General features: G+C 38.3%; 1 pseudogene and 1 gene segment (V, D, J or C); both read right to left on the reverse strand.

Moving 5' to 3' along the window:
• Positions 1-4,193: 4,193 nt before the first annotated feature.
• On the reverse strand, positions 4,194-34,051 carry LOC103231418 (sal-like protein 4 pseudogene; annotated as a pseudogene).
• A 6,112-nt stretch (positions 34,052-40,163) lies between these two features.
• On the reverse strand, positions 40,164-43,843 carry LOC119620265 (T cell receptor alpha variable 18-like). The segment is given in 3 exon segments: positions 40,164-40,307; positions 43,193-43,533; positions 43,661-43,843. Coding segments are annotated over 3 exon segments (411 nt in total).
• Between the last annotated feature and the right edge of the window lie 28,246 nt (positions 43,844-72,089).

Consider the following 72,089-nt stretch of genomic DNA (forward strand, 5'->3'; position numbering starts at 1 on the left):
GGAAAGCCTGGCTATGAGGATGCAGCAAAAGATTAACCACGGTCATTAAACAATTATGAATATTAGCATGGTCTATACCGGAATTATTATGAGCATGTTAAAGGCAGAGTTTAGAGCACTATAGTGCTATCTTCTGTAATAAACAGAGCTTTAACAGTATTGGAACCAACTTTCTTTAATAGGAAGTTAAAATGTTGTAAAGAATCCAGAGAGAGTAAAAAGAGTAAAATAAAACAATTAGATAAAACACGTCTAAATTTTAGAACATTGAAAGAAACACTAAGATAGTTGGCTTATGGCCTTTAAAAATATATAGAAGTTTTATTTTTTAATTGACAATAAAGAATGAAAAGGCTTTTATTCATAGTGGAGAGTCTCATATATTGTTTTAGCCTATTTTCTTCTTGGAAAGTCTGCAACTGAAAGTCTTGTCTATCCCTAATCCTCTCTGCTGCCTTTCAAATCATAGATAAATTTCCTTCTGTTGTTGAAACAAAAATCATTGCCTTCTTTATCATCATAACACAGTATTTTCTACTAATTATGATAGGATATAGTTTAATCAGAATAGGCATAACCCACATTAAGGCATTCCTAGGTGTGTTTCCTGGTTCCCTTAGCACTGTTATCTAAGTTAACACAAAATCGATTGCCTGTCTATATCATCCATCCTCCTGAAATGCAGTATTCTCCCAATTGCAGTGTTTTTCAAAGTAAGATCTCTCGATCTAATGATCAAAATCATTAGACAACTCACTAAAAAAAAAGCAGACTCTTGACTCTGTGTCAGACCTATAGAATCAGAATCTATGGAAATAAAGCATTTTTAAAATAAACTCTTCATGTGCTTCTTAAATGTACAGTAAAATTAGAGAAGTGCTGTCTAGTTGGTTAACTCTGGAGTTTTATGTGTTTTTCTTCATCTTATTTTATGATACCTACAGCATTTACTTTATCTCAGAAATGCCTTCACCTCAAAACTTATGTAAACCTCAGTTTCCCAATCTGAGAAATGGGTTTATATTACCTCATAGTTTGTGTGACAATAAAGATGATGATGAGTATGACAAAATTGGCACCAGGTAAAGCAGGAATCCTTCGGTGATTTTTGTATCCCTTCACCTGAATACGCTGGGCAAACTGTAAGGCTGTAAACCCAAAGGGTTAAATACAACAAAACCAGATGATGTGGGTTAAAGAACACTTGGGTCTCTCTTCCTAAATCAGGAAGCTTCTACTTTTGCTCTCTTGTTTCCAGGCCTCCTTGCATTTCTTCTCCACAAAGCGGGGAAGGGAAGAGCTGATTCTGTTTTTTAGAGTCTATTTATAATTAGGGCATTAGTCATTACTTTGACTCAATAGCTAGAACTCCATAATCCACTCTCTCAAAATTATATCTCTTACATTTTTAAGTCCCTGCCTCCCTGGGATAATAAGCAGATTTAAATAGAGTGGCCAACTCTGCCACTAAGTCTGGCCAATAAGGCAAGGAAAATAAATAAGACATAAAGATTATGATGCAAGAAACAAAATTTTCTTCATTTGCAGATGCCATAATTTGTGGACTTAGAAAATCCAAAATAATTTATGACCAAATGATTAAAATTAGTAAGTGTAGTAAGTTCAATGAACATAAGGTCAATATGTAAAAACCAATTGTATTTCCATACACTAGCAACAATTAGAAAATAAAATTTTTAAATCTTCATGAAATGTCTATACATGGAAGTAAATCTAATACAGGATATGCAAATCACTACATTGAGAACTAAAATCATTGCTTAAGACATTAGATGACATTAGCAAATGGATAGTCTATAATTTTGACACAATGCCTCAGTATTTTTGAGGTAGCAATTCTCCCCCAAATTATCCATAGGCTTAATGCAATACCAATCAAAACTGCAAGGGAAATTTTGTAGATTTGGAAAGGATTTAGAATTTAGAAACTAATTCTAAAATATGTATGGAATCAGAAAGGACATAGAATGGATAAAATAATAAGGGGAAGAACACAAATGAGGAAAAAACACTGATGAGTTTCAAATTCTACTCTAAAGCTATATTAATAAGCACATTATGAGATAGTTGGGAGGCTGAATTAACAGAAGAAACAAAATATAGTGCAGAAATAGATCTGTACGTGTAGGATCACTTGATTTATGACCCAAACACCACTGCAATTCAATGGGGGAAAGGAAAATCTTTCCACTAAATGGTCATGGGGCAACAGGAACCTTGACACCTTTTGCATAGTGTCGTGAAAACTGATTTGAGGTGGAAAATGGGCCTACATGAAAAAAGTGTGTCTATTACTTGAAGCAGGCAAAGATTTCTCAACAGGGCACAAAATATACTAACCAATAAAGAAAAAAAAAGTTATTTGGACTTTATCAAAGCTAGGAATTTCTGTATCTCAAAGAAAATCATTATGAAAGTGAGGAGTCAAGTAATGGATTAGTAGAGAATTCACAATACATGGTTTTGACAGGGGCTCGTATCCAGAATCTATGAAGGATGCCTACATGTGAACAATGAAACAAGCAAACGACTTGAACAGGTACTAGACAGAAAAGAATATCCAGATGGACAATGAGCATATGAAAAGGTGTTCAGCATCATTATTCTTCAGGGAAAACAAATTAAAACCACAGTTTTATAAGATACCACTGCATGTCACCATAATGGCTTAAATTAAAAAACAAACAAAAAGACATCTGATACCATTTTTTGGTGAAGACGAGGAGTAACTAAAACTCTCATACATTGTTCATAAGAGCATACAACTTGGTAACCTTTCGAAATACATTTGATAATAACCACTAAAGCTAAATATATGCCTATTTTATGGCCTAGTTAAGTCCATTCCCGTGGAATTATCCAAGAATAGTGAGTTTATATGTCCACCAAATAAAATTTAAATAAATGCTTATAGCAGCCTTTTCCATGATGGCTCACAACTGTAAACAATCTAAAAAACTCAAACGTCTATTTCAAGAAGAATGGAAACATAAATTATTACATATTTATACAGGGGAATTTTACATATAAACTTAAGAATAACTTATGCACACAGCAATATTAATGAATTTCAAAGATACGACATTGAGAGAAGAAATTGAGACAGTAGGATATAGGCTGTACAATACAATTCCAGTCACACACAGTTTAAAATCAAGTGATGAAAGCCAGAATCGTGGTTACTCCAGGTGGGGAGTTGGGGAAGGGCTGTCAGATTGGAAGGGGCAGGTGGGAATCTTCTGGAGTAAGGGAAAATTTCAGTATGTAGGTCTGGATGGTGTTACCCAGATACAAAGAAGTGTAATATTCCATTGAGCTGTAAGCTAAAGTTTTATTCGCCTTATTATGTGTTGTACCTCAATTTAAAAAAGAAAGAGAAGAAAGCAAAGAAACAGCATTTTTAAATGTTCAGATAAATGTGAGTACCATCACCTGAGAATGGGAAAACCTGACTGGGGTGTCAGACAGCGCTGTTGGGTTTTGTAAATATATGTGAGCATTATTTGGATTAAAATAACATTTATTTTAACAAGAAGGGAGGAAACACTGCTGAAAATCCTAGACAAGATGAGTACTGAAAAATATCTGATAGCCTTCTTAATACCAAAACCGCTGGTGTTAAAGTGAGAACTTCCCTTGGAGTGACCTTAACAGGGGCCAGATTTGAGTGAGACTGAAGAATGGAAATTAAGAGAATGAGTGCAGACAATTCTTTCAAGTAATTTGATGACAAAGGGATGAGAAATATAGAGATGTGACTGGTGGAGACATGGGCTTCAGGAATACTATATTAAAATGAAAAAGATTTACTTATATTAATGTGACCAGATTATTGTAGACAACACAGACACATACACACATTTTTTTCAGCAAAGAGTGTATGCACCTGTGCAGTCTTTTTCCAAGTGGTCCACAACTGGAATCCAGGACTCTTCATATTACATCTGGCGCTTCTGAATTTATGTGAGGGAAGTTCTGGGATGTTATTAACAGTAGACTGACCCATGAACATGCACAAGGGACTGTCTAGGATACCCGGACAAAATGAACAGTAGTCCCTGCCCTCTGGCTTTGTCTCATGACTTCATTCTCCAAAGGACTATTTGGAAAAATGTCCTGGGTGTTAAATAAATACTCCTTCAGGAGGAAGAGCAGCAGAGATGCCTCTGCCATCATTCCAGATCCCCAGCTGCAGGGTTTTGATACAAGTTGCAGGTGCCTGGGGAACACTGTGCTTGCACAGCACAGAGATAAGTGGCTGAGTCTTCAGGTTTTGGGCCTGTGATGTGCAGAAAGCTCTCCTTCTTCGTTAATGTGGCTTTTAGCCTTTCTTTCTCCTTTTCTTCCCCAGCTGAATACAGGCTGAAGAGGAATTCAGGGCCTTTCCCAGGATCTTGCCTGTACCAGAACAGCCCTCTTAAGCCGCTGACTGTGTAACTGCAGTTGAGACTGCTACTCTCTCCCTCCTGGAGGCTCAGGGCCTCAGGACTCTGCGTCACCTGGTCTTCTCCACTCAACCCTGTTCAGGAAAACAAAATCAGAAATTATACAAAGCTTTTAGTTTAGCAGCCTTGAAAACTTCCCACAGGAAAACTGAATGAGCTGAGATTAAATCTTCATCTCTCCTCCTCAGCTTTTCATGAATGGTTCTCATTTCTTAACCTCCAACTTACAGCCAAGCTGAAGCCACAAGACGATGAATGCACACTCCAACATTTTCTCCATGCTGGTATCTCAGCCTAGAGACAAATTACGATAATTTCAACCTTCTTTTCTCAGAGGAGCTGCTTCTGTATCTTAGTTCATATTCTCGAATGCAGGAAAGAGCCTTTCTGTTGGCTGCTCAACCAATCAAATGCAAGTCCTCTAGTAATTTTCATGCTTTTGAAATTAAAGGCAGTTGTAGGATGAGAGTAAACTGAGCCACTGCCACCTTGTGGCCACAGTACAGTCCCACAGTACCCACTTCATGCCACCTCCTAAGAAAAAGATTCTTCATATTTGGTGGGCATAGTGTATATGAGGTTTAAAGTGGCAATAAGAAAAGCCTTATTTTATTTGGACTCTTAATTGTCTAGATTTTTTTGAATGGTCTTTAAGGCTAAGCTGCAACCAGAGGTTATAAAGGAGTTGAACCCAACTGGTAAGTGTAAATCTGTGTCTCACTAAAAAATATTTCTCACTAAAATACACAAGAACCTCAGCAGGTGAAACCTTAAAAATACTGGAGCTCTGAAAATAAAAGATGGGGTTGAGGGGATCAAATAGCTTGTGGATATGTCTAGAAACCTCTCTGATGCAATGTGCAGAGAATTTGGAACATAAATTAAGAAGTCTATGTCTTCAAATAATTTTCTCTGTGACTACAGGATTGAGACCAACTGTGACCGAAATTCAGGGTCACAAAATTTGTAGATCTTAAAAGGAAGGAAGTTTTGAAAAAGCATGGCAGAGAGAAAAAAGAGGTCTCCATTTCTGGACTTCAGAGAGACCTGAAAGTCACTGTGTGTGTGTGTGTGTGTGTGTGTGTGTGTGTGTGTGTGTGTGTTGCGAGGGAGATTATTCCATGCAAATTATAAATATTTTACACAATATAAATAATACACAGCAAAAGTAAGTCTTTCCTCCTCATCTGTCCTTCAGTATCACAGTTCTCATTACAGAGGCGTCTATGCATCTGTTCTTTCAAACACTCTCATACATTTTCAGACAAACATACATATCATTCTGTGCCTTGTTTTTTGTCCATGCAAAATGGCCACATAGTATTCTATTGTTTGGCTGTACTATGTTATATTTAAACAGTTTTGCATTTTTGTATTTTCATTTCCAATCTTTTACTACCAAAGATGATGCTGAAATGATTATCCTCATAAAAAGATGCTGCCAACATGGACAAATATGTTAATAAAAATTATTGAAAATATGTAAATGATAACAGAGAACCCATGCATTTTTCATTTAATAAATATTGCCAAAATGCCTCTAACAAGCAGTAGCATTATACACATTTACGATGTGCGAGTGTCAGCTTCACTTCCTCGACAACACAATGTATTATTAAACATTTTTATCTTTCTGAAGCTAATAGGTGAAAAATGCTAATTCAGAATACCACTTCAAAATTTTCTCTATTATTACTGAAGCTTGGATTGAAAATATAATTTTAAAATCCATTTGTATGTCTCTCTTTGAATAGTCTATTGAAAATTATGTTTAAGTGTTAGTTTTGGAGGCAGAGTACCCGTGATCAAACTCTAGCTCTATGATTTATTTTCTATGAAAAATTTGCTCAGAGATTTTCTGTGATTTAGTTTTATCATTGAACTTAGTTTTATCATTGGATGATGGAGAAAGAGCAGTACACACCTTAAAGAATTACTGTGAGAATCATTTGAGATATGTATTGAAACCAACAGCTATATATTGATGATGATAGATACATAGGTAGGTAGGTAGATTACACACTACCTAGATAAAAATTAGAATAGTGGCTAAAGCATAACAAATAAGTAACATTAGCTATTATAGTATTAGCACAATTTTCTTTTGGAAAGTTAATTTTTTGTTAGTTTACTAAAGCTAACAAACACATTTTATGTGACTTTATATTTTGAAGCTTTTTATTCCATTTTGGCATTTGGTTTTTGCTTTTTTATTGTATTTTTGCCATGTAGAAATATTTGCTTTCATATACTCTTACTTATGGTATATTCAAATGTATTCACCTTTATAATGTCTTCTGAAGTTTTGGTCTTGCTTAGAAAATCTGACCTACTCTAAGCTTACTTTTTTAAACCCTGAAAATTTCTGGTATGTTTTTTATTTAATCTTTTTAAGCCTATCATTTGGAGTTATTTTGGTCTAAGGAATAAGGTAAGGGGTTATTTTTTCAAGTCGCTAGACAATTGACTCAACATTATATGCTGAACAATCTATTATTTTCTCCCTGATTAATAATACCTTTGCAATGTAGTAATTTTCTCTGTGTAATTTGTTTCTGTCTTCTGATCTGTCAATCTATCTAGTTATGTTTTCACTGTTGTCAAAATTTTTTAATTATTTCCGCTATATTATTTAATGTATGATTGAACTTGTCTCCACTCTATTGCCCTTCTGTTTTAAGATGGTTTCTTATTTTCTACATGTTTAGTCTCCATTTAAATTTTTGAATGAGCATGTCTAATTTCAAATAAATGTATGAAAATTTCAAGGTAATCATAATTTAAACAATACCCACTACTATAGAAATAAGAGTTACTGAACTAAACGAGTAGTTACCTAATGAAAATTAACCTCAAAGTATTCTGACATAAATCCTAAACTGTTTTTCCAAGAATATTGAAATTAGCAATACTAGGCTAAGAGATCATGGCAAAACTAGTATTCCCTAATTAGTTTGATTCTATGACACACCACTGGATTTTATAATTGAGATGTGTTTATCATACGCCAATAATTTTGTAAGTAAATTTTGTCATTAAATATGTGGTCATCTTGTTGAATTATCCATCACTTATATGAATTCTCTTTGGATTTGTACCAATAGCAGTCTGCTCCTAGTCCCCATTAACTTTGATGCCCCTCCAACCCTTCTTCCATTCAGCAGAAAAAAAATGGTTACACAGAACATGCTGTACTAACAGTATAAACACGTTTTTCTTTGACTTTTTTTGAGAATAAGATAATTTCTCAGTTATCTACAAATCATTACACTAGTTTGCATATAATTCATCATTCACTGATTTGATTTATTTTACCCACATTAGCAAACTCTGACTCTTACAAATCATTTTCAATAGGCAGTTTTTCTCTGTTTCTGAATATATGTACCTAAGAAAAAAGTTGAAAAGACGAAAGATAAACGCAAGATCAGGGCCGGGCTATTTATAGTGCAAGGACAATTTATATTTATTAGTGCAGGAACTAAGAGAACCTGGACTGAATATGTGATAGATGGGTAAGAGAGCCACAGAAGGTGATTTAGAATTGTGAGTTTTACAGAAAGTCTTGTTTAATTTTAAAAAATATATTTATTTTTTCTTTTGAAACAATTTTAGAATTAGAGTTTCAAAAAATGTACAGAGAGGTCTCACATATTATTCACTTAGCCTACCCAATGATAACAACTTGTGTAGCTATAGAACAGTATCTAAACCAAGACATTAACATTGGTATAATCTGTAGAGTTTATTTAGGTTTCTGAAGTTTTACATGCACTAATTTGTATGTGTATGGTTCTATGCAATTTTATTATATGTATAGATTCATGTAACCACTGCCACAATCAAGAATCACAACAGTTTCACAATCACAGCTTTCCTCATGCTACTCCTTCACACAGCCACACCCTTCCCCTCCCCACATCATTAATCCCTGACAATCACTAATCTGTTACTTATCCCTACAATTTTGTTATTTCAAAAATGTCATATAAATGGAATAGTACAGTAGCAACCTTTTAAAATTGGCTTTTCTCACTCTGCATGAGGGATAAAAGCATGATATCTATGCAAGTTATTATGTGTATAAACATTTTTGTTCCTCTGTATTGCTATATTGTTATACTGAATGTGCTACAGTTTGCTTAACCATTCACTCCCTGGAAGACATCTGGGTTGTTTCCAGATTCCAGATTTGGGCTGTGATGAATAAAGCTGCTATGAATATTCATGTACAGGTTTTGGTGTGAATATAAGTTTTTGTTTCTCTAGGATAAATCCCAAAGAGTGTAATTGCTGGGTCGTGTGGTAAAGCATGCATAATTTTATAAGAAATTGCTGAACTATTTTCCAGAGTGCCTATATCATTTTATATCCCTACCAGCAACATATTAGTGATCCAACTTCCCTAAATTTTCAACAGCATTTGATGTTATCTTTATTTTTTATTTCAGCCATTCTGATAGGTATATAATAATATCTCATTGTGGTTTAATTTGCATTTCACTGATAAATGATAATGTTGATCATCTTCTCATATGCTTAATTGCAATATGTATATCCTCAAAGTGAAATATTTGTTGAATGCTTTTTTGCCTATTTTCTAACCGGTTTTTTTTTTTCTGTTACATTTTGGGAACTCTTTATATATTCTAGCTACAACTGTGTGTCAGATACCTGGTTTTTAAATATTTACTCCCAGTCTGTAGTTTATTATTTGATCTTCTTAACAAGATCTTTTACAGAGCAAAAGTTTTAAATTTTGATAAAATCCAATTTGTGTGTGTATGTGTGTGTGTGTATTGTGTTTTTGGGGTCAAATCTAAGAACTCTTTGCTTGGCTCTGCATCTTGAAGATTATCTTTATTTTTTCCAAAAGTTTCACAGTTTTACATTTTACATTTAATTTCATGATTCTCTTTGAATTTATCTTTTATGATGTTTATTTTAAAATAGATTTTTGGAAAGGTGGAATGGGTCATTATTTTAATCTTAATAGCCACAGTTATTCCTTCTCCCCAGTCATAACCCCTGGCAATCACTAATCTGTTATTAATCCCTACAATTTTATTTCATGAATGTTATATAAATGGAATTGTAGAGTGGTTATTTTGCTTTGAATAACCAAAATGTACATCAAAGACTTTTAATAGTTAAAAGTTTAAAACTTTTTATATTTTCAGGTTGAAAAAATTTCCTTTTTATCTCACTATGATTACTCTACCTGAAAAGTTAATTTAAAAATATAGGACCCACATCAAACCCTTTTCAATCCATCATCTTTGGAAATTTCCTGTAATTTATTACAGGGCAATTTTTTATTATAGATTTGGAAAATAGTTTTATATCTGTCTTATTACTGAGAATAACTGGAAACTTTTCCTAAAATTTATGTTCTTTTAAACCTTAATATTCCCCAGGAAAATTGCCCATCCATTTTGATCATCAAAATGAACTGAAAACTAGATTTTCTTTCTTCATCTATGACTTCTTTTCTGATATTTAGGCACATGTTTCCTGAAGAAAAGACTAATTCTCTCCAAATTATCCCAAGAATGAGAAATCGCTCTTTTTGTCATTACTTTTTGTGAAAGTCATATGCTTTCATCTATTTCTTTCCACAATCACAGTTTCAAGGCCAAATGGCCTGGCTCCCTGGGATGTAGTCATGCTTCTTCCCCGAACAGGGTCTTGATTTAGCTCTCATGGGTGAATTTTGAAAAGACCAATATTACAATTGAGGATAATACTTTCTAAAAGTCTCCTTAAGGGTTAAGAATCAAGAAGTTTTTATTTCAATTGAAATAATTCAGCCTTTGGAACCAGAGACAGGAAATTAGAAAAGCAAGCTCAGTTTCCTTAAGTCTTAGGCTAAGACTTGTAATGGAAGGAATATCTACCCAGAAATTAAGTAAATCAGGTAGGTCACTCAATGGGAAAGAAAAAAACATAAAAAGAAGAGCAAGTCGTGGCAATATACAGACAAATGGCAACAGACAGTGTGACCCCATCCAGTTGTACACAAGGGCAGCAGATGCTGTATGAGAACACCCACATGCAAGAATAATTTTGTTTGTTCCACGGAATTTAAGATGGAAGGGAAAAGTATGGGGACACAGAGAGAACTGAGACAACTGTGATTTTCTTTCAGCTTAGCCCCTATATGATTGCTCTTAGTTTTATAGAACTCATATCTCCAGCCATAGTAAGTAAATATTTGAGGCTCAAATTCTAAAACTCCTAGAATAAACCAGAAAAGAGATAAGACAGAGGGATGCCATCAATGGCCAAAGCCAAGAAGAATCAGCATGCACATATAGGACAAACTTCCAAGTCTGCAAGAAACCAAATCAGGTATAAACCTTTGTGTAGAATCACTCAAGTGATCATGATGCCACTATCTATGCCAACAAGGTGGAGACCATGTAAATTGCAAACCTAGAAATAGTACCTCATGAGAAAAATGTGTAAAACTGGAAAGGAGATATATGACACATGTAAATATAAGGGATGTTCTCACGGTGATGAGAAAAGGACAAATTCATAAAATAATTGATCTATACTTGTCTAACAGCATCCGAAGGATAAAACTCTGTACCTGTTAATGCTATCAATCCATTTGATCTTCAGTCAACAAATATTTAATGTGCAATCACTACATGGCAAGACCTAGCTAATGGTGTATAATACATACATATTTCCTGACTCTGTGGTGCTCACTTTTATAGGCATAACAGGAATTTTTAAAATCTATACATAAATGTAGACATAGACATAGATGTGTAAAAGATATTAACTGCAATGTTTCCTATTGAATTGGACTTTGGAAAGAACCAACAAAGGCTTACAGACCAGAATATATGTTTGGGGATTTTCGCAAAATGTGTGTAAAACAAATATATTGGAAATACCTCTTAAACAAGATAGGTAATTTATTGTTTCAGGTCTTGTATTTTTAAATTTCTACTAAATGTTGAGAATCCTCTTTTGAGTATCTCTCATTATTATTGTTTCCTGTACCAGATTCTAGGGTTTATTTTTCTTGTTTCAAATCTTTGATTTATTCCTTTGTAAACTACTTAAACATCTATTTTCTTTAATAGAATATTTCTCTGGAACACTCTACTTACTTTCCTTGCATATGTTTTACAAAATTTAACTGTTTGGATAGTTTATTACTTGATGACTTGGCTACATAATTTACATAATTCCACCTTTCTCTATCTCTGACTCTCTCTCTCTGTTTCTTTCTCCCTGTCTCCATTTTCCCCCTCCTCTTTCTTTCTAACACACACACACACACACACACACACACACACACACACCATTATGCTCTCTTTTTTAGTATTATTTGCACATCGAGGATAGGAATTCCTTTTAAAAGGAAGAATGTCTTTCCATTTGGAGTTCCAGATGAAAAGAGATCCACCAGGTTTATTTCTATCTAATATCATCAAACAACTGCAAAAGGGCATGACTATTAGGTAGTTTTGTGACAGTTAATCTGCACGTGAACTTAATGCAGGATTATAGGAAATAGAGGCCACATGGAGTCATCAGCAGTTAGATAGTAAGGAAGCTCCTAGTGATAGCTTACTGATGACAGGAAACTTGCTAAGAGGTAGAAAAAAAAGCTGGATAGTCGTTAGTAGCTAGATAGATACAGAAAATTTTGTGAATCGGGGCACTTACAAGAGTATTTAGTAGTTGCAGAAGAAAAAGGTGCTATATTCCAGGGTCACAAAAATGGTCAGGGAGCAATACTTGAAAAATGTAAGGGTAAGTATCAAGTATTCAACTCCTGGAAATAATCTAGGAAATCATGTAATAACTGTATATGTGTGTTCATCTCAGCATTATTTGTTACAGTAAATAATTAAGATAATCTAAATAGTCAATAAAATGGAATCACTTAAAGAATTACTAAAATCATACATTACAATATCATCATTAGAATGTATAATGTTAATCTATAAATAACATTCTGTAAGTAATTATTTCACAATATACTGTTGGGTAAAAATGTATAATAGAAAACATCCTATACGACATGATTCCATAATACAGTTTTTTTCCGAAAGGTAGAATTTTGGAGCTATCTTATTTTTAGCTTTCCTTCCTCTGATATTTTATTTTTTTACCTGAAACATGAATAACTCTGTAATTGCATATAGAGAATGTGACCAGGTAGTGAAGTTAATTCTGAGCAAAATGAAGAGTTGTTTCTCCTTGGTGTTAAGATTTGTAGTAATGTTTATCCTATGCGTAGCATTCCAAGTCACTCATGGCGCAGCACGAGTTGAAGGAAGAGCAAGGGTCTAAGAGGTGTGATTTCCAGCTCTAGATATTCCAGCTCTAGAACAGCGATCAGCCTTAATAAGCAATGCGTAAATACTTGTGGAACGAACCTAAATCATCTAACAATTTGCATATAGATTCGGCCAAGTGTTTCTTTCTTTTTTTTTTTTTTTATACTTTAAGTTCTAGGGTACATGTGTATAACGTGCAGGTTTGCTACATATGTATACTTGTGCCATGTTGCTGTGCTACACCCATCAACTCGTCAGCACCCATCAACTCGTCATTTACATCAGGTATAACTCCCAGTGCAATCCCTCCCCCCTCCCCCCTCCCCATGATAGGCCCCGGTGTGTGATGTTCCCCTTCCCGAGTCCAAGTGATCTCATTGTTCAGTTCCCACCTATGAGTGAGAACATGTGGTGTTTGGTTTTCTGTTCTTGTGATAGTTTGCTAAGAATGATGGTTTCCAGAGTCAGTTTCACACTTTAATGTAGTCATGACAAATTTCTAAAAACATCTTTTGCCGGCTGGGCGCGGTGGCTCATGCCTGTAATCCCAGAACTTTGGGAGGCTGAGGCTGGTGGATCACCTGACATCAGAAGTTCGAGACCAGCCTGGCCAACATGGTGAAACTCCATCTCTCCTTAACAACAACAAAAAAATACAAAAATTAGCCGGGCATGGTGGTGTGCACCTGTAATCCCAGCTACTTGAGAGGCTGAGGCAGAAGAATGGCTTGAACCCAGGAGATGGAGGTTGCAGTGAGCCGAGATAGTGCCATTGCACTCCAGCCTGGGCGACAAGAGTGAAACTCCATCTCAAAAAAATATATATATAGCCAAATAATCTACTTCAAGATAAAGAACTGAAGATAAACATGCTGTTGATGAATGACAATTTAAGATATGTTCTCTTAGCCAGAGAGAACATTTTCCTTAGAGTGAAGTTTCTTCTAAATCTTCCTCTCTGTTGACAGTGCCTCCCTGCCTCTTCCTGTTCACACTGTGACTCTTGCTCAGGTGTTTATATCGGGGGACACTGAGATATGAAATATTTTAGGGCCCCCTAAGGTGAATATTACACTGTAATTTCACCTAGGGGACGAAAGTACATTTCTGGAACCTCAAGCTGTGAAGCTATGATGATACGACTGATGGAACTGTCTGATTTCTGGAAGTTCAGAGAATACCAACCCTTTGTTCCATTCTGATCATTAAAAGACTCCTGATTAATAAGGAAAATAATTCTCCCACGTGGTGGATGTCTGTACAGAGTAAATGATAACTAAGTTTTAGCTTCATATACACAATCCAAGGTCACAGCCTCTTTCTGCAGCATAGAAATTGCAGCCTGGATTTGGGTTACCTTCTGGGATTGGCTAGATCTTGAAAAAGAAAGAAAAGAGAGGAGAGGAGAGGAGAGGAGATAAGAGGAGAGGAGAAGAGAGGAGAGGAGAGGAGAAGAAAAGAAAGGTGAGAAAATTATAGTGATTCTCCTGGTAGTATAGAACTTCACATCAGAACACACAAGCAATGGGGAAAAGATTCCCTATTTAATAAATGGTGTTGGGAAAACTGGCTAGTCATATGCAGAAAACTGAAACTTGACCCCTTCCGTACACCTTATACAAAAATCAACTCAAGATGGCTCAAAGACTTAAACCTAAGACCTAGGACCATAAAAATCCTAGAAGAAAACCTGGCAACACCATTCAGGACGTAGGCATGGGCAAAGACTTCATGACTAAAACACCAAAAGCAATGGCAACAAAAGCCAAAATTGACAAATGGGATCTAATAAAACTAAAGAGCTTCTGCACAGCAAAAGAAACTATCATCAGAGTGAACAGGCAACCTACAAAATGGGAGGAAATTTTTGCAGTCTATCCATCTGACAAAGGGCTAATATCCAGAATCTACAAAGAACTTAAACAAATTTACAAGAAAAAAGCAAACAGCCCCATCAAAAAATGGGCAAAGGATATGAACAGACACTTCTCAAAAGAAGACATTTATGCAACCAACAGACATATGAAAAAAATGCTCATCATCACTGGTCATTAGAGAAATGCAAATGAAAACCACAATGAGATATCATCTCATGTCAGTTAGAATGGTGATCTTTAAAAAGTCAGGAAAGAACAGATGCCGGAGAGGTTGTGGAAAAATAGGAACGATTTTACACTGTTGGTGGGAGTGTAAATTAGTTCAACCATTGTGGAAGACAGTGTGGTGAATGCTCAAGGATCTAGAACTAGAAATACCATTTGGCCCAGTAGTCCCATTACTGGGCATATACCAAAAGGATTATAAAACATTCTACGATAAAGACACATGCGCATGTATGTTTATTGCGGCACTATTCACAATAGCAAAGATTTGAAACCAACCCAAATGTCCATCAATGATAGACTGGATTAAGAAAATGTGGCACATATATACCATGGAATACTATGCAGCCATATAAAAGGATGAGTTCATGTCCTTTGCAGGGACATGGATGAAGCGGGAAACCATCCTTCTCAGCAAACTGTCACAAGATCAGAAAACCAAAAACCGCATGTTCTCACTCATAAGTGGGAGTTGAACAATAAGAACACATGGACACAGGGAGGGGAACATCACACACTGGGGCTTGTTGGGGGTGAGGGGCTGGGGAGGGATAACATTAGGAGAAATACTTAATGTAGGTGACAGGTTGATGGGTGCAGCAAACCACCAGGGCATGTGTATACCTATGTAACAAAACTGCAAGTTCTGCACACATAACCCTTAACTTAAAGTGTAATTTAAAAAAAAAAAGAAGAAGACGAAATTGTGGTTGGGGCTTGAGTTACCCTCTGAAACTAGCTAGATCCTGAAAAAGAGAGAGAAAAGAGATGAGAGGAGAAGAAGGGAGAGAGAATTATGCTGATTCTCCTGGTGGTACCCGTGAGGTTGTAAGGAACTAATGTAGGACAGGGTTCTGACTCCCTGTGCATTACCTTTTTCTCCTAAACCCCATCAGGCAATAACAACCTGCTGCTGCCCCCAGATTTTAAAGCTGAGAAAAGCCAGAGTCCTGCATTTGTGGCCGTCTTTACCATGCTTTGTCAGAAAGAGGCTATGACTATCCTCAGTAGGCAGGGGAGCAGAATGTTGCAAGCTCTTTGGAGTATCAAGCTGTAAGATGTTCCTGTGCCAGAAGAGAAAATGTGATTTGCTGATATCAGTTTGCCTGTGTTATACCATAGCTTTTTGTCACGGTTGGAAATTTTAACCTGCCTATTTGGTCTTATCGTAATTTAATAGACAGAAATTATATCCATACATGTACCTGAGTTAAATTAAATTGAAGGGTTTTAATGATTCAACCATTTACTATATTCAGCGAATGCATCAGAGATGGACTCATAAGTTTCCTAAGAAATAACAATTTATTATGGGTTATGGTGACTACTGAGAACAAATTATCATCCACCTTTTTGCATTTTCATTTTGGTCTGTGGCTGAAATCTACAGTGAAATATATTCAGAGATTTTTCTTCTGGACAGGGAGATAAAACATTTTCACTCTCAATCATTATAACTCTTCCTATGCACCAAGGCATTGGATTCTGGGAAAATTTATATTAGATAAAGTTTCTTGTTTGCTTAATGGCATTACAGCAAGTTTCTTGATTGACAAAATTTGCCCCATTGCATGTGGCCAATAGCAATCAATAGTAAGTCTGCGCTAGAAAAAATCTGTCTTTCAAACGTTGTACCCGGCAATCTAAATGAGTGCAGCCAAACTCATCAGAGCAAGCATTCTTATTCTCTTATATCATAAATAAAGCAATTGGAACATTACAAATCCCTCTGTCAGCCACTGCTGCAGCAGATGTGGCTGAAAGACTTTTTTCACTGGGGGCAACTCTATAGTTTTACCTTTCGGCAGCATGAAAGTTGGTGACTGATTTGCATGGTGTCAATGTGTAGATTTACGAGTGTGATTCAGTTGACCACAGCTTTTAATTGTCTACTTATGTTGTCTTCTTTGAGTGAATATAATTGAATATAATATAATGACCTATAGTCCTTCTTATGAGAAAATACAGCTTTTTAAAGTCCAGGATGATTTAACTAGTGATACAATTATTAGAAAGCGGTTGTCTCTAGGAGGAAAAATTATACTGGAAAGGCACACAAGGGGACTTTAAGGATGTAGGGAATGGTCTATAGATTGTCTTGTTACATGGGTGTATATGGTTCTCAAAACACATTAAACTAAACATGTAAGTGCATTTCATTGTAGAAAAAATTATACCTCATAAAAAAGAACCAAAATGAAATAATATATACACAGAGAAAATTAATGTTTTTAGCTTTCTACAGTTGTTGCAGGAATTTGTTTATACTTTTCTAATTGCTACAGAGCAGCTGTGGTCTGTCGTGATTATGGTCTACTCTGATAACTGTCTGAGACTTGGAATCAACAAAGACTAGCTGGTCGTTAATATGCCCTGGGATGCTAAATATACACAAATGAAATGACTAAAGAAAATAAAACGCCCCAGAGTCTGAGAATGAAGATTTATGGCTACACATAATAATACAAATACATCTCATAAAGTTATGATTGTGTAAAATTAGCTAGAAACCAGAGTATATACTAAATGATCCCATTTAATTAAAGTGCAAAACTAATCTGTGCAGCTAGACGTCAGGATAATTGTTACTTGGGCTGGTAGAGACAGGAAGCAGGTACAAGAGTGGCCTGCCGTGTGGGTAAGGCCCTTTTTCTTGATATGGGTCCTGGTTACATGGGCTTTTCCACATTGTGAAAACTTACCTAACTTTACAATTGTGCAGGAGTACATTTCTTTCTACATAGGTTATTTTATTTATTTTGGTTTCTTTTTTATTAAACTATGATTGACATAATAAAAAGCACAGATAAGATATATTCATTTTAATAAGTTTGAGAATTTTATACACCTGTGTAACTATCACCTAAAACAATATGCAGAACATTTTCATGATCACAGAAAAATCCCTTTGTGCTCCTTTTTAGTCAAACCCTCCTTCCCAGAGGAAACCACATTTTTACTTATATCGCCATAGTTTAGTTTTTGTTCTTGAATTTTATACAAATGGTATCATGCAGTGTTTTGGGGGAAGGGCCTGGTTTCCATTTGCTCAACATAAGGCTTTAGAGATCCATTAATATTGTCATGTGTACCAGTCAGTAGTTCCTTTTTATTTCCTGTTGATGGACATTTAAATTGTTTCCAATTACAGCAAATATAAATGAGGTGCATACAAAATTTTTTGTATGGATCATTTATGGGCCTATATTTTCACTTATCTTTGCTAAATATCTGTGAGTGTTCTTGCTGGGCCACTGCAAGACCCCAAAGTGATTGTGCCATTTTACATTCTCACCAGCACTGCATGAAATGTCTAGTTGTTCCACGTATTTGTCAGTACTGGGGTTGTCAGATGGCTTGTTTTCAGTGCTTCTAGTGGGGATGAATGGCACCAGAATGTAGATTTTATTTGCCTCTCCCTAATGACTTATGATGTTTAACATATTTTATGGATTTGTCTTAGTCTGTTTGGGCCTCTATAACAAAATACCATAGATAAGTGACTTGTAAACAACAGAAACTTATTTCTCACAGTTCTGGAGGAAGCAAAGTCCAAGATCAAGTTCCCAGAAGATTCAGCGCCTAGTGAGGGCCTGCTTTCAGGTTGGTAGTCATCTTTCCAGTGTCCTCACATTGCCGAAAAAGCAAGGAAACTCTCTGTGATCTCTTTTACATGGACATTATTCTCATTTCCTAATCACCTCTTAAAGGCCACACCTGCAAATACCATCGCACTGGTAATTAAGTTCTGTCATAAGTTTGTTTAATGTGGTTGCTGCCTTGGCGTCCATTTTCAGGCCTGACATAAGTCATACTTCATCTCCCTTGGCCTAGTTAGAACTTCCCCTCCCTTTGTGGTTGTTCCTCATCCCGCTGACCCAAAGTCCAACACTTTCCACAGCTGTTAACCAAGATAAATTTAACAGCCAATGCCAGAGTCGTGTACATGATTTCTCCCCTTTTTATGTGTTTTCTCTAAACTAGACAGTCCTCAATACCCGTGGATAAGCCTAAGGGATAATACCCATGAACCTTAATAAAGGTATATTCCTACAGACCTCTCTCTCCCTCTGTTTCTCTCTCCACCTACTGGTTGAGCTCCCTGCTGCCTCCAAACTTCCCATCAGCTTGCCATTGGCACCTATAACCTCTCTGGGACCTGTGAGTAATAAATTCCTTCTATTTTATGCATTTTTTGCTTCATGTCCTTATACAGTATGTTGGGAGAAGGGCCTGGTTTCTATTGCTCAACATTAAGTTTTAAAGATCCATTCCATTTTACCTGACCCACACACCTAAACCTAATTTTTCCCCTAGTCAGGGCTCTCCTAGGCAGTGGTTATCTTGGCTTATGGTCATTCTCAGGAGAGAGACCTCAAGTCCAAATTAAAAAGACATAACAAATTGGTCAGGTGAGGTGACTCAAGCCTGTAATCCCAGCACTTTGGGAGGCTGAGGCAGGTATATCATGAGGTTAGGAGATCGAGATCATCCTGGCCAACATGGTGAAACCCTGTTTTTACTAAAATACAAAAACTTAGCCAGGCATGGTGGCGCACATTGATACTCCCAGCTACTCAGGAGGCTGAGGTAGGGGAATTGCTTGAACCCAGGAGGCAGAGGACACAGTGATCCGAGATTGCATCACTGCAATCTGACCTGGCAACAGAGCAAGACTCCACCAAAAAAAAAAAAAGACATAACAAATTAAAATCACAACAGATTTCAACACATGAATTTTTAGGGACACAAACATTCAATCTATAGTAGTACTCATTCGTTACAACATTTATGTATTTTATTATTGTGTAATTTTTAATTGTTAATTTATAGGAGGTTTTAAATATATTCTGGAAATAATATTTTTTCAACTGTGTCTTTCTTGCATATTTTTTCAGACTTTAGATTGCTAATTGACTTTCTTAATACTGTCTTTTGATGAGCACCATTTTAAAATTTTATTCATGTCCTATTTGTCAATCTTTCTTTTTGGTTAGCATATTTTGTATACATATTTTTAAATATACTGGTTAATCTATTCCATATATATGTATTTATTGTATATATTCCATATATATATATACTTGTTCTCTCTCTCTGAAACTTACATCTCTCAGCATGCATATTGTCTACAATGTCTATCAAATCCATTGGTATTTTATTATATTTATTTCAAAGTACGTCCGATAAATCCAACACCTGGGTAGTCTCTTTTTGGGTTTGTTTTATTAACTGTTTTCTCTTTTGACCATGGGTCACATTTTTGTGTGTGTGGTTTAATCTCTCAGTGGTTCTTTGCACTTCTTGTATTTGGATAAACCATTTCTTCTAATTATTTTTTAATTTATTTTTTATTCATTTGTGGGTTTTTATTCCTTTTTTGCCCTCTTGAGGATGTGACTTTGATTATAGTTTATTGCAATCTGGTTTGGCTCTGGGTGCTTTCAGAGATGGATTCTGTATGGGTTCCTTGGTTATAGAGAGTCTGTATGACAGCTTTCTTGGCTGCTGGTTGTAGTAGCAATGTTCTCAGTACGTGAGCAGGTTCATTGTCTCCTGTGGGGCTTGAATGGCAGAGATATCTAGACGCTTGTCTCATTCTCCAGTGGTGTGCACCCTTTTATTTATTTACTTTTTTTTCCCCAATATTTTATTCACTGGGTGGAATAGTTAGAGCTTCAGACCAGTAAGAGATGTCCAAGAGGAACAACAACAACAAAAAACTGTGGCTAAAGCAGATGGGTAAATGCAATATTTAGTGGTGGGCAGAGGTCCCAGTCTTGACAGAAGCAGCTGGGGGAACTGTCAGTGAAACGCACTGAGTCCTTTTCAAGGGGAAGGGAGAGAGCCACCTCAGCTGCCCTGCCAGTCCAGCAGGAAAGTGATCCACCTCCCAGTCATACTCCTGGCCCAGTGTCCTGCTATATGGATCATATAGGCACCTCTTCTTCACCTGCAAGAGTGCTGATGTTCCACGTAGACAGGGATTGTGACTCTCCCTCTTGTGTAAGCCTGAGCTTGGAAGGCATTTTTCCCGTGGGGATGCACTTACCTTGAAGTATTCCAGAAAGGTTGTCTACAGATGCACCCACACTGAGCTTCTCTGGGGGAAGCTCCAGCTGTGTCTGCAGTGGTGGATGAGGGGGAAAAAGAATTCTATTTTTCAAGATGCTTCTCTAACACCAGGGCTGACTGACTGTTGAGTTAGAGCTACAAGCTTTCCCTGCTGAGCCCAGCACTGCACCTGTGCCTCCGTTGAAAGAAACTTTCCCAAAGCAGAAAATTCTGGGACTCAAGACCGGCCATCTGGATTCTTTTGTCCCACAGGGTGCTCCCTTGATGTGGTGCACTCCCTTTGCCCCTAGAAGTAAGAGTCCCTGAGAGTCAGACTACTGTGAATGCTGCTGCTCCTCTGGATCTGGCCACTCAGTGGGACTGATGCCTCCAGGCTGGTGCTGCAGAATGTCTGCAGGTGATCTAGTGATGTGACCTGTTCTCAAGTCTCCCAGAAGTGGCTACCAGCACCGGCTCTGATGGGAGTGGCAGGAGAGTGACTTAGACTCTGAAAGATTGCTTGGTTATGAATAGCTTTAGCGTGTTGGCTTTCTCAAATGCCAGTTATACTAGTAAATGAACTGATCATGTGGACAGGCTGAGGACCTCCTGGTTAGCCAGGGTGCTGCAGGCAATGGTGATAGTTGAGGTCACACTCAAGTTTCCTCTTTCTTGGTGCTGTTTTATTCTGTCTACAAATGCTGTAAAGGACTGCATTGGTTGGCCTCCAGCCAGGAGATAGTGCTTGCAAAGGAGCACCAACTGTGGTAATAATGGTGGGATCTGTGCTTGCATTATGCTACCGGGAGAGGTACTCTGTTGTCTCAAGCAACAGGAAGGGCGATATAGCCCCATAAGACTCAGTCTTTGTGTTAAGCAACCAGAGCTGGTGGAGTGGCAAAGCTAGGTGGGACTAGGTTAGGGAAGTCCATGTTCTGTGTGCTGGCACAAGCAGAGGCACAAGCTGGCACAAGCAGAGGAGCAGAGCTGCCTCTGTTGCACAGAAGGCACTTCCCCACGTGTACTCTTCCACATGGGGAGTGGGGAGTAGCAGGCAGCAGTAAGCCTCCCTCAGCCCCCACACACTTGGCAAGGCAGGTCTCACACCTGCAGTGTTTCACTATCAGCAGCTAGCTAGATTCCAAGCAGTCTGCACTCAGAACTCATAGCTTCTCTGGCCATAAGCCTTCCCCACAGAGACAGAAATTGTGGTTTTCAGGCCATGCCCCTCCTGATCCACCTGCAAAGCAGGGGCATTTAGCTCCTGTGCTAATGGTTATAGTACACTTTCCGCTTGTCCCTGAGTTCGGGCCAAGGGGGTTTATCCCCACTTGAGATTATATTTGCAAATCTCAGTTGGGAGCTTCTCTCAACCACCGCCTGAGCTAGCTGGCAGACGTCTCTGAGGTCCCCTGTGAGGATCAGAAATGGCTTCCCTCTGTCCCCTCTGGAGACTGGGAATGCATGCAAAGCACACCCCGATGCTGTTCCTTCTGGTGTACTGCCTGCAGCTCACTAAATCAGCTCTATGGCTTGGTTGGATTAAGGCTTTCCCTGTAGCCTGGATTGCCAGGTTCTCCAGTGGGCATGTATATCCCAGAAGCAGTTTCTAACCTTCTCACACTCTGGGGACTTACAGTTTTCCAAGTAGCTCACAGTGCAGGCTGCAACCTGCTGCTGCTTTTTGTGTTTTTTTTTTTTTTTTTTTTTTTTTTTGAGATGGAGTCTTGCTCTGTCACCAAGTTGGAGTGCAGTGGTGTGATCTCAGCTCACTGCAACCTCTGCCTTCCAGGTTCAAGCGATTCTCCTACCTCAGCCTCCCGAGTATCTGGGACTACAGGCACGCACCACCATGCCCAGCTAAGTTTTGTATTTTTGGTAGAGGTAGGGTTTCACCATGTTGGCCAGGATGGTCTCCATCTCTTGACCTCGTGATCCACCCACCTCGACCTCCCACTCCCAATGTGCTCGGATTACAGGCATGAGCCACTGTGCCCGGCCTACCTGCTATGTCTTTTAAAGGGTATGTGGTTTCTTTCCGTTTTCTTGTTAAGTTCCTGTGCTGCTTCTTGGAAGAAAGTTCACGGTGTGAGTCTCTACACACTATTTTGTCTTCCCAAGTGGGAGAGGCATGTTGACGATGCCTCCAGTCCACCATCTTGGAGAAAACAAAAACTGAAAAGAACTTTGACCGTGTTTTTAATGAAATAGCTTGAAGGGAAGGTAGATACCTAAGAAGAATGAAATAGGTCTCTAAGAAGAAAGCACTAAACATTCATATTTTATAGATTCACAGCAATCATTGGGGCAATGTTCAATTGTTACTTGCGTCATTTTCTCCTTGGGTACAGATAATAATCCCTAATAATTCCAGGCACAACTTTTAAGTAGAAAAATCTGAAGTCTCTTCCTTGCTCATGTCTTCATAGTTCTCATGGGACAGAGAACATCTGCCTAGAAAGTCCTCTCTACTCTCTTTTATTCCTTTGTCTGAATCAGTTCTATTAAGCCTCCAAGACACAATTAGCATGCCGTCTTATAACCATGATAATGCATGTTAGAAACGTTATCTGATGTGGCTTTTTTCAAATAATCTGTGATAAATAATCAGTGTTTTCACCAATTTATCATGGACCACTACAACTGTAAAATACAACACAAATAAATTACTTTGACTTTTGTTTCCTTGATAAATGTACACTGCTACAGAAATTGATCTTCAAACTAAAAAGCTGGACAAAATAAAGGAAATTTTCAGACCTTGGACTACAGATAACACAGAGATAATGAAAATAAATGAAGTGAGTCCTAACATTGCTTCCACTTATTTCCTGGAGGCAGTTTCTAGGCAACAGCACAGGGAGGATTAACCACAACACAGCACAGCTGCCTCATTGTGTTGAGGAATAGAATAGGAGATTGGGGATCCTAAAGCATCCAGAAGGTATGAATAAGTGCACCAGAGAGGAGGAATTTGGGGAGAGAGAAAAAGAGAGACAGACAAAGAGAAAGAGGAGGAGAGAGAGATTCAGAAAATAACTCTGGCTCTGGAGGGGTCACTCTTTGCCTTTGGATGATCTGTATATGTATGAGAGGAAACTCAGACAAAGAGAAGCAACAGGCCAAATAATTTCCAGAGTTCACACAGTGCTGGGCATAGTTTGTACTACTAGCATCCAAGATTCAAGAGATATTGTAATGCATGGGACAGGCACTAGAATCCTCAGAAAGGTGATAAATTAGTAGTGAGTTAAATTAGTCCCAGAATAAACGCTGTTCAGATAAAAATTAAAAGAAGTCTAAAAAATCAAAATGATACACAAATTATTTTAATGAGTACAATGTCCAATTGTGTTTAAAGTAATATAACAAAATTGTGCATCCAACAACGTAAAATACATAATATCTAGCACCCAATCAAAATTATCAAGCAGGTGAAGAACCAGGAAAATAAAGTCTATAACCAGGAGAAAGAAATGGAATTTAAAATGATACAGATTATATAATTATTATAAAAGGACTTTAAAACAGTGCATATAAACTACATATATACAATAAAAATGAATTCAAGAATGTAAAGAAATACAGAAACATAAGGAGGAGGAAAATGGAAGACATAAAAAGATCCAAGCAGAACTTGTAGAAATAAAAAACAATTAAACAAATACAATGAAAAATAAGTTGGACAAGATTAACAGCAGATTAGAAATCACAGGAAAAAAGCTTAGAGAACTTGAAGAAAAAGCAGTAGAAATGATATAAACTGAAGCAAAGAAAAAAGATTTAAAAAAAGAAATAGTGCTCCTGAACTCTACAAAATCAAATAGTCTAAAATAGGTGTAACTGAGGCCTCAGAAGAAGACAGGGAGAGAAAGAAAGATACTTAAAGAAATACTGGCTGAAAATTTTTCATAGATACAAAGAAGAAATATGGAGAAAATTACCCCAAGCCTCATTGTAATCAAATTTCTGAAAACCAGTAATAAAAGGGAAATTTTTAACAGCAATTAGGGTAACAGGATAGAAAGGTGAGGAAAGACAGTTTAGGCACAGGGAGTCAAAGCTAAGAATTACAGCCAGCTTTTCATCAGAAACAATGTATGTCAGAACAGAACTTTAAAGTGCTAAAAAAAAAAAAAAAAAACTTTAAAAGATAATATTTTAAGGAAAAACCATAAAACTGCATTGTAGGGCTTTTATGTAGAATAAAAATGTGTTGACAACAACCGCACAAAGAATGGACGTGAAATGCTGTAAATTTATTACACTGTGTGCGAAATAGTAAAGTATTATTCAAAGTCATATTGTGATAAATTGAATTTGTAATCTGTAAACCATCAGTTCTCAAACATGTTGGCCTCAGGATCCCTTTATAGTTTAACTGAGTGATTCCAAGAAGACTCTAAAGAGGTTTTGTTTATGTGGAATAGAGATAGAGGTAGGAATATATTCCATTAACCATCAGAGTGATGACCTTATCACGTATCTTGTAGACTGGAAACCTTGCATATACGCCTGCGAGACTCTGAAAGTAAAAAAGGATAGCAATGTCTTATTATTATAATAAAAATAGTTTTGGAATGCCAGACTCCCTAAAAGGTCTGCCTAGCGTTCCCTGGACCATACGTGGATGACAGCAGTCTTACACCTTTAGCCTTATGAGAAATAGGTAACCTTAGTTTAGTAACTTGGCTTTTGAGATGCCATCTTTTTACTTTTTGTTTATTTTACAATGCCATGTTTAGATGCTTACTATTACACACTTCTCTTCATTACAGAGGCATTTATTTTATTATAACTGTCTCCTGTTTGTTTGTTTTATTAGGGATTTCAGGAATCTCAGTTAAAGGTTCTGGTTTCTCGACATCTGTTGGCTTATTTGTCTAGCGCTGTTAAAACTATTTGTGCTAATGAAAAAAGACCAGCAGAATTCATAGCTCATAATTTCTCTAGGATTGGATTTACTTTATGCAAGGTATGGTTGTAGTATAGTAAGAAGTTAAAGCATAGTTCTTTGCTTACACAAACCATTTTAAAGCATTAGTACTGTGTTACGAGGACCGCTATAGTATTTTTTTTACACAGGCTCTGATGGGAAGTGCTGTCAATATAATAACAATAGCTATGGCAAAAATAAAGTGAACATAAAAATAATCTTCAAATAATAAATATTTATCCTATATGAATTTTCTCACCAATTAAAATTGCCTACCCGCTTCAATTCTTAGTAAAATTATGGTCTTGAGTACAGTTACCATGCTGACAAGATTCTCTGGCTAGACAGATCATCTAGCCGCTCTTAAATCACTATGCGTGCTCAGGAATCCCCAGGCTCAAGTACTCATTCCAGAAATTCAAACTTACATGACATGTAAAGCTCTGCAAAAAAACACATAAACCAAAACAAAACACGATTCCTGCCTCAAATTGCTTTCACTTGAGTGAAGAGCAGATAGTAAAGCAAATTCTATTCGCTGTCTATACTCCCATTAGCCCAGGCACAGGCATTTGGAATGAAGGGTCAGACTAGGAACAGATACTGGATGTATTTAGCACTAGGCAAATAAAGACTGTGTGAATACCTTCTTTACAATATTCTGATTTATTTTGGTCCTTCTATCTCCCTCTTCTTTTCTTAGTCTTCATATCTAGATGTTTAACTTCCAATGCTCAGGTGTCTAACACCTGAGTTTGTGGAAGTCAACAATGTTAGGATAGAAGGTAGTACTTACCTTCAGTTTGGGGTGTCCAGACATCCACCTAGTCTGTTCCGCATTCTTTCGACTTCATCACACTAGTTCTGTGGCTAGCTTCCAGAAAGATTAGTATAATAGAGCCTTTGGAATAAAAAGTTAGGTTTTATATTAATATAGTTAAATTCTATTAAACTGGGCTTCAAAATCAAAAAGTTCTCCATTTTGCTTAACAGTTAAATTATTTGAGTAGTGGTTTCTGGAATTTGATCAATTTGAAACTTATTTCCTTGTGATTCATTTGTAGTTCTTGAAGCCCATTGTTCCCCATTACCTCTTATAGCCTTCTTTGAAACTTTTCAATATGGAGTCTAGGATATAAAGGTAAAATTAAGGCTGCCTGACCTTTAAAAGACTCTTTTTCTTGTCTCTTTCTTACTTCCAAAAGCAGATTTTTTGGAGATGCAGTGATTATTTTCTTCTACAATTCAGTTTTTGCTGCAGAAGTCCCATAGAGCAGAGGCGGTACAGCTTTGTCAGTCCTTGAGCTTGCTAGGAACAATGTTGAAATAAAATCACTCAACTCCACATAGCCCCATAAATGTCTTGTTACGTATTGTGAGAGATACAAAACTGTAAGCACATTTAGAAAAAAATGTATATTTGGGAGGAGATGACGTATATACTCATAATAAGGTAATTGGGTATAGAGAGCTTGGGTGAGAACAGTGAGATTTACCCTTGGCTGAGCACACTTGCTTAGGTCCCTTCACTTCTCTGAACTTCAGTTTCTAATCTACAAAATGAGATTAATTCTTTGTACCTTGCCTTGTTCACAATGTTATTATAAAGAGTGAATGAGATAGTGCTTATGAAAGTGCACTGTAAAATTAAGTCAACTACATTTTTAAAACATACATAAAATATACAAAACTATATTTTGAAAATTTTTTTTGAAAGAAAGTCTTTTTGAAATATATTTAAAACCTTTTTTTGGGTGATTTATCAGAAGGGAGAGATCACTGTGAGCTAGGGTGACCAGAAAATTCTTCACAAGATAATAGTGGTCTGAGATAGCTTCTAGGATTGGGAGAAACAATTATGGTAAGCATTCAGACAGGTGTAATGATGGGAGCAAAGGACTATGAGCAGAGCTGTTGATGGAGGACAGTAAATGTCTCCCAACCTCATTCACAAGTTAGACTTAATCTGATGAAGCAGAAAGTTTGTGACTACTGTAGAGGCCATCGAGAGCTACACCGTGAGTTTTAATTAACCTTACTCCTACAGGCAAAGGATGGTCATTGAAGGTTGTTAAACAGAGAACTGATGTTATTGATGCTGTGTTTCTTAAAAGAATAAGTCATTTGTAGGGTATGGGAGAGGATTATGGGGAGGAAATGCTGGAAGGAGGGAGGCCGGTTAAAAGCCTGTCACAGAAAACCATGTGTAACATGCTTGTATTAGACCATTCTCACACTGCTATAAAGAACTACTTGAGATTGGGTATTATGAAGAAAAGAGGTTTAATTGACTCACAGTTCTGTAGGCTATACTGGAGGCATGGCTGGTGAGGCCTTAGGAAACTCAGAAAATCATGGCAGAAGGTGAAGGAGAAGCAAGTACATTTTCACATGCCCAGCAGGAGAGAGAGAGAGAGGGAGCAAAGCGGGAGGTGCCACACACCTTCAAACAACCAGATCTCTTGAGAACTCTATCATGAGAGAGCACTACGGGGATGGTGCTAAACCATTAGAAGCCACCTCCATGATCCAGTCACCTCCCACCAGACCCCGCCTCCAACACTGGGAATTACAATTCAACATTAGATTTGAGTGGAGACAAAGAGAAAAACCATGTAAATATCAAAGATCTAATCTCAGAGCAGTAATTAGTAAGCTACACAGGAAAGTTCAAGTCCATCTAATAACACACTAGATCCTAGGACCTGGGACCACAGCATCTTTTTAAACATGTAGCTCAGTCCTTTATTGAGAAAACAATTATGAAGCATCTTTTAAATGAAGGCTAATGTGAAGGGCAGTGGGGCTATGAAGATGGATTGAATAAGAATTATGTTCTCAAAATTTAGGCAATGGGATGGGTAAGGTTTCTTTTAAAAACTTTTAAAGTGTAATATTGATTCAGTAAAGTGCACAAAACTTAAATGTAGAACTTGGTGAATTTTCACGAAGTGAAATCACCTATGTAACCAGCACCCAAATTGAGAAACAGCGTTGCCAACATCCAGAAACTTCCCTTGTACTCTTTCCAAGTCACTATCTCCTTATAAAGATAGCCCCTATCTTCACTCTCCTGACTTACAACTTAGTCTTGCCCTTTTTAAAAATTTTTTTTGCTTTCATTTTTCACTCAGTAATATTTGTGTGATTCAATCTGCCTTGAGCATATGGCAAATTTATTCATTCTCATTGCTGAGTAGTATTTCATTATCATAATTTATTTATCTTTGAAACCTGCTGATGTGCATCTGAGTTGTTTTCCACTTTTAGGATATTATAATCACTGATGTAATAACGCATGTTCTTATTCTTGTACATGTTTTACAAATGAATATATGTAACTTTTTACCGGGCATATAGGTAGAAATGGAATTTCTGCATCGCAGGGAATGCACATGTTCAGCTGTAGTAAATATTGCCAAATTGTACCAGTTGACATTCCTTCCAACAGAATATGTGAATTTCTGTTGCTCCATGTTCTTGCCAACATTTAGTGTAGTCTTTTTCACTTTAGCCATTCTGATCATGGTATAGTTACAGATATGAATTTTCGGAACCATAATGCAACATATCAAGTGATAAGCGGAACAAAGGTTGAAGAGTGATTGAGAAGTTTAGAGAAGGAAAGATTACACACGTTGTATCTTTGCATCAGGACAGCTGTGTCTTGTAAGATAAGAATGGTGACTATACGTTATCCAGGACCACTCTGCATTTTAATAGTTGTTCTTATAAATTATGAAATGACAATATTCAATGTCTAGGCCACATCTTCTAGACTATCAACCAGCAAAACAGATGTCTTTTCTCACCTACTGTGTTCTACACTTTCCTTTCCGAAAGCACAGTCATAGGAGGTTGAGACAGAAGTTTAGCCTGTGGAGATGGAGAAAGGACATTCTGTGCAATGGGGACGATTTAAGCAGAGCTACAGATCCATGCTCAGACACAGTGGCATCCATATTACTGTTAACAAGCAGAAGAGTGAGGAGGTGTCTGTGCTTTGTGGGTGGATGAAACCTTCTCCTAGCTTCCTGGAGCAGGTTATAAATATCCTCTTTTTGTATGAGAGCTTGCATTTAAACTGAATACAGGATGAGAATATCTTCTTTGTCAATAATTACCTCACCTTACAAAATATATTAATTCAGCAATCAGTAATATTTTAAGTACATTTTAAAAGTGTTTATGTACTCTTAGAGTAAGAGAGGAAAATCTCTATAACCTATATTTATTGCTTCACGAGTCATCTTTTAGGTGTATATATGCTCAAGGGAAAAATGTCATTTCTTTGTTAGCTTTTATCTTGATGTGTGGGACTTCACTGGGTTGTTTATTTCAATATTGTGAAAGACTGAAACCAAATTGGTTTGAAGGCTGATGTGAATATTGATTACATCTTAGACCATTTCTTCTTTGGTCTGTTGGCAAATATGAGAAAATGTACCTTAAATTACCTAGTTAGGGCAATTAAAGCAGCCCTGCCTGCCCCCTGAAAACACTTTTATGTTAAACATCCCTCATGTGCTGCTTCTCTGACAGGGCCTGGGGCCTATCAGCAGGGTGGGTACTGGTGGGGGAGCAGCTGCAAATGGGGATATTTACCGGAGCTGCAAATAGGGATGTAGGGCCTTGTTGGGGTGATTTTCAAGCAGAGCCAAGATGTCCTTGCCTTATCAATAAGTTTTGGCTCTTTGCTTTGAAAAACGCGTCAAGGAGCAGTGTGGTGTTTTGAAACTACCACGTGATTGAAAATCTGATTTAGGTCCTGAACAAATTCCACCCTTTCCATTAACATTGGCTGTCACAAACCGAGTCTCTACTGTGTTGACATGCCATGCTAGGTACCGTGTGAAAACTGTGTCTATATAAAATCATGTATAGTTTAATTTAAACATACAGGTATAATGTAAATATGTATAATTTTAATTCCCAACTTGACTTCACGAGGTAAATTCTATCATCACCATTTAATGGATGAGGAAATTGAGACATCGACAGGCTAAAGAATCAAAAGTCGTGCTGCACTGGAGATGACAGGATTTGAATCTAGCCAATTTCTATTTTTAATTTTATTAAAGAAAATTTCTCAAACGTATAGAAAAGTATACAGTATGGAACAATGAAACTCCATGTACCCATCACCCATGTTCATCAAATATTGATTCTTGGTCAATCTTGTTTTATTAATGCCCCAATTACATTTAGCCATTCAATTATTTTTTAAACCCATTCATACATTTTTAAAATATCATATTATTTTGCTTTTGCTTATTTTAGTACTATCACTAAATTTTGACATTTTTTAAAACACAACCAAATTAGTGAATGTGTTCACATTTTCAATTATTTTACAGCTTGTCTGATTCAGAATTCACCTAAGAGTCACATATTGTGATTTGTGGACATGTTTTCTAAAGAGAAAACATTCAAAATTTATTTTCCAACAGATAACAGCAGCAGCACAGCTACAGGAGTTTCTCCAAAGATCATACATTCACAAGGCATTATTAGCTCAACAGTGAAAAAGTCACTGGTGTGTTCTCTGTAACAATATCCTCTTCACAGTATAAACAGATACCATTATTGTGTTCACTTACAATGCCAAAAGAAAAGGCACAAATGGCAAAAAAAAAAAAAAAAAAAAAAAAAAAGGGGGTGGTCGGGGGGAAGCCTAAAATCAGGTGCAATAACCAACAGGCAAAACATTACCTAACAGTCTCCATCTACATTTCAATCAGGGCCTTCCACATACAGGAGACAGACTTCTCCCAGAAGTTAGGGTTTTTCTTTCTCCTTTTTTTGTTAAACCATTACAGAGATGTTTCATTTGCTCAATATTATTACATATACAAAAGGAGATTACAAATAAAGAATTATCACAAAACACCTTGAACATCCAACTCTTTCCACCAATACATTGACTTTTAGGTTTAAGACAGAACCTGGGAATTCTTCAGCGGTCTTAAAATAGGAAAATAGAGACTATGGCTAATAAACAGATAAATAAAGTAGATAAATTAAAAGCTTTCCTATCCAGGACTCACCTGTTCCAACTTCATAGCCTTCATAAAATCCTCAAGAAAAAATAATTTTCCTAAGTTGTACCGAATAAACAAAACAAAAAAATAGTATGTAAACCTATGGCAGGATACATATCCTTCCATGAGTTTCTTCTTAAGAATGAAAACCCAGTTTTTCAATAGAGTAGGCACTGCCAAACTAAATTAAGTCACCTGAGATTCCCTGTTCAGGTGTCCACCTCAGGTTCGGGAAGAAAAAGGTGTTTGGGAAGTATGAAGAGGACATTGGCACTCTTGCGGCTCTGACTGAACTGCATTTGAATAAGCAGCAACACACACAATGAATCCCTAAGCACTAACATAAGTCCATCTGAGGGCATCCTACTTAAGGTTCTAAGGTTGAAGCAATTTTATAATTCTACAACCTTAGTTTTTTGTTCTTTTTAAAGTATATTTAAAAAAAAAATGTGAACAGGGTTGGGGGAATATAAAACAGTTTCCTAAATAGATGACAGATCTTGTCTGTTTACCTGCATACAGTTACCAGTACCCTTTGCCCCAATTAGGCTAAGTAGTGTGTTTTTCATTGTGGTTCAATAAGTTCCAATGGTTCCACCTTGAAATAGATAATGGTCTTAGAAAAAGTCACCCTAGGTTGTACGAAAGTCCTATGTATACAGTTTGTCACAAGTAACAAGGCTACTTTGCAAGACCTGCTGCTTTCAAAAAAAAAAAAAAAAAATCTAGTGTATATTTGTTTGGGTATAATTTTTTTTCATTTTCATTTCAGTCGTGCTTGAGGTGGTGGTCACAACCTTCGTAAACATCATTTGCATACCCTTGAGAAAAAGAAGGCCAGGCACAGGAAGCTCATGCCTGTAATCCCAGCACTTTGGGAGGCCGAGGCAGGCGGATCACGAGGTCAGGAGTTCAAGACCAGCCTGGCCAACATGATGAAACCCCATCTCTACTAAAAATACAAAAATTAGCTGCATGCAGTGGCACATGCCTGTAGTCCCAGCTACTTGGGAGAATGAGGCAGGAGAATTGCTTGAACCTGGGAGGCGGAGATTGCAGTGAGCTGAGATCGTGCCACTATACTCCAGCCTCCAGAGCAAGACTCCATCTCGAAAAAAAATAAAAATAAAAAAGAAAGAAAACAGGAGGAGATGGGTCTTTACAAAAAAAAAAAAAAAAAAGCAGATTCTAGAGATTTAACTCTATCTGTATTTATCCTTCCATGCAAGTTAAGCTAAGCTAAAAAAAAAAAAAAAAAAAAAAAAAAAAAAAAAAAAAAAAAATTAAAAGAAAAAAAAGAAAAAGACAAAAGAAAATAAAAGAAAAAAAAGAAGACTGCAACCTTGTTTTCTTCCAGGAAGTGAGTGAACTGGTGTTTGGGAATGCTGTCAATTGCACCTGGTTTTTCCACATCCACACTGACTCCTGATTGGGAGCCATCATCTTGCAGATGGTGGTGTTATTCATGATTGAGCAGCCCCCAAAGAAACCAGGAGGGTAGGAATACAGTTACTGTAGATCACAAAGAGCTCACTGGTTTTCACTGCCAGACCACCATCAAGTGTGGGGGTATGCTGGTTCCTTACAACAGGGTCTACATTCACCAAAGGGACTGGGATTTCCTTAGGAAACATTTTTGAGACTCTTTTTCATTTTGTGCCTAACAGAGCCATGGTGTTCTTCAGGACCAGCTTCCTCCCATGGTGTGCTGAGTTATTGCCCACCCCATGTGTCATATAGTAGACCCTCAAGTTGCCTTTGGTGGTAAAAACTGTACCACAAATGTTGCATGCAAAAGGCTTCTCTCCGGTGTGAGTCTGTCCATGAGTCTGAAAAGACTAGTGGATGAGAAGTTCTTCCCACACTGGGTGCAGCTGTGTTGCTTGACCTGAAGGTGTAGCTGGGCATCTAACAAAGGGGTCATCAATGGAGACAAGATTGAGGGTCCTACAAATATACCTGGAACTTCAAGTTTGACATATGTTGGCTGGGCTCAGATAAAGTTCAAGGGAGATTGCTCCGACCTTCCATCTCTGCATCTGTTCTCAAAGCGCTCTGATTTGCCCCCAGCATCAGGAGGCATTGACTTGATGATTTGTGCCTCACTATTGACCAGAGAGAGTGCTTGGAAGGACCTGGTTTCCATAGTGTCTGAACTTCGGCTCTCACACTCCTGGTCTCATTTCAGTGAGGATGAGTTGTTGGTCAAGACATTGCTCTCCACTGAACCGTTTTTCAGCTGCTCTGGCACTGCAAGCCAAAAGGGATAGGACCCAATCCCCCAACCTGGGGCATCCAAGGAAGTCATCGTGGAAAGAGGTACAGGGATCTTTGAGGAGCTGCTTGGGCCCTCCTGGGAGCTGACTTCTACATCAGTGCCTTTGAGGACATCATCATAGCAGATGGCACTTGTACTGCCATCCTCACTGACTGTCATTGGATCAGGACCATAAGGTCACAGGGATCCTCTGGCAAGGGAATATTTGGAATCTGACTGCCCACGTGCATCCAAATACGCTGCTGCAATATCACAGCATTGGTAACTCTGGCAGATGGGGCATGAATGCTGCCTCTTTATGGGTGTGTTGGTTCAGTGAACCCCAAGGTGCGTCTGCAAGTTGCCTTTGGTAGAAAAAGCTCAGCCACAAATAATATACTGGAATGGTCACTCCCTGGTGTGTGGGTGCCTGTGAAGTAATATATTTTGAGAGCGCTTAGGAATCAGTAGAAAATGAAGCCAGTGGTGGCCTTGTGGATGTTCTCAAACAGCTACAGTAATTTTAGGGTCTCTAGTCCTGGCTGGGGGTCCCACTCAGAAGCCACCAATCCTTGGTGATTTATTGTTTGTCCATACCTCAAGGAGGGTAGGCCTGCCCTCACTTTCTGCAGAAGGACTAGGATGCAGGTCATTGGGCAACAGGCCATCCATGAGGTTCTTGGGGTTAGTCTTTGAAGAGAGATTCTGAGGTAGCCTTAGAGAGGAAGTTACAAGGACAAGTTTGCTGTCTAAAGAGAGACTTGATTCATCGATGTGGGCAAGTACAGAGTGCATATGGGTTGCCATTGCCTGTTGCCATTTTTTCCTGGAACTCAGAAAACAGCTGAGGGTTCACCTTCTCTTGGAGATGTTTGTGAACGTGTACGCTGAGGCTACTCTTGGTGGTGAAGCGATGACTACAGACAGAGCACACGAAGGGTCTCTCTCCAGTGCTGGAGCAGAGGTGGATCTACGAGAAGCTCTCAGTCCCCAAAACCTTGCTAGAGTACTTACACTTGTGCTTGGAGATGTTCTGTAGCTTTCCTTTCCCTTTCTTGGAGGGGTCTAATGCCATAGTGGAGAAAGGACCCTGGAAGAGCACCAAGCCCAGAGCCTGAGGGAGCAAAGCACTCAGTATGGGAGACACGATGTTTTCCCAAACAGGGAAAGGGAAGAGAGTACCCTTTTCCCATCTGGCTTCAGAGCAAATGGCATCAGTCCTGGGGCAGAGTAGTGAAGGTAGAAGGGATGCTGGCATGCGGTATCTTGGCTTGTTTCGAGGCATCCAGAGACAGACCTTGGTTTCCAGCCTTCTGGCTAAGCAAAACCACACTGCAGAAACTTGCTAGACATGCCCAAAGTCTTCAGGGTGTCAGCCCCTGCCCTGCCACAGTGGAGGACATGGGAGGCCCACATGTTCATCTCAATGTAGATCTTCTCGGTGAGATGGATCTGCTATAGCTGCTGTTGCAGATGCAAGATCTGCTCCAGGACCCATGGGATGCTGTTGGTGCTGGGCACAGGCTGGCAGTGCACCTGCACTCCACTGATTCACTGCCAACTTGGTGTCCCAGAGAGCTTGCATGGGCACCTTAGTGTTGGCTACTTTGCCTGTGGGTAAATAGCTTATGTCCTTAGGTGTGGGTGGCAGGGCCATCTCTGTAAGTGCACCACAGACTCCACACCCGGCTTCTCTTTCATGTCCCCTAAGCTGCCACTGTTCTCCTTCTGGCCATCTTTATTGCTTGGACTGGGTAGCTGGTGGCTCAGTCTGGCTCCAGAGAGCTGTCATGGCCTCTCACTGTCATTCCTGATGAGGACAAGGGGATTTTTAGTACAATTTTTCTTATGTTCTAAGAACTCAAGAGATGCTAAAGAACTGCATAGTATTTCTCACAGGCGTCCAGTTCCTCCCGATGAAGCCATTTTACCATGTAGCTTTGTCCTTATTTGCTTCATCATCATTCCCTTGGTGATCCATGGGAGCACCCCAGGCCCCCACCACTGGTGCCATTCAGGCTGCATCTGTGAACTCTGGATTCAGTTGCTGCTCGCCCTGGTCCCCCTCCAAGCTGGCATGTTGGAGTTTCGTCTGCTTGCACTTCTATATGGTGTGAGCACGGGGAACTTGGAAAGCCACAGTTCTGGCTGATATGTTTTTTAAAGGCTCTTTGAATCCATAGATCCCCTCACTCATTCTTTGTAGTTTGTGGGAGGAAAAAAAAGACCCAAGCTGTTTGTCTTGCAGAGTTTTTCACACCATAAATTTTGCTTACCGTATACTTGTGATGGGTTTAATATGTTCTGCTGTCCTTTGTACTTACTAAAAATTGGCGATGGGATCTAGAGGGCAGTATTTTGTTTAATACAGTGAACAGAAAACAAAGCTATTTTTCATTTCTGTGGGAAGTCTATTGGATTGAGTTACTATTTCAAGTCCACCTAATTTTTTCCCTCTGTTTGGAAATTCTGAAAGACACTGGAGGTTGTGGACTAACAATGGTGTGAAACATTAAGAATTCCACTCTACTTCTGGGAGAGTACACATTTGACAATTTACTGTTCACTCCCAAGGGTATCCAATTCTGATGGGGAAATTTCCTCATTTCCAAAGAAAAGGAAATTTTAGTTATGAAATCAGGTGGAAAGGTTCCTAATGCTACCATTTGGGGTTGAAGCAGCACCGAGCTGTTGAACTTGTATCTTATTGTCTGTTAGAAGATGGAAATGAGGGCAAACACACAAAGGATGTAAGTGATACGCAGGTTGTACTAGGGGTCAGACGGAAGGCAACTACTACATGTAATAAAGAGGGATGAGAGTTAAGGTTCAGAGATTCTTTGTATCACACATAATATGTCCCTAATATTTGCTTTCATTCTTTAAATAAATTAATTTTAAAAAGCTTACGACAGTGGATCAGGTCCAGAACAGAAGTTGCCTAAGTCAAGTGATTAAGGACCTTGTACAGCTCATTAGCTTGACCAGCTCTCTCTGTGTGTAATACACTTTATCTGAACTCAGTCAAACTCTAGCCCAGGGATACTGGAACAATTCTGCAGTGAAGACATCCATTGTATGCAAGATTGGAGGCTCTGAGATGTGGGATATGAGGGTGACTAATTTCAGGGAACACCTGAAGAGGTTCCCTGATGAGGATCATTAGCAAGTAGCAGGGGCTGAAGCCTAATGGTCATTATCATTGACTTTATTCACAGAGGCTGGAATAAGCCTCAGCTGTCTTGCAGGCTGTGATGGCTTCATCTCCCCAGTCCCTCATAAAGAGACTTCCTGTATTATAGCTCTCGTGCATTGGCCTGTCTACATCTAACAGGTTGTATCCTGACTTAGATAGGACTCAGGAACAAACAACAAAGCTTCAATCTCTGGATAACCTTTCAGGACACCCACTCTACTTAGGAGAAGAATAGGGTTTACTGCGTCATTTTTGTTTATCCTCTGATGCCAAGGCCCAGTGCCTAGTGACACATCATCAAGCCTGTACCTTTTTAAAACACTTGGACAACCACGCTCATTTCATTCTACTCCAGGCACCTACGAGCATTTGCATTTGCTACTCAGCTCTAGAGAGAACTCTAATATTGAATGAACCTTTCCCAGTTACAATGTTCTTAGTTCCTTTAGGAACAGATGAATTATATTAATTTTACAAGGGACAACCAGAATTACTAGAAAATCTGTCTCTCAACCTGCCTTAGAACTTAACAGGAGGAGCTGTGTCCTCTGGAGTTTCAGCCAGCTAGTCCAAGTTCAGTGTGACCTCATGCTTGTCAAATGGGAATCTCCTAATTTTTCTCGTTCTCTCATGCTGAGGAAAGAAAGTGTGTCTAATGCCCTGTGGAAAAAAAAAAAAAAACAATAAATTCAAATTCAAATAAAAATATTTACTTTTGAATTAGTACCTGTTCTGTCCCTTCCTCCTTCTCTCTTCCTCCCTTGTTCTTTCCTTCTTTGTCGTTCTTTCTTCCCTCTTCCTCTCCCCTTCCTCCTTCTCCTCTTCTTCTTTCTTTTCTCCCTCTCCTTCCATCTCCTCCTTTTCCTCTCCCTCTTCTTCTGCTGCCTGGCTACATAGAATAGTAGTTTCTGTGTATGGAAAGCAGGTGACTTCACAAGCCACTCTCCTCTCTGTCTGCTTCCTTTGGCTTCTTGTTACTACTGTTACATTATCATGCAACATGTGGAACAATATGGATATGTCTATAACAACTAATTGTCCTTTCGAAAAAAAGAAGGGCAGCTAATAAGTGTTAGGAACTCAAAAAGGTAGTGGACTATGTGCTCTTGTGAGGCTAGTAAAATTTTGGAACTGCCTAATTAAATCTCTACATTTTAGAAATGAGAGAACAGGTTCAGGAGAGTTATAACTTTCTCAAGGTCACATAGGTTGTTTGTGTAAAACTTTAATTCCCTCTGCCTACCATTCTATACTGGATATAGCCCACTAGAACACGGCCTTCATAAAGGCAGGAACCATGTCTGTCTTATTAACTAATGTTTCTCTAGTGCTTACTATAGCTAAAAATGCCTCCTAAATTAGGAATGAACTATACTTAAGTTTCTCAAGCTGGAATATACCCATGGTACATGAAATCATGGGGGAAAAAACAGGTGTAGTTTCATGAGATGGTATTTCAGATTTGTTTGTCTTGAAGATGAGTTTATGTCTTGTAACTAATAATTTAAATTTTTACTTTTAAATTAACTCATACTGTGAAATGAATGGTAAATTTTTGTAAATTTTAAAAATAAAATACATATACATCAAAGCCATTATGTGTCCAAAGAGACTTTTGACCTCTACGCCAGGGAGTGTAGTGTTTCCCAGATCTTCCCACGTTTATAGCTAAGCTAGAAATCCAGTTTTTAATGTGATATCTGTTTTCTTTTAATGTTAAAAACTCAGGTTTCTAAAAATTTGTGTTTTTAGAGCAAAAGAAATAAAAATCCCTGTTCCTGAGCACCTGTTGCAATATCCAAGGAAAATATATGTTTAGACAGGAAGTAGACACTGGACACACCACCCGGGTTCTGTTTGCCATAGCAGTTGTAATTCTGGCCCTAACCACTTCTCAGCTTCAAACTGGCCAGAACTCAGAGGGGAAAGGGTGAAGGCAAGATATTCAATAGGTTAGGACCAATTCCCACCTTACACATCTCTCTTCGTAGGCAGCCTCTAAATGAAAGCAAAATACTTAGATACTTTTAAAATATCATAATCATGTCACAAAAAGAGAGGAGCCAGAGAAAGGAAATTTGAGGAACATTTCACATCTATTCTGATGTATAAGAGGTTGCTGGTATGATTATGGAAAGAAGTCTAAATTTAATTTTTCTACCCCATTTAGTAATGATACCATTATTAAGAAAAATCAATGGAAGGCATTTCTATTACACTTGGGTTAAAGCATTCTACATAATAATTAATGCATAAATGTATGAATCATTCTGAAAACTTAACAGCTTATGAATGGAATCATCCACTTGGTCTGAAGATAATTGGATAGTTTCCCACCCTCAAGAAAACCAACACGAGATTAATATATTTTGTTTTTGCACTTTTTGTTGCATAATTCTATATATGATACAAAAATAGGTGCTATATATTCTGTCTCAATCTATTCTAAAGAATGGAAGACATCCATGCTTCTAATAAATGATATATCTAGACACTGTACATGAATTGAACTCAGGTTTCCTTGCCAAACCACCTGTGCTGACACAGCCCCAACTTCCTTCTTCCTGTCTGTGACGGAGTCTCTCCCCAGGAGCCCTGTCTCTTGTTGAGGTTTTTGTAGGGCTCCCACTGACACCGATCTCACTGTGGCTTCATTCAGAGCACAGAAGTATACTGCTGAGTCCATGACTTGTGAGGCTGTGATGGTGAGGTTGAAGGAACTGGTGGATTTCTGGAAGTTCGAAGAATACCGACCATTTATTTCATTTTGTTCATTAAAAGAGTTCTGACGAATAAGGAAAACCAATTCTCCACTTGGTGGTTGCTTGTACCAGAATAAGTAATAAGTAGCATCACGGGTTTCATACACACAGTCCAAGGTCACATCCTCCTTCTCCACCACAGAAATTTCAGTCTGAGCTTGAGTTACCTTCTGAGCCATGCTGGATCCTGCGGAAAAGAGGAAAAATAGACTGATCCCTTGTTTGCAACACTGGGGATAAAATGGATTAAGTGGTTTAGGACTTAGTTCTCTGATTTCATTGCCTGTTACCCCTTCTTTCTAAGCCTCATTAGACTACAAAGATCTGCCTCCTTCCACATCCTTCTGAGCTAACAGGAGTCTGAGTTCTGTGCTGGTGGTCCTGCTTACCAACACAGATGGAGGTTATGACTGCCCTCAGCAGGCTGGCAGTCAGCATGTTCATAGCTCTTTCCCCTGAGTGAAATGTTCTGTGCTCTGTCTCAAATCCAGATCTTAATTCTCCACCTTGCACTCAAGAGGTACTAGCAAAGTTACTGGGCTGTGTGAGGCTTCTGCCTTTTACAGGAAGTATGGTTAACAGATATATGACAAGTTTGACTGTGCCATGTCACATACTTCCTGTGTAGATGGAAGATCCTAGACTGTCCTAAGTACCAATTTTGTCTCAATATAACTTACTGGACTGTAAATATACAGTGGTAAAATTGAATCATGTTTAGTTAATTCATCTTTGGCGGAAAATGTGAGGCTTACAATTTATTATGAGCTATAGTGAATACATAGGATGATATAATTATGCACCTTTTGGTCTTACGTATGTCTTTTTCTTCAGATAGAATCAAAGTGCGAACTAACCACACAGGGTTTTCACTCTCTAGCAGGAAGGCAAAACTTTTAGTCTCAATCTTTGTTACTACTTTGCCAGTCACGGAATCCAGCAAAGGTTATGTAAGAAATAGTTTATTGTTAATAAATGATTTTACATCATACCTCTTGAGTCACCAAATCTGTTCAGTGTTTGCCATGTCAAGTAACAGCAGAGAAAAATACATACATGTTTATTTGCACATATATTTGTGTGTGTGTGTGTGTGTAAACAAAAATAAATTCCAAAAATTCTACTCACTGCTCAAATGCAGGAGTTTCTGTTATAACTCAATATGTGTGCTCCTGAAAATGCCCCTGCTATTCCAATCCTCACACATTAATTGTAGTGGAGATTAGGATAGGAAAAAAACCAAAAATATACAATTTATAACCAGAGCATTACCAAAAATCATAGGAATCCTATTAAAATACCAGCAGAGTTCAATCTCCACTGACTTTTGTCCCTTGCAGCACAGTCATTAAACTCTTTGCAGTGTTAAATATTGGGACTTATGTTTCACCCCTTAGATACAGGTTCATAAGAGGTCCTATGTTTACAATAAGACCGGGTTCATCAAAGTTTTGTGTTATTATTCTTCATAAAAAAATATATTTTATTTGATTTATGACTAGGGTAAGAAAAGAATGGGGGTGAGTGCTAGTGGACACACATTTTCTTTGTGAGGTGGTGAAGATATTCTGGAATTAGATCACAATAATGATTGATAACTGTGAATGTACTAAAACCACTGAATTGCAGACTTAAAAGGATGAAGTTTAAGGTATGTGAATTGTATCTCGATAAAGCTGTTTTTTTAATGACAGAAGTGAAAATACTCCCATTAATGATAGCTAAAGTGATTCTAGTGCTGCCGTGGAAAAGAGGACTGGTGGTTAGGGAACCTCTCAGTATCAGGACAAGCTGAGACTATTATAATATTTCAGTCTTAAAGAAGATGATCTCTATGGAACCCCAAATGCAGATTTACCATGAAGTATATTAGGCTTTGATTTTAGAGCCCCTTTCTACCCCAGAACCTAGAAACTTAAATTTATAATTTAATTTTCTTTTTCTTAAACAGCACCCCAGAAATCAAAGAAAAAACTTTGGGCTCTTCAAAACCTGTACCTTTTTATGTGTAAAACTCACAGGATCATGCAGGATAGAAAAAGGACAGACAAGTCTCACAGAACTCCAAATATTAGGAAAAATTTCTCGTGGTGAGCTACATCCCTGAGAGTTTCGGTGAGGGGCCCACATTTCTGTTTTATGCTCTTTGATGTAGAGAAATATGAGATTATTTTCTCCATTTTGGGTCCCAGTGAACAAAATTCCATGTTCATTCACCTCTTTTTTATAAAGTATTTCTTGGCTGCTAAATTTGATGCAATTTAGAAGGATCATGGGCATAAATGGAATGATAAAAATGTTAGTTCCAAGTTAAAGTAATGTCCCAAATCCAGAATTTCTCATAACACAGATCCTCAAGTCAAAAATCCAGGTCATGATTTAGTGTTACAATAAACAGCTGCCAGGCCAACAGGAAGATCAGTGTGGAGGGGTGTAAACAGTGTGGGCAAGACATGCCATGGATGCAGCGTTTACTGACTGGGCTGTTCTGAAACCACAGTGCTGATAACACAAGGAAAGCCTCTCATCAGCACACTCTCCTCATAGAACTTACTCAGGTAGCAGAATTTCTAAGCAACCATAAGAGAAGGAAAAGTCAAGGGAAGAGAGGACAAATGCCGCAGTCCCTGGAGATGGATTTTCTGCAGGTGAAACTCAGCAAGACAAAAAACCTTGGTCTCAATTGTAAACACAAGGGAGTAGATTCAAGGTGATCATTAGTCCATGAACTGTTTTCCCTTAGAGTTTTTATTGACAGGTTATGAAGTATTTCAGCATAGACCAACTGAACTGTCACATAGCAAAGTTAATGTCACTTCTCAGGAATGTATGCCGTCTGAGGGGAAGAAGAGACATCTGGACTGAGGACAGAAGCATTTCTAGAAAACAGAGCTTAGGTTCTGCTTTAGACTGTTCCTCCCCCAGTTCCTCTGTGTGGTGTAATGTAAAATCTCCATGGCTTCTTGGCACCAAAGAATCAGAGCTGGAATTACATGGAGCAAGGCTCCAGCGTAGAACCCTGGGGACAGAAAATAACGCCCCCTCCCAAAGCCGCCCACACCCAGGCCCCACCTGCGGCCCCCGGGGTTTGTGCTGGGCTGTCGCTGCAGTCCCTCCCACTGTGTCTCTCAGAACGCAGTAGTACACGGCAGAGTCCGACAGCTGCACCGAGGGTTTCTCCAGATGGAAGGAACTGTCACTCTTGACATGACTGGCCTGAAAACCTCTGCTGTTCGTCTCCTGGTTTTCTGAACTTTTCAGGAGGAGCTCAGGCTCTTTGTTTGGATACTGCACATACCAGAATATAAAAGCTGAATAGCTGGTCTGATAAGTGCAGTTTAATGTCAGAGCTGCTCTCTCAGGGAGGGTAACTGGACCTTCTGTCTGGGTCACCGAGTCTCCATTGGTCCTTCCTAAAAAAAAGGAAAGACTTTATTATACTGGCAATAGACAGTATGGTCTCCAGTTTGGAAGGGGTTAAAGGTCATCCTAAAGCTAAGGAATAGAACATCTCAGAAGTTCTGAGTAAACATTACTCACTGATTATCAACAAAATCACAAGTCCTGAGCAGGAAGCAAACAGCATGGCTGGCTGAGAAGCAGTAGAAGGTTTTGTTGAGAGATATCCAAACCGAGAGGTATATTTCTTTATGTTGTTGATTCTTTGACAGAATCTTCTACAAAATCTTGACTCACGTGTTAAGCATGGCAAACTGCTCTACAAATCAGGCCACAGGCGGAATAAAGAGATGTGTGCAGGAAGGAAAGATGAAATTTGTGTCAAACCACAAGTTGAAGGGAGCAGCGCCCTCTTGCGGCTCCTCTCTGTCCCTGAAGCCTGCTCTGAGTCTCGGAATGTTGTTCATTTTCACACTGGGGTGCGGCTTAACGGGCAGACATAGAAGGAAAACGGTGTCCGAGGTGAAGGGTGGTGGGAATCAAGGAAGGAGCATCAAACGCTCTGCTGACTTCACCGTGTGGGTGAGTCCTGTCAACTTCTTCAAGGTGCAGAGCAATATGACTCCCTTAAATCTCCACAGTCCCGGCATCTAGTGTGTTCACAAGTGGTAATTTAGTTTTAGGCGTCTTAGGATATCCTGAGAATATAGATAAAGAAAAAAAATTGTGAGATTTATTCTTGGTATATTTCCCACTGGTCCCCGGAAACCAGGGGGTGAGCCCTTCTGCTTAGAATGTCCTTTCTTCTCCCCACTCCCCTTCACTTGGATGACTCCTGTTCATTCTTTGAAACCAGTGCATCACCTCCATGTGAAAACATTCTCCCAACTCTCTAGCTAAGTTAGTGCTCTCCTTTTTTCCCACCATACTTTCTGTCCTTATCACATCATGTTAGAATCATTTCTGTCCTGTTTCTCAAGCCGCACTTGGTGCTCCTGAGATCAGAAGTTGAATCCTGTTACTATCAGCAGCCCTTTTCCTAGGCCCTTAGCTCATAGGAAATGCTAAAAAAAAAAAAAAAAAAACCTTAAAAATTGGTGAAAAAATGAATGATTGGCTGTATCTGGTAGGCAAAATTATCTTTGATGAAGGACAGTCTGTGGAAAGATGTGTCTTAGGCCCCTGGCATGACTGACTTCATTTAGGAGTAGATCCAGGACCTGGTAGCAGGTGCATTCTATGTTCTTCAAAATCGAGTAAGGTGCAGGACTTCTTAAAAGGGGCCACTCTCATACTAACTTTTTAAAAATATTATGGTGCTTTCATATACCCAACAATAAAATTTGGTATCAACTGTTTAGGCTCATAGGTTTTATACAATTACCAAATCAGACAAAAAATGCAAACAAAATATAAAGTCGATACAATTCAAATTAAAACATTAGTGTGAGAAATGATTTTTCACTGAAACTAAAGGGTTAGTGTAGGCTTATTAAAAGAAAGCTATAGATGTGTATAGTTGAATAACTGACTTGATTAAAGTTATTTGGAGCTTGATGTACTATTGTCTGAGTTATTGTGATTAGTGATTACTAGGATTTTTTCTTCACTTTTCCTATTCAGAAATACTCAAGTCAGTCACCATTATACAATTTTATTATTTAATGAAGCACCCAAGAATTCAGCACTGAAAAAAATATGTTTTTTATTTACTGCTACTTTTGTGTCTATTGAATTGTATGTTGATACAAACAAACAATAAATGTTTGCAATACATCCTCTTTCAATGGAAAGATGCAGGTTCTTGGGAGTTTGTGGCCCATCTGTAGTGCAGTGTGATATACCTGTAGTGCTGTGTGCTATGTTCTATATCATAACCAAAATTTTCCAAAAACTTTTCACCATTTAAACAGCTGCAATGTCTTCATTTGTAGAGTATTATTATCTCACTTGCCCTTAATTTGGTAAAAACGACATAAATCAAAATCAAGAAGGCTATTCTATTAGCCATCTAGATGATTAGAAATATTCCTTTATTATGATGAGTTCATGTCCTTTGCAGAGACATGGATGAAGCTGAAAACCATCATTCTGAACAAACTATCACAAGGACAGAAAACCAAACACTGCATGTTCTCACTCATAGGTGGGAACTGAACAATGAGATCACTTGGACACAGGGCAGGGAACATCACACACCAGGCCCTGTCATGCGGGGGGGGGGGTGCAGGGGGAGGGATAGCATTAGGAGAAATGCCTAATGTAAATGATGAGTTAACGGGTGCAGCAAACCAACATGGCACATGTATACCTATGCAACAAACCTGCACGTTGTGCACATGTACCCTAGAACTTAAAGTATAATAAAAAAATTTAGGAATAAATAAAAAAGAAATTTTCCTTTATTATTTTATTTTGTCCTAATCACACAGAAAACTGCAAATCTAAAAATTCTCATTTAATTTCTATACCTCAGGGACTGGTGAACTTTTCTCTATAAAAGGACAAACAGTATATATTTTAGACTTTGAAATCATACACTCCCTGTTGCAAATACTAAACTCTGCTGTTAGAGCCCAGAAGCCATCATCACAATGTGTAAATACATGGGCAGGCTATTTTGCAATAAAACTTTACAAAAACAGGTGGCAGGTTGTTTTGAATGCTAGGCCATTGTTTTCTGACCCCCATTATACACCAACAATTTGTTCATACAATTCCAAATGCCCATGGACTATATAGTTTGAAAAACTCAGCCCTATTTTCTTGTGTGTTCTTTCACTACAACATTACTGTAACTCTTAGAGAAGGCTTAAAATAAAGTATATTATTTAAATATATTATATTAAATAAAAGGAAGAAAGAAGAGGAAAAATTGATTATCTTAGTGCTTAAGTTATTTTGGTGTTATGGATTCAAGGCTGAGCTCACAGATAATGGTCCCTGCTCTTACGGAGCACATAGAGTAATAATAGAGACAATTATTAATCAGATAAAGAAATAAAAGGAGAAACTACACATTAAAAAAGGCAGAGGTCCACAATTCAAAGACAGCATATTGAGCTTTCTTCTATTACTGACCCTTGAACAGATGTACAAGAACAAGTAGGCATTTACTGGGTTCTACTCTCAAGGGAAGAGAAAAGAATTTTTTAAAAAGAGTAAGAATGTATCCTAAAATTGCTTTGAGGGGGTTATGTAAGATGAACAAAGTGCATTCAAGAAACGTAGATAGGCTTCCTGAGCAAGATGGCTGAATAGGAACAGCTCCAGCCTGCAGCTCCCAGAGCAAGCAACACAGAAGATGGGTGATTTCTGCATTTTCAACTGAGGTACCTGGTTCATCTCACTGGGGAGTGCTGGACAATCGGTGCTGGTCTGTGGGTACAGCCCAACCAGCGAGAGCTGAAGCAGGGCAAGGCATCACCTCACCTGGGAAGTGCAGGGGGAAGTGAATCCCTTTTCCTAGCCAAGGGAAACTGAGACACACAACACCTGGAAAATCGGGTAACTCCCACCATAATACTGCGCTTTACCAAGGGTCTTAGCAAATGGCACACAAGGAAATTACATCCCACACCTGGCCCGGAGGGTCCCACGCCCACGGAGCCTCCCTCATTGCTACCACAGCAGTCTGAGATATAACTGCAAGGTGGCAGCGAGGCTGGGGGAGGGGCATCTGCCATTGCTGAGGCTTAAGTAGGTAAACAAAGCCATAGGGAAGCTCGAACTGGGTGGAGCCCACCACAGCTCAAGGAGGACTGCCTACCTCTGTAGACTCCACCTCTGGGGACATGGCATAGCTAAACAAAAGCAACAGAAACCTCTGCAGATGTAAATGACCCTGTCTGACAGCTTTGAAGAGAGCAGTGGGTCTCCCAGCATGGACGTTGAGATCTGAGAACAGACAGACTGCATGCTAAGTCAGTCCCTGACCCTTGAGTAACCGAACTGGGAGACATACTCCACTAGGTGCAGACCAACACCTCACACCTCACATGGTTGGGCACACCATGAAACGAAGTTTCCAGAGCAAGAATCAAACAGCAACACTCACTGTTCAGCAATATTCTATCTTCTGCAGCCTCCGCTGCTGACACCCAGGCACACAGGGTCTGGAGTGGACCTCAAGCAAACTCCAACAGACCTGCAGCTGAGAGTCCTGACTGTTAGAAGGAAAACTAACAAATAGAAAAGACACCCACACCAAAACCCCATCAGTACATCACCATCATCAAAGACCAAAGGCAGATAAAACCACAAAGATGGGGAAAAAGCAGGGCAGAAAAGCTGGAAATTCACAAAATAAGACCACATCTCCCCCTCCAAAGGAACGCAGCTCATCGCCAGCAACGGAACAAAGCTGGACAGAGAAAGACTTTGATGAGTTGAGAGAAGAAGCCTTCGGTCGATCAAACTTCTCAGAGCTACAGGAGGAACTACGTACCCAGTGCAAATAAACTAAAAATCTTGAAAAAAGAATGGAAGAATAGATAACTAGAATAATCAATGCAGAGAAGGCCATAAACGAACTGATAATGACAAAAACCATGACATGAGAATTACGTGACAAATGCACAAGCTTCAGTAACTGACTCGATCAACTGGAAGAAAGAGTATCAATGATTGAAGATCAAATGAATGAAATGAAGCGAGAAGAGGAGTATAGAGAAAAAAGAGGAAAAAGAAATGAACAAAGCCTCCAAGAAATATGGGATTTTGTGAAAAGACCAAATCTACATCTGATTGGTGTGCCTGAAAGTGAGGGGGAAAATGGAACCAAGTTGGAAAACACTCTTCAGGATATCATGCAGGAGAACTTCCCCAACCTAGTAAGGCAGACCAACATTCAAATTCAGGAAATACAGAGAACGCCACAAAGATACTCCTCAAGAAGAGCAACTCCAAGACACATAATTGTCAGATTCACCAAAGTTGAAATGAAGGAAAAAATGTTAAGGACAGCCAGAGAGAAAGGTTGGGTTACTCACAAAGGGAAACACATCAGACTAACAGCAGATCTCTCAGCTAAACTCTACAAGCCAGAAGAGAGGGGGGGCCAATATTCAATGTTCTTAAAGAAAAGAATTTTCAACCCAGAATTTCATATCCAGCCAAACTAAGTTTCATAAGTGAAGGAGAATAAAATCCTTTACAGACAAGCAAATGCTTAGAGATTGTGTCACCACCAGGCCTGCCCTACAAGAGACTCTGAAGGAAGCACTAAACATGGAAAGGAACAACTGGTACCAGTCATTGCAAAAACATGCCAAAATGTAAAGACCATCGATGCTATGAAGAAACTGCATCAACTAACGAGCAAAATAACCAGCTAATATCATAATGACAAGGTCAAGTTCACACATAACAATATTAACCTTAAATGAAAATAGACTAAATGGTCCAATTAAAAGATACAGACTGGCAAATTGGAAAAAGAGTCAAGACCCATCAATTTGCTGTATTCAGGAGACCCATCTCACATGCAGAGACACACATAAGCTCAAAATAAAGGGATGGAGGAAGATCTACCAAGCAAATGGAAAACACAAAAAAGCAGGGGTTGCAATCCTAGTCTCTGATGAAACAGACTTTAAACTATCAAAGATCAAAAGAGACAAAGAAGGCCTTTACATAATGGTAAAGGGATCAAGTCAACAGGAAGAGCTAACTATCCTAAGTATATATGCACCCAATACAGGAGCACCCAGATTCATAAAGCAAGTCCTTAGAGACTTACAAAGAGACTTAGACTCTCATACAATAATAATCGGAGACTTCAACACCCCACTCTCAACATTAGACAGGTCAACGAGACAGCAAGTTAACAAGGATATCCAGGAATTGAACTCAACTCTGCACCAAGCGGACCTAATAGAAATCTACAGAACTCTCCACCCCAAATCAACAGAATATACATTCTTCTTAGCATCACATCGCACTTATTCCAAAATTGACCACATAGTTGGAAGTAAAAACTCCTCAGCAAATGTACAAGAACAGAAATTATAACAAACAGTCTCTCAGACCACAGTGCAATCAAACTAGAACTCAGGACTAAGAAACTCAATCAAAACTGCTCAACTACATGGAAACTGAACAACCTGCTCCTGAATGACTACTGGGTACATAATGAAATGAAGGCAGAAATAAAGATGTTCTTTGAAATCAATGAGAACAAAGATACAACATACCAGAATCTCTGGGACACATTTAAAGCAGTGTGCAGAGGGAAATTTATAGCACTAAATGCCCACAAGAGAAAGCAGGAAAGATCTAAAATTGACACTCTAACATCACAATTAAAACAACTAGAGAAGCAAAAGCAAAAACATTCAAAAGCTAGCAGAAGGCAAGAAATAACTAAGATCAGAGCAGAACTGAAGGAGATAGAGACACAAAAAACCCTCCAAAAAATCAGTGAATCCAGGAGCTGGTTTTTTGAAAAGATCAACAAAATTGATAGACCACTAGCAGGACTAATAAAGAAGAAAAGAGAGAAGAATCAAATAGACACAATAAGAAATGATAAAGGGGATATCACCACCGACCCCACAGAAATACAAACTACCATCAGAGAATACTTTAAACACCTCTACGCAAATAAACTAGAAAATCTAGAAGAAATGGATAATTTCCTGGACACTTACACTCTTCCAAGACTAAACCAGGAAGAAGTTGAATCCCTGAAGAGACCAATAGCAGGCTCTGAAATTGAGGCAATAATTAATAGCCTACCAACCAAAAAAAGTCCAGGACCAGATGGATTCACAGCCGAATTCTACCAGAGGTACAAGGAGGAGCTGGTACCATTCCTTCTGAAACTATTCCAATCAATAGAAAAAGAGGGAATCCTCCCTAACTCATTTTATGAGGCCAACATCATCCTGATACCAAAGCCTGGCAGAGACACAACAAAAAAAGAGAATTTTAGACCAATATCCCTGATGAACATTGATGCAAAAATCCTCAATAAAATACTGGCAAACCGAATCCAGCAATATATTAAAAAGCTTATCCACCATGATCAAGTGGGCTTCATCCCTGGGATGCAAGGCTGGTTCAACACATGCAAATCAATAAACTTAATCCAGCATATAAACAGAACCAAAGACAAAAACCACGTGATTGTCTCAATAGATGCAGAAAAGGCCTTTGACAAAATTCAACGGCCCTTCATGCTAAAAAGTCTCAATAAATTTGGTATTGATGGAACGTATCTCAAAATAATAAGAGCTGTTTATGACAAACCCATAGCCAATATCATACTGAATGGGCAAAAGCTGGAAGCATTCCCTTTGAAAACTGGCACAAGACAGGGATGCCCTCTCCCACCACTCCTATTCAACATAGTGTTGGAAGTTCTGGCTAGGGTAATCAGGCAAGAGAAAGAAAGAAATGGTATTCAGTTAGGAAAAGAAGAAGTCAAATTGTCCCTGTTTGCAGATGACATGATTGTATATTTAGAAAACCCCATCGTCTCAGCCCAAAATCTCCTTAAACTGATAAGCAACTTCAGCAAAGTCTCAGGAAACAAAATCAATGTGCAAAAATCACAAGCATTCTTATACACCAGAAACAGACAAACAGAGAGCCAAATCATGAACGAACTCCCATTCACAATAGCTTCAAAGAGAATAAAATACCTAGGAATCCAACTTACAAGGTATGTAAAGGACTTCTTCAAGGAGAACTACAAACCACTGCTCAGTGAAATAAAACAGGACCCAAACAAATGGAAGAACATACCATGCTCATGGATAGGAAGAATCAATATTGTGAAAATGGCCATACTGCCCAAGGTAATTTATAGATTCAATGCCATCCCCATCAAGTTACCAATGACTTTCTTCACAGAATTGGAAAAAACTGCTTTAAAGTTCATATGGAACCAAAAAAGAGCCCGCATTGCCAAGACAATCCTAAGTCAAAAGAACAAAGCTGTAGGCATCACACTACCTGACTTCAAACTATACTAGAAGGCTACAGTAACCAAAACAGCATGGTACTGGTACCAAAACAGAGATACAGACCAATGGAACAGAACAGAGTCCTCAGAAATAATACCACACATCTACATCCATCTGATCTTTGACAAACCTGAGAAAAACAAGAAATGGGGAAAGGATTCCCTATTTAATAAATGGTGCTGGGAAAATTGGCTAGCCATATGTAGAAAGCTGATACTGGATCCTTTCCTTACTCCTAATACGAAAATTAATTCAAGATGGATTAGAGACTTAAATGTTAGACCTAATACCATAAAAACCCTAGAAGAAAACCTAGGGAATACCATTCAGGACATAGGCATGGGCAAGGACTTCATGTCTAAAACACCAAAAGCAATGGCAACAAAAGCCAAAATGGACAAATGGGATCTAATCAAACTAAAGAGCTTCTGCACAGCAAAAGAAACTACCATCAGAGTGAACAGGCAACCTACAGAATGGGAGAAAATTTTTGCAATCTACTCATCTGACAAAGGGCTAATATCCAGAACCTACAAAGAACTCAAACAAATTTACAAGAGAAAAACAAACAACCCCATCAAAAAGTGGGCAAAGGATATGAACAGACATTTCTCAAAAGAAGACATTCATACAGCCAACAGACACATGAAAAAATGCTCATCATCACTGGCCATCAGAGAAATGCAAATCAAAACCACAATGAGATACCATCTCACACCAGTTAGAATGGCAATCATTAAAAAGTCAGGAAACAACAGGTGCTGGCAAGGATGTGGAGAAATAGGAACACTTTTACACTGTTGGTGGGATTGTAAACTAGTTCAACCATTGTGGAAAACAGTATGGCAATTCCTCAAGGATCTAGAACTAGAAATACAATTTGACCCAGCCATCCCATTACTGGGGATATACCCAAAGGATTATAAATCATGCTGCTATAAAGACACATGCACACATATGTTTATTGTGGCACTATTCACAATAGCAAAGACTTGGAATCAGTCCAAATGTCCATCAGTGACAGACTGGATTAAGAAAATGTGGTACATATACACCATGGAATACTGTGCAGCCATAAAAAAGGATGAGTTCGTGTCCTTTGTAGGGACATGGATGCAGCTGGAAACCATCATTCTCAGCAAACTATCGTAAGAACAGAAAACCAAACACCGCATGTTCTCACTCATAGGTGGGAATTGAGCAATGAGATCACTTGGACACGGGAAGGGGAGCATCACACACTGGGGCCTATTGTGGGGAGCGGGGAGGGGGGAGGGATGGCTTTGGGAGTTATACCTGATGTAAATGATGAGTTGATGGGTGCTGACGAGTTGATGGGTGCAGCACACCAACATGGCACATGTATACATATGTAACAAACCTGCACGTTGTGCACATGTACCCTAGAACTTAAAGTATAATGAAAAAAAAAGAAAGAAAAGAAAAAAAGAGAAACGTAGATAGGACCAGTATTGAAGAAAAGGATAAATTAGGAGCTTATTGTGGAAAGATACTGGAGAGGTATTAAGAGTCTAAATTACCCAGGGTTTTATAAATCACATGAAGCAATTTTTTTTCTACTCTAAGAACCATTGAGGACCCAGGTGGTTGACATGGTCAAATTTGCACTCTGAAAAGGTCACCCTCACTGTGTACAAAGCACTATATTGAGAAGTGATGGGGTCTGTCACGTTTGCTAGGGGCAGAGGAGCAAGGGATTAGGGAGGATTTAAAATTTGGATGTGAAGGTGAATTAGGTTATAGAGGTTGCAATGTCTTCTGGAAAACTTGGTAGATGGTACACTCAATAGAACTTGGAAATACATTGGATATGGTAATTCAAAAATAACTATGAACCAAAAATATTATGAGTCCTAATATGTCCTAAACTGAGGGTCTGGCAGAAACTTCTAGTTGTCTGTAAAATGTCCATTATCACCTATTTTTTTTTACTAATAGAACCCGAATTTTGCTGTGAATGGAAACATACTTAGATAATAATCCTGATATCCTAGCCTCCCTTGCAGATGGGAGGAAGTGGGAACATCGAACAGCACTCTAGTAAATGAGTGTAAGGAGAAGCCATTGGGCGGAGCTTCTGGTAAAGATGGACTCAGCCAGCATGTACATGTGCTCTTGACTTTCTCCTTCTTTCAGTCTGGAAGGTGTATAAAGTGGAAGGATCTCTATCAGTCTCTTGAAAATACAAAAACAAGAGTGACACATTAAGAGTGAAAAACAGTAAGCTAGGAAGACCCTGGTTCCTTTGTAACATGATGAAGGTACTGCACAAGCCCTGATTATTACAGAGCTCCTTTGTATGGGAAAAAAAACCTCAATCTTGTTAAAAACATTATTGTTTGGGTTTTTTAAATGTGAACCTGAGCCAGTCTCTTACATATATAGAAGATATTCATTAAAAATTGAAATTCATCACTTTATCGGAGGCTGATGGAGTAAGTCAGAATTGAGCTTAATAGTCTAGATCTTCAAAGATGCTCTAGTGATTCTGGTACAGCTAATATTGATGGGTTAAGGTCTGACTTGTGGGAACCACTATCCTATACAACCTTTCCCTGCCCTCCCCCACTTTTCTCACCAAAGTGTGCACCTAAGTACAAATGCTCTAATTTTCTCCACAAACACATTTTCGGTACTATCTAAACTGTGTCAAGAAAACTATAGTCAGCATTTATTTCTCAGTAGGAGCAAGAATAAATAGCTGAAAAACTGTTATGTATTTGATACTGAAAACACTGCTTTCAAAACACAGCATTTTAGGACCTGGTAGTGGCAAACACCTGTCTCTCGTTTGGATGGGGAAAAGTTGTTACTTTCTTATAAATTCCCAATTTACCTAATAGAGACATTGAAGCTTGGGAATCATATGACTAATAAATGGTGAAATCAGATCCAGATATTTGTCACTATCACTCCAAAGATTCAGATAATTGTCTGTCTTACTATGCAATGGTTTTACTCCTCAGCTCTAACATGAAAAACTTGGTTGAGAGTCCTAGGACCCCTTCCAATTCTAATGCCTAATGAATCTACTGCTTCTTATACAATCAGAGGAATGCAAGAGCCACCTAATGCATCTCAAAGACCCACTGACATCTTGGGAGGGCTGCACAAAGGACAAATGAGACCTTCTAAAACTGAGCAGCCTTCCTCCTCTTCCACAAGTGCCCAGTGTCTGTTTTTTTTTTTTTTTTCTACTTAATTAGGGATTAAGTAATATTTTGGGCTCATTGATCCAAATCCTTTATTTCAAGTGAGGAAATTGAAGGCTGCTACACTGACAACGTCCCTTTGTAGCCAGGATTAGCAGAACTGAGCCTGGTATTTCCATTTCCTGTTCCAAATTTCATGCCTTTTCCCCTAGTCCAAGATGCTTTTATAAAAATCATGAATTTGAAAGGGTTCCCCTTTTACTTTGCCAGCTGTTTGTAGATTCTTCTTCACTGAAAGACATGACCACCAGTTCTGCCCACTGTTAGGGCTTCTAAGAAGCTGCTTTGGCAGGGTTTGTGTAGAGGCTGCAGGTTCCTGGGGAACACTGTGCATCTGTAGCACAGAAGTAAGAAGCAGTGTCTGCTGCCCGGGAAGCCGTGATCAACAAGGAACTGCTTTTCTTCAAAGTGTCAAGAGTGACTCTTAGTCTTCCACTATTTTTCTCTCTTTCATTTGAACGTATTAAAGTTAGCTGTACAAGGCTTCTACCTGAATCTTGTCTATACCACTGTAAATTGTTTATACTAGTTTTGTAGCTGCAGTTCATGGTGGCATTTTCACCCTCCTGGATGCTCAAGGTCTGAGGATCCTCTTCTCCTTGTTGACTGTTCACCCCTAGGCAGAAACACAGGTCCGGGACCAGGAGTCACTCATTACATTTTCAAATTACATTTCCAAATTAATAAGAACACTTTACCCCTCAGTCCTGTGGGCTCTAAAGTTTGGTCTTGCCATTCCCATCACCAAAAACCCCAACTCACTGGCCAGTTGAAGCCATAGAATCACCAAAGACACTCCCAGGAGAGTTTCCATTCTTCTTCCTTATTGAAATCACAGAAGACCTGAAATGGAGCCAGGCTCCTCAGTCACAGGTGAGCTCTCTTTACTGGATGAATCTCTAGTCCTTCTGTACCCTAGTCTCAGGTTCCTACCTAGCCAGTCAGAGGCAAGCTCAGTCCTTTGCTTTCAACGCAGACAGGCTGATTTAAAGCCAAGTTAGTCTGAGAAGAGGGAGGCACTGCCCTCTTGTGACGGCAACATCATCCTGCTGCTAGAATGTACTCTGGAATGGCGATGCAAGTTCAGAGCTGACTCAGAAGAAATTATAAAGCTATCCAGTCTCTGCCTTTATTGAATTCTGGTTATAACTTAGAATAGGAACAGATTCATTTCAATTCAGGTAAGAACTCAACTACGAAAGTTGGTGCTCAATATTTGCAGACTACCTCTGAGAAGCACTGTTAAATTCCCTGTAGTTACTATGACCTCTGATCATGTACCTATGAGCTTCCTTTTAAAAAATTTTCCCTGGAATGAGATTATATACAAGTCAGGGTTTTTATTGATGGGCAACAGAAATGGACTCTGCCTGAATTAAGTAGAAAAGGAATAAATTAATGAATACTGGATTTGCCTCAGAATCTCCAATAGGGTCAGAGAATTGAACTCAAAAGCTATTAAGTCAGCAGCAGTACAGAAAATCACCCTGGAGAACCACTCCTCTGAATATCCCACTGGCTCCTCTCCTGAGCTCCAGATACTGCATGTAGTTTATTCAAGACTGTTCATGCAGGACAATGTATGTAGCTACAATTCCACTGCCTTGTAGCTCTGTAAACTCTCATGTCCATCTTGTGGTAATTACCACCACTCCCAAAAAGCAAATTCTTGCTTTTTCTTTTCTATTTTTTTTTTTTTTTTTTTTGCACAAGTAACTCCTGAGTGAAAGTTAGGGAACAGTTCATCTAACTGTTGGAGCCCAAGCCATGTGCCCACATCAAGCCATGTGCCCACATCAAGCCACGTGCCCACATCAAGCCTAACCAGAAGACAGGTTATGAGTGTACTGTATTAGTTTACCAGAGCTCCCATAACAAAGTATCACAGACTGCATGGCTTAAACCACAAACATTTATTTTCTCATGATTTTAGGCACTACAAGTTCAAGGTCAAAGTGCTGGCAGGTTTAGTTTCTTTTGAGGTCTTTCTCCATGACTCATAGATGGCTGTCTTCTTCTGTGTCTTCACATGGTCATCCCTTTGCCTGTGCTGTCTGTCCTAATCTCCTCTTAAGGATACCAGTCTTATTGAATTAGGAGTTACCCTCTGGACCACCTTTTAACTTTACCTCTAAAAGTTCTGTCTCCAAATACAGTCACGTTCTGAGGTGGGTTAGGGCATCTACATACACATTTTGTGGAAACACAATTCAGCCCACGGCAGTGAATACCTACAAGTTTTAGTTTCTATGGCAGGAGGCAGGCAGGTCCAGGAAGAGAGGAAGTTTTGTAGTCAGGCCATCGAAGTCAGGTTTACATCTGTCAATTCAGTGCTGTTTCTGTCTTCTGTGCCTACATTCTCTTGGCTGTACAACATGGATCATGAGTAAATAATAATACTACCTTTCAGAGCTGTTGAAGGTTAATGATGAGATCATAAAATGTCATTTAGTGCAGTGCCTGACATTCATTAGTGACTGAAAAATTATTATTGTTATAAGAAAATGGGTCCTGATGCAGAGCAGTGAAAAAGAATAGCAAGAATCTTCTAGAGTATTTTATAAATATTCTCAAAAATTGATTTTAAGATATTTTGTGTGTAAAACAGAGGGAGAGATGGGAAAGAGAAGAGAGGAAAACAGAGAAAGGAAAAAAGAAATGAAGAGAAGAGATTGCTGGCTGGAGCAATATGTATATTGGAGAGTTCCAGGAGATAAGTCTAGAAGAATGGTCTGGGTTAGATGACTGCCAAAATAAATCTGTATGTATTTCTGTGCGAAATGAAGACATATGAAAGCTTTTTGAGCAATTAACCAGTGTTATTTAACAAACTGAAATTTTAATCTGTCTGCTCTCTTCCAGATAATTTTGGAAAAGTCTGTGAGGAAATTTAGAATAGTAGTTAAAAGATGTACCCTGGTTCTAAGAAATTAAATGCTGTGTCTAATGTCTCACAATGAGGAGGTCAAGAATATAGCACTTTTAATATTTGTGTGTATTTAGCTGTATCTGCGAAAAGTAACCAGAAATATTGCTGGCCTCTTGGGAAAACTGTGAGACAGAGGTAAAAGTGTGAGGTAGAATAGAACTATTTTTACAATAGTGCTGCTATTATTTGAGTCTTTCACTGTGTTGACACTTACACTGATGGAGCAAATGCAGTTGCTTGCATTTTAACACAGGTAAAATAAATGAACCAAAAATGTTCTAGTAGTCATTGTACGTAATTATTACCACCGCACTGGTGAGAGAAAAAGATTTTACTCAAGAATGTCCTATGAGTTGATGGGTGCTGATGAGTTGATGGGTGCTGATGAGTTGATGGGTGCTGATGAGTTGATGGGTGTTGACGAGTTGATGGGTGCAGCACACCAACAGGGCACAAGCATACATATGTAACAAACCTGCACGTTATGCACATGTACCCTAGAACTTAAAGTATAATTAAAAAAAAAAAAGAAGCTTTTGTTTCAGATAATAAAATATAATTGCTCAAGGAGGCTTCCCCATTCAAAGATTATGTTTTGCAAATTGCCTATAATTTCTTATGTTTATAGTTTCATTCTTGTAAATAACTCTAATTTATTGTTAATTTATGTTATATAAAATGTTACTTATAGATTAAAAAAAAAAAAAAAGAATGTCCTAGATGTAGAAGTAAAAAATTTTAAATTAACCCTTGAGACTACAGCTTTTTAATATTCTGTGTGATGACATAGCACATATGCATAAAGCTCATCTGGGGTGTACTAACACAATGGTATCTTGAGAGTGGAAGGCACTGGAGCACTGTTTGAATTGTGAGCTAAATTAGCTGTTTTTCATAGAACTTTTTTTTTTTACTTGAAGGCATGAGTGACAGAACAGCAGATTTGGGTAGTTGGAAGAAATGTTCTTGAAAATGATAAAGTGTGAGACTGCCATTTTGAGGAAAACACTGAATAGTGGTTGTTGCCGATGATAATATTTGAGCTTCCAAGTGAAAATTAGAATTTTGGAAAATTTGCATCCACTACCATCGGCTTCACAGCTTCCCAATTCTTAGTGGTTTTGCTGATAAGATTGGTGGTGATAGTAAAGAATGCAATTTTTGAACTATAGTCCTGTATTTGTTTTGAAATTATTATAAATCCATGGGAAGTTGCCAAAATAGTTTATAGAACCCTGTGTACTTTTCACATAGCCTTTTCCAGTGGCGATATCTTATATAACTGAAATGCAGTATAAATACCAGGAAATTGACATTGTTCAAATACCACTAACTAGACTACAGATATTATTCAATTTTCACCATTTTCCTACTTTTCTCTGTGTGTGTGCATGCATACATATGTGTGGTTCTTGATTTTATCTCATATAACCACCAACATAATAAAGATTCAGACTGTTCCATCAACACAGAATTCTCTCATCCTAACCCTCTATATGCACGAACACCCTCCCATCCCCAATCTCTGTCTCCTAGCAACCATCTCTTATAGTTCTGTTGTTTTGAGAATGTTATATATATGGAATCAAACTGTATGTAACCTTTGGGAATTGACCCATACAGGTTGTTTCATGTATCAATAGTTTGTTCCTTTTTTGTCATATTATTCCATGGTATGAACTACTATAGTTTATTTAACCATTTACCCCTTGAAAAATCTCTAGGTTGATTCCAGTTTTTGGCAATTATGAATAAAGTTACTATGAATGTTGTATCAGACTTTATGTGAATGTTACTGGGATAGATGTCCAATTCACAATGGCATGGTCATATTTAGTTTATGTTTTAATATTCTGTGTGATGACATAGCACGTATGCATAAAGCTCATCTGGGGTTTAGTGCATGTTTAGTTTCATAAAAAACTGCCAAATTATTTTCCAGAATGGCTGTACTATTTTACAATCCCACCAGCAATGTATACAAGTGTCCATTTCTCTACATACTCACCAACATTTAGTATTATTATTATTTTGTATTTTAGTTGTTCTAATATGTTTGTAGTGATATCTTATTGTAATTTTTGTTTTCATTTTGTTAGTGAAGAATATACTGAATATCTTTTTATTTGCTTATTTTTCACCCATATTTTTACTTTGGTGAAATATCTGTTCTATTTCTAATTGGATTATTTATATGTTTCTTTTTTACACTGAGATTTGAGTGCTGTTTATTCTAGATATAAGAGTTCTGTCTGATGTGCGATTTATAAACATTTTCTCTCTGTCTATAGGTTGCCTGTTATTCTATTAATGTGGTCTTTCTACAATGCCAAAGGTTTCCATTTTATTTAAGGCCAATTTAACATTTTTCTCTTTTATAGATTGCACTTTTTGGGTGCATGTCCAAGAACTCACTATCTAGCTCTAGTTCTCAGATATTTTCTCTAGTTCATGATACATGAGTTTAGGATTGGTAGAATGATGTGCCGAAGGTCTTGAGGTGAGTTTTATTGATAAAACTATTGTTTTCATAAGCAAGCTATTTTTCCAATTAAGGAAACTCTTATCCTGATTAGGCATCTGTTTGCCCAGAGGAACATACTGTTTGCCTATATTAATTGGTTTGACACGGTTCCCTGAAGAAACCAGTGAAATCACATTAGTGGAGGTTGACTCACATGCTCACAGGAGAGGATTGCTAATTTTCATATTTGTTTAAATGAATTTGATATTCCTTTCCTGTGTACATATTGTGTGCTCCATACTGTGTTAGAAGGTTAGGTAAAAGCCAGAGAGAACATAACAGCTCTTCTCTGGAACATTCAGCTCAATAGGAAGAGGAGATAAGATAAAGTTTTAATATACTGTGATGGTTACCAGAACATATTGCAGAGTTGTCAGGAAGGGGGCGAGTAGCTCCAGAAGCCATAACATGCTTAAAATATGAGAAGCTCTTGAGCTGGAAATTGAAGATCAATACCTTTAATGATAAACTCCACAAAAATTCAAGGACTTGTCACTTCAGTGAAGTTTCCAGAGGTTCAACCGTCCAGAGAATATTGAGGCATCTCTTCCAAGGTGAAAGACATGTTGCTGCACCCCACACCACCTACCACAGAAAAAGAGGCACACATTTGACTGACTATTTTACATTTGGAGGCAATCTATGCCATATGGGGGTATGCTATTTTGGCCTATTTACAGAGTCATCTGTAAAGCTGCCAATTTTCAGAGGAAACCAGAGCAACAGGAGACTCTACAATTTCAGGCTTCAGTACAATCTGTTTCATCGCATTGGTCTTTTGATTCAGCAGATCCAACAATGATATTCAAAGTTTCCATGGCAAGTAATAATGCTCTATAGAGACTCTGGGAAACACCAATAGGAGAATCACAGCATAGTCTTCTAGTAGTTGGGAGAATATGTTCCATTTTCTACAGATAACAAGGTAACTATTGCCAGTTTACCTTGGTAAAGTCTGAATGTCTCATTGAGACATTCTCATACCTGAATGTCTGAATGTCTCATACCTCTGAATGTCTCAAGGTAAACTGGCAATAGTTACCTTGTTATCTGTAGAAAACGAGATGACCAAGAACCAACTGCTGTCTGACCTAATCAGCCATAATGTTGGGCATGCCCAGAAGCAATCATCAAGTGGAAATTGTACATAAGAGACCACGTTGAGGCAGATCCATAAGGTGCAAGTTAGCTGCATGAGCAGGTGGCTCAGATTCCTTTGATGCCAACTTCTCTTACATTGTCTCTTTTTCTGTAATCCATGACTGTATCCTCCTGGGGAGTTCCTTACTCCTTCAAGTGGTACATTTTGGTTATCCACATTATCTGGTAAAAGATGGCCAGAGGTGCTCATCTACACGGATTCATGATTTCACTGTCATTTCACTGTTGTGTCATTTCACTGTTGTGTCATTTCACTGTTGTGTCATTTCACTGTTGTTTGGAAGTTGAAATGTGCATATAGGAATGCATGTGAACCAGGTGCAGTGGCTCACACCTGTAATCCCAGGCATGATTCATGGGAAGTTGTTAAAGGTTTGGCCAGATGGCAAAAGACCTAGAAGGAATAGGCTTGAAAGATGATGGCAAGGAAATCTAGGAAAGAAGTATCTTGATGGACCTCTCAGAATGAACAAAGACTGTCAAGATAATTTTGCTCAATGTGAAAACTGACCAAGAGAAACCAAATGCGGTAGAAACTATTGTAATGGACAAAATGATGCCTTCTATGGATGTGTCAACATTTTTCCCAGCCATCCAAGTGCTTGCTCAATGGTCACATGAAATAAGTGGCCCTGCTGGCAGGGATGAATGCCATGCATGAGCTCAAAAGCATGGATTTCCCCTTATTAAGGCTAACTTAGCTAATGCTACTGCTGAACGCCTAATCTGTAAATCACAGAGACTAATACTGAGCTCCTCATATGGTGTCATGCCCCAAGGGACCAACCAGACACTTGTTGATTGCTCTTCTATCATAGAAATGACTGAGATATGTCCTTACTAGAACAGACACATATACTTGCCTATGAATTTGTCTTGTCTTCCTTGTATGCAATGCTTCTGCTGGCCTCCTCTTCACAAACTTACAGAATGCCTAATTCACCATCAAAATAATCCTCACAGCATTTACTCCAATGAAAGAACTATTTTTACTGCAAAGTAGTACATCTGTGGACACATGCCTATGGAATCATATAGACTTATCACGTATCTTACAATGCACAAGTGTTTGTTGAAATGTGGAATGGCTTGTTGATTGAGCTATGGCACCAGTTTGAAGACACCCTGAAAAGATCAGGTTCTATCTTACAAGATGCAGTATCTGCTTTACATCAAAAACCATTATATGGTATTGCCCCCCACCCCCCACCCGCCATAGCCAGAATGCATGGGTCAAGACATCAAGGAAGTGGTCCTGAGAATGGGTTGTCTCACTCTTATTACCAGTAGCCCACTATCGTAATTTTTGCTTCCTGTCTTCGTGACTGAGCTGCGTTGGTTTGAAGGTCTTATTCTCTAAATGGAAGAATGTGTCTACCAGGAGACCCAAAAAAATGGTTCAATTGCATTGAAAGATGACACTGCTATGTGGCCATTTTAGCCGACGTATGCCTCTGAACCAATAAGTAGGAAAGGAAATTACTGGCTGGAGTGATCGATACCGATTACTAAGGAGAATTGAGATGTTGCTATACAACACATATATAGAGAGCTACATCTGAAACCCAGGGGATTTTTTAAGGAGCCTAATGGCACTTTCATGCCCAATAGTAAAAGTTAAGGGAAACCTACAGCAACAAATTAAAAGCCATGACTATTGAGAACTCAGACTCTTTGAGAATGAAGATTTTTGTCATTCCACCAGGTAAGTAACCCCAATCCACCGATGATGTGGCTGAGGGCAGAAGAATATATAATAGGTAACAAGAGAAGGAAGCTGTCTATGTCAATTGAAGCCCAGGACCAAGTCTGGAATCAAGGAATGTAGTAGCTTTATGCATTTTCTCTTTGCTCATTTTATGTAGGTGTTTCTTTGTATGTGCTGCCATTTTATTCTCTCTCTTTCTTATCATAATTATTTTACATGTAAATTATTGGAGATTAACTTTATAATTTAGTCTGTATATAACAGCATATTCAGTAGAACTTCCTCTGAACTTGAGATGTGGCTGATATAGTCAGAGATTCATACAGCGGTTGTTGGGACTATGGATCGTCTCATTTGGGAAAAGTAATGAAAACATCACTTGTTCAAGGATAGCTTTAGCTTGTTAGGTAGAAACAGTGTCATTTCACTGTTGTCTGGAAGTTGAAATGTGCATATAGGAATGCATACAGGCCAGGTGCAGTGACTCATGCGTGTAATCTCAGCACTTTGGGAGGCCGAAGTGGGTGGATCACCTGAGGTCAGGAGTTCAAGGCCAGCCTGGCCAAAATGGTGAAACTCCACCTCCACTAAAAATACAAAAATTAGCCGGCCATGGTGGCAGGCACCTGTAGTCCTAGCTACTCAAGAGGCTGAGGCAGAAGAATCACTTGAACCTGGGAGGCGGAGATTGCAGTGAGCAGAGATTGCGCCACTGCACTCCAGTCTGGACGACAGAACAAGACTCTGTCTCAAAAAAATAAAGAAAGGAAAAAAGAATGGATGTGAAAGATCAGTAGCCCGAGGGACAGGCTGTGACAGTTATCAGTGTATTACCTCTCAGCTCCAAATCCACCCTCATTACCCTATTTGTGAACTGGATCTGGACCCTCTAAATATTTGATATTAAGCTTTGTCAGTAGAGGGGGCTGAAAGGACCCTGCAGAAGGATGACGCTTCTCTTCCTGGTTCTGGTATGTGTTCCACACTTCTTGTCCACTATGCTTGGTTGGCCTGTGGGACACCAGCGGCAAGCCTGACAGGTGATTTCTTGGCAAGTTTCACAGCCACCACAAGCAAGTTCAGCAGCACTCCTTTCGGGCTTCCCATGAATTGTGTTGTAATCCTGGTAGGTATTTTTCTGCTTGTCAGTATTTTCCTCTGGCACCTCCGCAAACTTCTCCACCATCCAGCAGGCTCCAGCTACACGCTCCCAATGAGATCTGAATTATAGCCTTGGCAGAGGGGTTCATGCTTATGCCAATCTGTTCCTTTCCTGGAATTCTACGTTAGCCCTAGAGATGGGAACTTCTGCTTACATGTGCATTCCTACATTCTTTAGAGTTTTTTGTTTTTGTTTTTTTACCCATTAGTAGTTAATTACTCATTATTATTTAATAAATCTTTATATTAAACTTCATTGGATTTCTTTTTTCCTGGCTGGACCCTAACTGAGATAGGAAAAGTCTATGAAACTCATGGAAAGAAAGGTAATAGGTACAGAAAGATTAACAACCACAAGCCATGAAACAGCAGAGCACTTTAAGGAACTGTGCTCAGGTATGTGGTGACAACCACATGTGGGGATCATGTGGTGCAGCAGAGGAGTTGGAGAGGTAGGACTGTGCCATGGAAGCCTGGACAGTACCTCTGAACCAAGAAAAGAATACTTTTTATGCCGTGCAATATAGTTTTTATTTCAAAAGTATGTTTCCTGTACTGCTAGACAAAATAAATACATTTACTATTTTTAAAATTAGTTTAAGCAGAGTAAATAATGAGAATTTTTTTGGACAAAATTATGAGATTAATCTATAGCTAACTGACTACTAATATGTAGGAGACAAACTCAATATTAATTTCTGGAGAAAGAATGCCCCGCTGTGGCCATACAGAGAGTTTACAAAGAAATATTTCCTGTGACTAAAGGGTTTGTGTTCTGCTTCCTTGCAAAACCAGCTACTGTGCCACTTAGAGCACAGTAATACGTGGCTGAGTCTTCCTCTTGAGCGAATAGTTTCTTCAGATGGAAAGATGTATCGCTTTTGTTAAGGTCAGCAGTGAAGCCTTTGATGCTGTCTCTAGAGATGTGTCTCAAGAGTAACTGGAGGCGTTGTTTGGGGTACTGGACATACCAGAAGAGATCAGGACTCCCAGAATATGAATAGTAGCACTTCAGCTCCACTGGGGCCCCTTTAAAGACAGAGAGGAGCTTCTCGGGCTGAGTCACACTCTGGGCTCTTGTTCCTCCTATAAGACCAATTCTGGATCAGGAAGAGCCTTACAGACTGGGGATAATATTCATTAAAGTTATTCTAAACCAGAATACCATAGAAAAATAGAACAAAAAGAGGCTTTACTCACTGAGTATAAATATTATCACAAGCACTGAGATGAGGGTGGGCTTCATGTCTGAGCGGTGGAGAAACAGGAAGCTATTTTCTGGAGGTCTTTTCTGGAAACAATTCGGCCACACAGACACTCTGATAGAGAAGTGGATGAGTTTGCCCAGCATGTAAAGCAAAAAGCTGTTCTTCAAAAAGATCAGGTTGTTTTTGGCTATCAAATTCAATTTGTGTAACATCTCCCTCTAGAGGCCAAATACAATACTGCAGCTAACTCAGGCTTCAGGAAATCTTCAAATTCAGAGGAGGAGAATTTCCTCCTCAGTTAGTAAGACAAAGTGTGATGCTATACTAATTGAAATAGAATGTTATTTTAAAAATCCACATATAGGGCTTAATGAAGTAGAATATAAAGTTCAAATATACAAATACATATGGAAATTTAGTTAAAAATGGGGAAAATGTGTAATCCTACCAATTATTTGGAAGTTAACAGATAAGTTAGGATGCCTACCTTAATACCTGTCATAAAATAAAGTTCAAAAGACATAACATTTAATATTTTAAGTAAAATAAAAATCTTTTAAAATACATTTAGAATGGTCATGGATTTTCTAAGCATGACAGTCAAAAAACATAAGAAAAAAATATAGATAGATCACACTTCATAGAAATTTAAATTTCTATACAGATATTTTAGTGAAATGTTTAAACATTATCAGATCAAGTTATTTTATTTTCCATCCACCATCATTGATTCTGACCTTCCCCACACAGGAAATGGCCCTTTGGGATTTTAGTTCTATACGCTTTAAAAAAAAAAAAAAAAAAAAAAAGCCCATAATAAAAGGAACAATCATTTGACTTAGAAAGAGGGAAATTCTAGAAAAATGGTAGAATGAAAGTGTCCCCAATCCCTGTTCCTTAACCAAAGATTTTCTCCGGCTCCCAGTCAAGCTATGTTGAGAGAGCTCAAGTGAGGTGTCCCATTTTGGGGTCAGATATAAATCTGGGGTCAAGTAGGCAGAAGCTCCGGGATTAAGAGTAGAAAACTATGGGTCATGCAGATAGCTTCTCCTGCAGATATCTTGTTTTTCTAAAAAGAAAACTAATTCCCTTGAGAAAGTCTCTCCTCTGACCTCCAAATAGCTCAGAAAAAAGTAACAGATATGCTGTTACTTAAATGAGGTGGGATACAATGAGATCAGGGAGCAAAGAGATTTTCTCTAGTTTCTCTGCAGTGTACTGGCATAACTGCTGATGTCAGTACCCCGCTGAGTGCTGTGCTGCTGACTAGAGACACAGAAATGTCTAGGTTTTTTATGCCCTGAGGATGCCTCCACTTAAAGTGATCAGTAATCGGACATGTCAGGAGGGGAGTGAAGAAAGGGAAAAGATACCTCAGAGACAAATGGGAGCCTCATCTGGATCAAGCATAGCCTGAAAAAATTATCAGGGTCAGTGGCCCAATTTCCTCAGCCAAAAAAAATCAGGACTTGTGATTTGAAAAGTGATCACAATTTCATTGATAAGAAAGTTCTCACAAAGAAAGAATAACTCATCGACTGCATTGTTTATTAAGCACCCTTAAAGGAGTAAATACAATACAATTAAATTAAGAGAATTCTGTTAACACAGACATATAGTCATCATGAACATATAAAATGTCTCCAACGAGACTGTGGTTGGTAGAGAAACAGCACGTGTGTATGATGGCCACCCCGACTTATTTCCATCTCTCCTCTCCTATCCAACACTTTCTCCATTCACTTTGCAGCCCCACCTGGTCAATTCTGCTCTGTGAACAAGAGGTAGAGGTCACATTTTTTATTGTGGTAAAAAACACATGACATTAAATTTACCATCTTGACTATTTTAAAGTGTACAGTTCAGTAGTGGTAAGTATCTTCACATTGTCGTGTATCAGATCTCTAGAACTTTTTAACTTTGCAACACAGAAATTATATGAGGCGTAGACCACATTTTGAAATTCAATTAAATGTGTCATCTTTTCCCCCCCCCAACCTCTTATTTCTTTTTCTCTCTTTTATCCTCTTTCTGAATATTTTCATTATTTTTTCTCATTTCTTCTCATTTCCTTTTTCCTGTTTTTCTAGTTTGAAAGGAGGTATAAAAGAAGGTGGAAACTATTGAAATAATTTCAAAGTCAAAATAGAGACTCATATTTTAGAAGTTTTAGTCATAAAAATTAAACCTGTAAAGTTTCCAGCTTTATCATTTCCCTTGCTGATTTCTACGATCAATCTTCTTGGGAGACTGTCTCTGTGACACCCATCACCGCCACAGAACATCTTTGCAGATGAATAAATGGAGACTCCTCCTGTCTGTTTCATATATGACTAGTTCAGATGCTTTGCTAACTGATGCTAACTCTCAATTTTTCACTGAGTCAGCTATCTCAGAACTTGAGGGAAAAGTTCCTCATTTAGAGTAAAGCCTAGAGAGCCTCCTAGTGGTCTGAAACCACCAGGCCAACTAAGTCATCTGTGCAGTCCCAAAGCCTTCATCCCAATTCTTTCCTGAGGAAACACCCAGATTGTCAAGAGCAAAAAAAAAAACAAACAAAGCAAAACAAAACTGTCAAGCTTATGGTGATTTTTTTTTTTTAAGGAAACTGGTCTCTTCCTCCAAATTCCATGTACAAAATATTTTGTCAAATTGCATCTTCAAAGTTTAATGTGATATCTCCAATTTATTTCAAAGTGAGTCCTTAGTAATTTATTGAGGTCTACTATACGCTAGATCTTGTGCTAGATCTTAAGAAATTAAAAAATCAGTAAGACATTTTCTCTACTCACAAGACATTGCAGTTTAGTGGGAAAGACAAATGTGTATATGTGTGTGTTTTCATATATATCAAGTAACACCTCAAAAAGTACAAAATGAACCCAGAAATAAGGAGATATTTCTTACAACAAGGGATGGTTATACAAAAATTTAAGGAAAATATGATCATTGTTGTCTGTTCCTAGAAAAGATAAAACAGAATGCAATCAAGAAGCTAAATAAGCTGGGGAGTTGAATAGAGACCCTTACTAAATGAAAATATAAGAAGAGCAAATGGACAAAGATGTAGAAAGAAATTGGAACCTATTTCTACAAAGATGTAGAAAGAAATTGGAGCCTATTTTTTATTAGTAATTTTAAAATATTGCAAAACACATGGATGAATACATACTCTCTCTATATATATAGTTTACATTTTTATCTGACTGTAACTTTCAAGCACACAGCAGTTTGCAATTTGTTTGGAATCCAATTATATGTCCTGATAATCTACTGATGTTAACATATTTGCTTCCTAATATTCCATAGTATAGATTTATTACAGTTTCTGTAGCCATTCTCTGAGAAACACCTTGTGCTTTAATTTTCACTATTACAAAAAGAATCTGCAGTAAATATTTTGTGCATGGTTATTTGGCAGAATAAAGTGTAGAAATAAGGCATGTGGTTACCTAGAGTACTAGTACACAAGGCAGAGAAATGAGCAGCTGCAAAGACGTTGGGGCAGGAAAATAATTGGTATGTTAGAGCAACAATAAGTGAAGTGAGGCTGGAGAGAGGGAGTAAGTAGGAAGGTGGTAGCTGATGTCAAATGCCAAAGATGTGGCAGGGAGCTAGATGGACTTGCCTATTACAGTAAAGAATGTGGTTTTCATTTGAGTTAGATAGTAAGACATTATATAGTTGTGAGCAGAGAAATGAAATAATCTGAATTATGTTTTAAAGAGATTACTTATCCTGCTGCATGGAGAACAGACAGAAGAGGAACAATGGTGAAAGAAAGAAGTTAAGTTAGGTTTCTTTCAATCAACCAGGCAAGAGATTACTGTGGCTTGGATCAGGATGGTAGCAGTAAAGGTCATGAGAACTGGTTGATTATGGGGATATTTTGAAGAAATGGCTGATAGGAATTCCTAATGGATCAAGTGGGGATGTGAGAAAAGTAATAAGTCAAGGATTATTTCAAAGTTTTTGGCTAAGGGGAGTAGAAGATTTGGTAAATGGAACTGTCTTTTACCAAAATGAAGAAACGTTCATAAGAAGCGAGGGATGTAAAGAAGGTTTAGTGAGTATAGAGGTCAAATTCAGTAGACTATTTTCAGATATATTAAGTGGAGGATGTCAGAAAGAAGATGTCAAATAGATTATTTGATACTCGAATCCAGAAGCCAGATGAGTTATCTGGGATTCAGTTATAAATTTGGGTATTTAAATGGGATTTAAAGCCAAGAGACTGAATAAAACCAACTCTTTATTTACAGAGGAAAAAGACTTCCAAGGATAAATTTCTGAGGCATGCCAATGTTTAAAGATTAGATAAATGAGGGGAAAAACAGCAAAAAAGACTGAAAAGGAACAACTGACAATACTAAAGAATGAATGAAAAAAAGAGTGGAATTTCTAAAAATCAACAAAGAAAGTATTCCAGGAAGGAAGTGTTCTACAATGTCAAATGTCACTATGCTGAGTAAGATAAGTCAAAAATACTAGTTGTAGCAATAAATGCATGTATATATAAGTTTAAAAGGCTCAATTTTTCTATTAAGATATGAAAATTATCTGAATGATTTTCATATCCAGCCTTCTACTGCTTAAGAGGCACAGCTAAAAGAAACGTCAAGGAAAATTTAAAGCGTATGATTGGGCTGTCATTGCAGGGCAGCATACTGGCAGTCAGGCAGCACCACCATGCCCACAGTGAACACCGCATTCAACTAGATGCCCAAGAGGAGGTCAGCTCTGGTGAAGGGCAAACAAAGAAGCCCATGAGGAGAACAGTAAGAATTCTGTCCCTGAAAGGTATGACATCAGCAAGATAGCAGAACAGAAATCCCTGGACCCTCTTTTCCCCAATGGACACACCAATTCAATAGCAATAAATAAATCAATTCACTTGTGAAAAATCCAGTAACTGGTTCAGAGTCTCCAGTACCTTGAATGAGCAAGCAACCAGCCACATCAAAGATGACAGGAGGGTTTGTGACATCTTCCTACCCCCAGCACAGTGAACCATAAATGAGAGGAAAGCCCCAGTTTCAGCCTCTCCCTGGGGAGGGAAAGAGTTGGACATTACATCCAACATTCTAGCTTTTCCATAGGTTGCCTGAGAGACTGGCTTCCATCACACTTGTCAAGGATCACTGATAGGACCCAGTGTATTCCTGATGCATAGGGTCACTGAGAACAAAGAGGGAAGTTTTCATTGTTTCATTTTTTGAGACAGGATGTCACTGTGTTGTCCAGGCTGGAGTGCAATGACAACGTCATGACTCACTGCAGCCTCAAACTCCTGGACTCAAGCGATCATCCCATCTCAGCCTCCTGAGTAGCTGAGACTACAGATATCTGCACACCACCCCACTGGGCCAATATTTTTATTTTTTGTGGAGAAGGAGTCTCACTATTACCCAGACTGGTCTCAAACTATTGACCTCAAGCATTCCCACCTCAGCCTCCTAAAGTGCTGAGATTACAGGTGTGAGCCACTATGCCCGACCACAAAACAAGTCTCGACAAATTTAAGAAAGTGAAATCATACCATGTATTTTTTCTAATGAGAATGGAATAACACTAGAAATAAATAGCAGATGCAAAACTAGAACATTCAACAATATATGGAAATTAAACATCATATTCTTGAGCAACAAATTGGTCAAAGAAATCAAAAGGGACATTAGAAAATGTTTTGAGATATAAACACAAAAACACAACATATCAAAATTTATAGAGTGAGCAAAAGCAGTACTAATAGGGAAGTTTATAGCAATAAATGCCTAAATTCAAAAAGAAGATCTCAAAAAACATAACTTTACATCTCAAAGAACTAGAAAAAAAGAACAAATTAAGTCCAAATTTAGTAGAAAGAAGGAAATAATAAATATTAGAGCAGAAATAAATAAAACATAGAGTAGAAAATAGCATAAAATAAACAAAACTAAGTTTTGAAAACATAAGCTAAATTGACAAACTTTTAGTTAGACTGAAAAAGAAGAGAGAATATTCAAATAAAATAAAAATGTAAGAGAAGACATTACAATTGATGCCACAGAAATAAGAAGAATCTTAAGAGACTATTAAAAAAATTATACACCAACAAATTGGATAACCAAGAAGAAATGCATAAATTTATATAAACATACAACCTACCAAGAGTGAATCATGAAGAAACAGAAAAATCTAAACAGATTTATAACTGGTAAGGAAATTGATTAGGTAATCCAAAACCTCCTAACAAAGAAAAGCAAAGGACCTGACAGCTTCACTAATGAGTTCTACCAACAATTTAAAGAAGAATTAACTCTAATCCTTCTTAAATTATTCCAAAAAAACTGAAAGGGGAATACCTCTAAACTTATTTTATGAAGCCATTATTACCCTGATACCAAAGCCAGACAAGGACACTACAAGAAGGTATACAGACCAATATTCCTGATGAACATAGATGCAAAAATCCTCAGTGAAATACTAGCAAACCAAATTCAATAGCTCACTAATAGGATCATATACAATAACCAAGTGGAAGTTATCCCTGGGATGCAAGGATGTTTTAACATATAAAAATAAATTAATGTGACACACTACATAACAAAATGAGGGATAAAAATTACATGATCATCTCAATAGATGCAGAAAAAGAATCTGACAACATTCAACATCCTTTCATGCAGGATGGTTC

The sequence above is a fragment of the Chlorocebus sabaeus genome, chromosome 29 (genome assembly GCF_047675955.1).
Source record: "Chlorocebus sabaeus isolate Y175 chromosome 29, mChlSab1.0.hap1, whole genome shotgun sequence".
NCBI classification, from domain to species: Eukaryota; Metazoa; Chordata; class Mammalia; order Primates; family Cercopithecidae; genus Chlorocebus; species Chlorocebus sabaeus.